Raw genomic sequence first — 56,648 nt, 5'->3', positions numbered from 1 at the left:
AAAAAACAATACAAAAAAAATTCCAATATGACAGGTCAACCAGTCTTTGAAAGATGCATTCTATCGCTGATGTGGAGGGTTCATGGCTTGAGCGGAGGGAGTTGGACAGAGGATGGTATGGTTATGGAGTCTTTTGATGATCTTGTAAGGCAAGTCTGGGCAAGCGATATCATGTTACATTCCAGGCACTCTAAGAGAAGCCACAGGGACTGAAAGAAAAAGGTCTACAAAATACAGCATAGATACAAGCTAACAGATTCACCTCCCGTCGATTCACCTGCGATTGATTAAATTCCCATAGATTTACCTCCCGTAGATTCATCTCCAATCGATTCTCCTCCCGTAGATTCACCTGCGATTGATTAAATTCCCGTAGATTCACCTCCCATCGATTCACCTGCCACTAGATGAAATGCCCATAGATTTACCTCCCGTAGATTCATCTCCCATCGATTCAATTCCCGTAGATTCACCTCCCGTAGAAACACATCCCATAGATTCACCTCCCATAGATTAAATTCCCATAGATTCACCTCCCATAGATATACCTCCCATAGATATACCTCCCATAGATTCACCTGCCGTAGATTAAATTCCCATAGATGCACCCACGGCCCAAAGGAATAAAAGACTAAAGTCAACAGCAGCAGTAGTAGTTGTAGTTCTGTAGTAGTTGTAGTTCTGTAGTTCTGTTTTTTTTGTCTTATTTCTTGTTTGTTTCACAATAAAAAAATGTTTTGCATCTTTAAAGTGGTAGGCATGTTGTGTAAATCAAATGATACACCCCCGCCCCAAAAATCCATTTTAATTCCAGGTTGTAAGGCAACAAAATAGGAAAAATGGCAAGGGGGGGTGAATACTTTCACATGACCAATAATATTTGATTTTAATATAGTGTATGTATGTACAGTGCATTGAGACTCTAAAATGGATTAAAACAATTTCCTCAATACCCCACAATAACAAAGTGAAAACAGGTTTGTCATTTGTTTTTGCTAATTTATTAAAAATATAACTTATTTACGTAAGTATTCAGACCCTTTGCGATGAGACTCAAAATGGAGCTCAAGTGCATCCTGTTTCCATTGATCATCCTTGAGATGTTTCTTCAACTTGATTGGAGTCCACCTGTGGTAAATTCAATTGATTGGACATGATTTGGAAAGGCAACACACCTGTCAATATAAGGTCCCACAGTTGACAGCGCATGTCAGAGCAAAAACCAAGCCGGGGTTGAAGGATACCAAAAAAATGTCTGCAGTATTGAAGTTCCCCAATAACACAGTGGTCTCCATTATTCTTAAATGGAAGAAGTACAAATCCACCAAGACACTTCCTGGTTCTGGCCGCCCGGCCAAACTGAGCAATCGGAGGAGAACGGCCTTGGTCAGGTAGGGGATCAAGAATCCGATGGTCACTGAAAGTTCCTCTGTGGAGGGGTCTGAATACTTTCCTAATAAACACACAGAGTATATAAATACACATAAATACACTACCGTTCAAAAGTTTGGAAATGTTCTTGTTTTTGAAAGAAAAGCACATTTTTTTTGTCCATTAAAATAACATCAAATTGATCAGAAATACAGTGGACATTGTTAATGTTGTAAATGACTATTCAAGCTGGGAGTATCTACAATTTAAGTCGGAAGTTTACATACACCTTAGCCAAATACATTTAAACTCAGTTTTTCACAATGCCTGACATTTAATCCTAGTAAATATTCCCTGTCTTAAGTCAGTTAGGATAACCACTTTATTTTAAGAATGTGAAATGTCTGAATAATAGTAAAGACAATGATTTATTTCAGCTTTTATTACTTTCATCACATTCCCAGTGGGTCAGAAGTTTACATACACTCAATTAGTATTTGGTAGCATTGCCTTTAAATTGTTTAACTTGGGTCAAACGTTTTGGGTAGCCTTCCACAACCTTCCCACAATAAGTTGGGTGAATTTTGGCCCATTCCTCCTGACAGAGCTGGTGTAACTGAGTCAGGTTTGTAGGCCTCCTTGCTCGCACACGCTTTTTCAGTTCTGCCCACAAATGTTCTATAGGATTGACGTCAGGGCTTTGTGATGGCCACTCCAATACCTTGTCTTTGTTGTCCTTAAGCCATTTTGCCACAACTTTGGAAGTGTACTTGGGGTCATGGTCCATTTGGAAGACCCATTTGCGACCAAGCTTTAACTTCCTGACTGATGTCTTGAGATGTTGCTTCAATAGATCCACATCATTTTCCTTCCTCATGATGCCGTCTATTTTGTGAAGTGCATCAGTCCCTCCTGCAGCAAAGCACCCCCAGAACATGATGCTGCCACCCCCGTGCTTCACGGTTGGGATGGTGTTCTTCGGCTTGCTAGCATCCCCCTTTTTCCTCTGAACATAACGATGGTCATTATGGCCAAACTGTTCTATTTTTGTTTCATCAGACCAGAGGACATTTCTCCAAAAAAGTACGATCTTCGTCCCCATGTGCAGTTGCAAAACGTAGTCTGGCTTTTTTATGCCGGTTTTGGAGCAGTGGCTTCTTCCTTGCTGAGTGGCCTTTCAGGTTATGTCGATATAGGACTCGTTTTACTGTGGATATAGACACTTTTGTACCCGTTTCCTCCAGCATCTTCACAAGGTCCTTTGCTGCTGTTCTGGGATTGATCTGCACTTTTCGCACCAAAGTACGTTCATCTCTAGGAGACAGAACGCGTCTCCTTCCTGAGCGGTATGACGGCTGCCTGGTCCCATGGTGTTTATACTTGTGTACTATTGTTTGTACAGATGAACGTGGTACCTTCAGGCATTTGGAAATTGCTCCCAAGGATGAACCAGACTTGTGGAGGTCTACAATTCTTTTTCTGAGGTTTTGTCTGATTTATTTTGATTTTCCCGTGATGTCAAGCAAGGATGCACTGAGTTTGAAGGTAGGCCTTGAAATACATCCACAGGTACACCTCCAATTGACGTCAATTAGCCTATCAGAAGCTTCTAAAGCCATGACATCATTTTCTAGAATTTTCCAAGCTGTTTAAAGGCACAGTCAACTTACTGTATGTAAACTTCTGACCCACTGGAATTGTGATACAGTGAATTTTAAGTGAAATAATCTGTCTGTAAACAATTGTTGGAAAAATTCCTTGTGTCACGCAAAGTAGATGTCCTAACCGACTTGCCAAAACTATAGTTTGTTAACAAGAAATGTGTGGAGTGGTTGAAAAACGAGTTTTAATGACTCCAACCTAAGTGTATGTAAACTTACAACTTCAACTGTATATAGGCGTACAGAGGCCCATTATCAGCAACCATCACTCCTGTGTTCCAATGGCACGTTGTGTTAGCTAATCCAAGTGTATCATTTTAAAAGGCTAATTGATCATTAGAAAACCCTTTTGCAATTATGTTAGCACAGCTGAAAACTGTTGTTCTGATTAAAGAAGCAATAAAACTGGCCTTCTTTAGACTAGTTGAGTATCTGGAGCATCAGCATTTGTGGGTTCGATTACAGGCTCAAAATGGACAGAAACAAAGAACTTTCTTCTGAAACTCGTCAGTCTATTCTTGTTCTGAGAAATGATGGCTATTCCATGCGAGAAATTGCCAAGAAACTGAAGATCTCGTACAACGCTGTGTACTACTCCTGTTACAGAACAGCGCAAACAGGGTCTAACCAGAATAGAAAGAGTGGGAGGCCCCGGTGCACAACTGAGCAAGAGGACAAGTACATTAGAGTGTCTAGTACAGACGACAAGTCCTCAACTGGGCAGCTTCATTAAATAGTACCCTCAAAACACCAGTCTCAACATCAACAGTGAAGAGGCAACTTCCGGGATGCTGGACTTCTAGGCAGAGTTCCTCTGTCCAGTGCCTTTTAAAATGATAAACTTGGATTAGCTAACACAACGTGCCATTGGAACACAGGAGTGATGGTTGCTGATAATGGGCCTCTGTAAGCCTATGTAGATATTCCATTAAAAAATCTGCAGTTTCCAGCTACAATTGTCATTTACAACATTAAATGTCTACCCTGTATTTCTGATCAATGTTATGTTATTTTAAAATGGACCAAAAAAATGTACTTTTCTTAAGTACATTTAAGTGACCCCAAACTTTTGAACGGTAGCATATACACATAATCCCTATTTATTTATTCATTTATATAGGAAGCCATTTGGGACGCAGATTACTTGATCGCATCAGAAATACATTTTTTCTGAAACTGGGAAAAAAAGAAGGCAATGACTAAATACAGCAAAGTTTTATTACACGTATAGAAAATGCAAACATCTAACTGGAATAACATCTAACTATCTGTACAGGTTTAACATCTTTCAGAGGAGATAGTTTGTATCCCAAATGACACCCTATTCCCTATATAGTGCACTACTTTTGACCAGGGCCCTATGGGGGGGGGGGGGTGATCAATAGTGCACTAAATATGGGATACAGCCTGAGTCCAGAAGGCAACAATAACATGGAGACAGAAATTTTTTTGTCCTTTTTTTTTTTTTAAAAGACGAGTCCAACGACAGCTATATCCCCACAAACCAGACAATTAAAATACTAAATCAGAAAACAAAAAAATATATAAACAATCCCAATAAAGCAATATCAGCCAATCAAATCTCACAAATCTGTATAAGGGGGGTTCCTCAGCCCACTAGAGTAGCCTGCCTCTCTGCCATTGGATTGCTGTTGATTGTGGTGGTAGCCCCTCCCCCGACCCCTCACATTTTGTCCTTTAGAAGTGACGTTACCCTGGTAGTCTCCTCTTCCTTCCTGTCTCCTGTCCCCTCGGTCTCGCTCCCGGAAACCGTCCCTGTTATCTCTCCTCCCCACTCCTCGGTAACCTCCTACCCCGCGTCTCTCCCCCCTCCAACGGTTCCCTCTAGCGCCTCCCTCCTCGTGTCCTCCCCTCCCTCCTCCACCTCTGAAGGAGCGACTGTAGAACTTCTTTCCGTTTCTGAGCGTGGGGTCATTAGGGTCTAGCCCCTCCCCTCCCTCCCAGTCCAATGATGTTGTTTCGCCGCTCGGAGCCAGGGGCAGCGTCACTAAATATGAAGTCTCGCCCCAGCTCCCCCCCGTCGTCTCATTTGTCGTTTTCATGTTAAAATCCGCCCCCCTCTGGGTCATGGGGGCGTCGCCCGCGCCCTGCATCGCCATGCCGACGGATACATCCTTGAACATGGCCTCGGCACTTACTGTCGTCGTCAGGTGACCCTCGGGGACCCATGTGACCTGAGAGAGGGAGAGGCGTAGAGAGATTAGTAACAATAAAAAAAAATCTGAAACACTATACACACACAGATGAAATCAACAACAAAATCCTTTTTAACTAAAACTTAAAGTCGATGAGGAGAACAAACGCAGCAGGTGAGGAGAATTAGGTTAAAGTTAGGAACAGGGTAAGGGTCATGACGTTGCCCTCTTTGGGTACATCGAGCACTATACCCCCCCCCCTCCTCCCTCTGCACCAGCCCTTTGCTATGTACCATACCCCTACCTCTGTCTCCTACACCCAGGCAGCTGTGGTCAGAAGAGGTCGTAAATTCCTATGAGGAACTCAGCTGACCTCCCCCCCCACTCCCCTTTTGTCTAACAAGCCGCCATGCCGGTTTAGCCCACTAGGGCACATTCTCATATAATTTCCTTGTAAACATATCTACTGTTTGTTATGCATTTCTGTGAATTACTTAGTTAGTAAATAAATGATTTTAAGACAACTGATGTATGGATGACTCATAGTGAAGACTGGGTTTGTGCAGATAACCAACAATTTACGACGTTTGGAATGAGATTGAGGTGAGGTAAATAATAATGAATTAATTCGAAGACTAATTGATCAGATATTAAAATATCTGAAAGTTATATTAGGAAAATTATAACTTTGTAATCTGAATATTTTCCTTGGTGCCGCGACTTCCTAGTTAATTACAGTTACATGATTAATCAGTTTAATCGCGTAATAATAATAATTACAGAGAGTTATTTGATAAATAGGTCTTCAGTTTTAAATGATGCCAAAGACACGACATTAGCTAAAATGCAAACATTCTCTCCGACCATGCACCTTTTTTACAATACTTTGGCATAGGATGTAGCCCACTTAGCCACGACCCATTACTGCTCCATCAAGACTTACCTGCTCAGAAGGAGGAAGAGGAGGGTTCACCAGCAGAGTGCCAGCCATCTTCATGTCTCCCTGTCCTCTGTCTGTGAAGCCTGCAAGAACAGTCTGTAAAGCTGAGACGACAAACCAAACATTAGAGACCGACCAAACCGTCCACTTATCCTCGACATTTTTGCTTAATATCGTTGATTACCATAAATAACTTAAAAAGGTCCCTACTAGAGAAATGTGAGGCTTGAAATTAGCTCTAAATCCTCTGTTTGTAAAGTGAGAAAAAACGTGTTAATCTCTAAATCCTGTCTGCTAAAAAGTGAGAGAACATTTTAATCTCTAAATCCTCTCTGCTAGTAAAGTGAGAGAACATTTTAATCTCTAAATCCTCTCTGCTAGTAAAGTGAGAGAACATTTTAATCTCTAAATCCTCTCTGCTAGTAAAGTGAGAGAACATTTTAATCTCTAAATCCTCTCTGCTAGTAAAGTGAGAGAACATTTTAATCTCTAAATCCTCTCTGCTAGTAAAGTGAGAGAACATTTTAATCTCTAAATCCTCTCTGCTAGTAAAGTGAGAGAACATTTTAATCTCTAAATCCTCTCTGCTAGTAAAGTGAGAGAACATTTTAATCTCTAAATCCTCTCTGCTAGTAAAGTGAGAGAACATTTTAATCTCTAAATCCTCTCTGCTAGTAAAGTGAGAGAACATTAATCTCTAAATCCTCTCTGCTAGTAAAGTGAGAGAACATTTTAATCTCTAAATCCTCTCTGCTAGTAAAGTGAGAGAACATTTTAATATCTAAATCCTCTCTGCTAGTAAAGTGAGAGAACATTTTAATCTCTAAATCCTCTCTGCTAGTAAAGTGAGAGAACATTTTAATCTCTAAATCCTCTCTGCTAGTAAAGTGAGAGAACATTTTAATCTCTAAATCCTCTCTGCTAGTAAAGTGAGAGAACATTTTAATCTCTAAATCTTTCTGTAAACAAGTAAAAAGAGTGCTAAATTGGAACCAAAAAAAAATAATCAAATCACATGAAAATGTAGAGAAGTCAGCACTCACCTCTTTCTGTGTTGGAAGCAGTAGTACTAGACAAGGTAGTAGCAGCAGCAGCATCAGTAGTAACATTGACAACAGAGGTAGTATTAGCATTATGGTTCTCTAGGGGGCGGTGGCTGGACCTCATACCCAGGGAAGAGGCACCGCTGGCGGGGTGAGGATCCAGCGGTCCCTGGGTCTGGTTCCCACTGGGCAGCCTCGGAGTAGGGTACCCCAGAGACGCTGATCGGTACTGGGGTACGGAGGGAGGGGAGGCGGCTGGAGCTGGAGTGTAGGGCTGAGCTTGAGAGGTATGGGTAGAGGATTGGAGTGTAGTAGGGTACTGGTTGGGAGGTGCAGGTTGGGGCGTAGGAGGGTACTGGTTGGTAGGTGCAGGTTGGGGCGCTTGTGGAGAGTATTGTGCCAGGGGTGTGGGTACAGAGCATACCCCAGCGTAAGCGTTCGGTCGCGGGGTAACGTTACTACACCAGGGTAAAGAGCCACGGGGCTGGGTTGAGGCAGGGTGAAAGTGACGGTTGGAAGGGTACCCCAGCGCGGAGCGACCATCCTGCCCGTATCGGAATTCCATATGCTGGGGAGGTTCTGCAGCTGATTGGGGGGTTGATCTCTGGAGGCCCCCCAAACCCGAGGGGGTGGGGTACTGAGGGTGGGGGTGTCCGTACCCTTCCTGGGGCGCGGTGGTAGGGTGGGAGGGGTACCAGTGGGAAGAGGGAAAGGAGACTGAGGGTAGTTTGGGCTGCATGCTGTAGGCCTGGTGAAGAGGGAGGATGTAAGAGTGGGGGGGCCACATGGGGTTGGTGAACGCCTGGAGGGGGAAAGGGGGGGAGGAAAGGAAGGGAGGGTGGAGGGAGGGAGGGGGGGAACGGAAAATAGTGCAAGTGTGTTGGTCAGTAGCGTATTTATAGACACTTGTTAAGAGCTACCAAGATACGCTGTTAGGTCATTACCTTCACACCAAGGTTGAAGAAAAACCTCAGGATGTTGACATCTGTAGAGAGTATTTAGAAGAAGAAAAAAGAAGGTTTTGTCGGATATTATTCATCGTAATCAGACAGGTTTTTTTTTACATGGACGATACATTGGAGATAATATACGACAAGTACTGGAAACAATAGAACACTGAAGAATCGGGGGAAACCAGGCCTGCTATTCATAGCCGAGGCTTTGGATAAAGTACGACTAGAATTTACATATAAATGCCTGGAATATTTACATTTTGGAGAATCTCATATATAAATGGGTTAAAGTTATGTAAAGGCAGGGGTGTAAAGTACTTAAGTAAAAATACTTTAAAGTACTACTTAAGTCGTTTTTTGGGGTATCTGTACTTTACTATTTATATTTTTTAACAAATTTTACTTTACTACATTTTCCCCTGACACCCAAAAGTACTTATTACATTTTGACAGGAAAATGGTTCAATTCACAGACTTATCAAGAGAACATCCCTGGTCATCCCTACTGCCTCTGATCTGGCGGACTCACTAAACACAAATGCTTCCTTTGTAAATGATGTCTGAGTGTTGGAGTATGCCCCTGGCTATCCATCAATAATACAAAAAAAATGTAAAATGGTGCCGTCTGGTTTGCTTAATATAGAGAATTATAAATTAATTATACTTTTACTTTTGATACTTCAGTATATTTTAGCTATAACATTTACTTCGATAATGAAATATATTTAAAACCAAATACTTTTAACTCAAGTAGTATTTTACTGGGTGACTTTCACTTTTACTTGAGTCATTTTCTATTAAGGTATCTTTACTTTTACTCAAGTAGTACAATTGAGTACTTTCCCCACAAAATGTGTATAGGTAACAATAGTAACCCTAGGTGTAAAATAATAAAAAATAATGGCTACTTCTCAGAAAGTATTAAACGGTCAAGAGGAGCAAAACAAGGTTGTCCACTATCGGCATATATATTTATTATTGCCATCGAAATGTTAGCTGTTAAAAATCAGATCCAATATTAATATCAAAGGCCTAGAAATCCAGGGCTTAAAAACAAAGGCATCATTGTACACTGATGACTCACGTTTTCTTTTAAATCCACAATTAGAATCCCTCCACCGCCTCATAGAGGATCTAGATACTGTTAGAATTAGAATCCCTCCACGGCCTCATAGAGGATCTAGATAGTGTTAGAATTAGAATCCCTCCATGGCCTCATAGAGGATCTAGATACTTTTAGAATTAGAATCCCTCCACGGCCTCATAGAGGATCTAGATACTGTTAGAATTAGAATCCCTCCACGGCCTCATAGAGGATCTAGATACTGTTAGAATTAGAATCCCTCCACGGCCTCAGAGGATCTAGATACTGTTAGAATTAGAATCCCTCCACCGCCTCAGAGGATCTAGATACTGTTAGAATTAGAATCCCTCCACGGCCTCAGAGGATCTAGATACTGTTAGAATTAGAATCCCTCCACGGCCTCAGAGGATCTAGATACTGTTAGAATTAGAATCCCTCCACGGCCTCAGAGGATCTAGATACTGTTAGAATTAGAATCCCTCCACGGCCTCAGAGGATCTAGATACTGTTAGAATTAGAATCCCTCCATGGCCTCATAGAGGATCTAGATAGTGTTAGAATTAGAATCCCTCCATGGCCTCATAGAGGATCTAGATAGTGTTAGAATTAGAATCCCTCCACGGCCTCATAGAGGATCTAGATACTGTTAGAATTAGAATCCCTCCACAGCCTCATAGAGGATCTAGATACTGTTAGAATTAGAATCCCTCCACGGCCTCAGAGGATCTAGATACTGTTTCTATCCTCTCTGGATTAAAACCAAATGATGTACTATATTACTTATTGGATTACTAAAAAAATATAAATTTTACATTACCGTGTAGTTTACTAATTAAATGGTCTGACGGTGATGTGGACATAATCGGTATACATATTCTGAAAGAAAGAAATTCTCACTCCTATACATCTGAATAAAAAAAAAAATGGCAAAAATAGATAAGATCTTGTTACCATGGAAATGAAATTACAACAAATATTGTGGTTAAACTCAAATATACCAAATGATTAAAAAATATATATTTAAAAAAAAACGAGTATAATCTTTGTAAATTATATCATAAAAAGGACTGGTGGTGTTGTCACACATGCAGCTAACAAAAATATATGGAAATGTCTACTCTACCCAAAAACAAACTAAAAACTAATTGTAGAATTACACGCAAAAATGCAAGAGGCAAGTGGAAGGGGGAGAAAGTAAGGAACTTGTATGTCTGCCCTGAATTAAAGACCAAAATCAGCTAAAGAAAATTGTGATAAATAAAAAAAAGTATACCAGTTTCATTTAAGGACCAGAAAATTGACAGCCGTGCCATATAGATTGCAAAATAGTTGGGAAGAGATTTTTAACGTACCGATTCCATGTCACATGGTTTATGAACTGATAGGCAAAACGACACCAGATTCAAAACTGAGTTTTTCCCAATTTAAATTATACAAAATTCTTGCAACCAATACAATGTTCTATATATGGGGAATACAACCTTCCCAGCTCAGCGGATTTTGCTGCGAAGAGACAGAATCATTAGATCATTTGTTTTGGTATTGTCCATATGTAGCTTGTTTTTGGTCACAGGTCCAGAAATGGCTGAAGAATTGCAACATTTACCTACTGTAGAGTTAATTGCTGCAATTGCACTACTGGGTGATTTGAAAAGTCATAATCAAATATTTTTTTATCTTTAATTTACAATCTGTAGAATATATGAGAACAAAGGTTCAGAGCTTTTGTGAAACAGCAAAATATAATCAAAACTGGACGGTGTTAGGAGATAGATGGGAGGGGTTGAGGGGAGCTGAAAGGATGGGACTAAAAACGAAATATAACTATTGTAAAATAGATTGAGTCTGTAAAATGTATATAGTATGTATCAGAGGTGGGACCAAGTCACTGTTTTACAAGTCACAAGTAAGTCTCAAGTCCCAAGTCAAGACAGGCAAGTCTCAAATCCTAAACTTTGAGTTTCGAGTCCTAAACAAGTCATAATGTGCTCTTCACCAAATGTAATACAATTTCATATTTTTAACAAGAGTAATAGTTAGTATATTACATTTACGCAAATCATAAATGCTTTTAAAAGTATCTATATATTTATTACTTTCCAAATAAAAGTTTTGTTGATACAGCGTTGTCTTTTATATCCGAAAATAATAATTTTGTGGTGTCATCTTTCCAAGGGCTCCATCTGAATTCACCCGTCGACGTTCCTCTGCGCTGCCAAAGCACAACTGTTTCCTCAGCTGGCACATTTTGATTGGCTGCTGTCCGATTCAAACTGTAATCCGTTAAATGAAGAGTTGATGCGCTGACCTCTTTTTAATAGCATCATTTTTAATATCTGGGCTTCCGGGAGGGTATCAAGTCAGGTCAAGTAAGTCATAAGGCTCAAGTCCAAGTCAAGTCTCGAGTCATTGGTGTTAAAGTCAAAGTAGAGTTGCAAGTCATCATATTTGTGTCTCGAGTCCACACCTCTGGTATGTATAAGCTGGAAGTAGAAGCCTAAGTGTTGTTGTCCATTAGTTTACTCCAATTAGGGGACAGGTGGTTGGGTTAGGGGACAATAATAAAATATATATTTCACTACTCACCTCGTGGCAGGTCCTCTCCAGTGTGGATATAAGAGTAAGGGGGGTGTCTGGACGATCTCTTCCTTGTCAGACAAAGGGAACCCTGGGAACAGGGGGTCTTGGTAGAGATGAGCCAGCTGGTGGAACGACAGAGGGGGCTGGGTGACCGTCGGGGGCTGGAGGGGGGCTGGGGAGAGCCCGGGGGGAAGGGAAGGGTGGGAGGAAGGATGAGGAGGGTGGTTGGGAGGGTGAGATGGGTGGTCGGGGGGGAGGAAGGAAGTGGGGGGGGGTACACCCATGAGGGATAAAGCTGTCGAAGAGGAGAGACAAATCTATTTGTACTTGTTCTTTAACAAATCCTGCCAAGTGGCAGCATTGAGATGAATTGAGAGGTAAACTACAAGGAGAGGACATGAGACAAGTAAAACACTTCTTTATTAGGTAACATAGAAAACAACAAACAAACAAAAAAGGTGAGTGGATCAATTTAACATCGTAGAAACACTTTTAGGGGATGTTACCTGGGGGGTAGGCTGAGGAGACCTCACAGGATGGAGGATCCAGGGGGACAGAAGGCTGGGAGAGGTGGGGCTGAGTAAGAGAACATTGGGGTAGATAGGATGGACCAGATTGAGGAAGAGAGGAGGGGTGGGTGAGATTGAGAGAGGAGGGGTTGAGAGGGACAGTCTGTATTGTCTGGGGGGATTGGTCCACCATGTTGGGCACAGAGGTCACCAGAGGGGGGGTAGTTAAAACCCCAGACACAGGTGGGGTGAGGTGAAGGGTAGGAACAGCAGAGGTTGTTTTAGACCAGGGGTTGACCTGGAAAGGGGTGGAAGGAATGAGGGGGAGGGAGGGGGGCAGAGACAGGTGTGGGGGGTGAAGGAGCAGGGGAATGGGAGGAGGAGATGGAGGACGGCAGAGGAACAGAGACCGGAGTAGAGAGAGGAACAGGAGGAGAGATGGAAGGAGGCACATTAGGAGTAGTGGTGGTAGGAGCAAGGTTAGGGGAATGAGCAAGGTTAGGAGTAGGAGCAAGGTTAGGGGAATGAGCAAGGTTAGGAGTAGGAGCAAGGTTAGGGGAATGAGCAAGGTTAGGAGTAGGAGCAAGGTTAGGGGAATGAGCAAGGTTAGGAGTAGGAGCAAGGTTAGGGGAATGAGCAAGGTTAGGAGTAGGAGCAAGGTTAGGGGAATGAGCAAGGTTAGGAGTAGGAGCAAGGTTAGGGGAAGGAGCAAGGTTAGGAGGAAGGTTAGGAGTAGGAGGAAGGTTAGGAGTAGGGGGAAGGTTAGGAGTAGGGGGAAGGTTAGGAGTAGGGGGGAAGGTTAGGAGTAGGGGGAAGGTTAGGAGTAGGAGGAAGGTTAGGAGTAGGAGGAAGGTTAGGAGTAGGAGGAAGGTTAGGAGTAGGGGGGAAGGTTAGGAGTAGGGGGAAGGTTAGGAGTAGGGGGGAAGGTTAGGAGTAGGAGGAAGGTTAGGAGTAGGAGGAAGGTTAGGAGGAAGGTTAGGAGTAGTAGGAAGGTTAGGAGTAGGAGGAAGGTTAGGAGTAGGAGGAAGGTTAGGAGTAGGAGGAAGGTTAGGAGTAGGAGGAAGGTTAGGAGTAGGGGGGAAGGTTAGGAGTAGGAGGAAGGTTAGGAGTAGGGGGAAGGTTAGGAGTAGGGGGAAGGTTAGGAGTAGGGGGAAGGTTAGGAGTAGGAGGAAGGTTAGGAGTAGGAGGAAGGTTAGGAGGAAGGTTAGGAGTAGTAGGAAGGTTAGGAGTAGGAGGAAGGTTAGGAGTAGGAGGAAGGTTAGGAGGAAGGTTAGGAGGAAGGTTAGGAGTAGGGGGAAGGTTAGGGGTAGGGGGAAGGTTAGGAGTAGGAGGAAGGTTAGGAGTAGGGGGAAGGTTAGGAGTAGGAGGAAGGTTAGGAGTAGGAGGAAGGTTAGGAGTAGGAGGAAGGTTAGGAGTAGGAGGAAGGTTAGGAGTAGGGGGAAGGTTAGGAGTAGGAGGAAGGTTAGGAGTAGGGGGAAGGTTAGGAGTAGGAGGAAGGTTAGGAGTAGGAGGAAGGTTAGGAGTAGGGGGCGATGGGGTCTTCCTCTCCTCGTCTACTGTTGATCTCCTCTACAAAACACAACAGGTAAAGATTAGTGTCAAACCCACCCACCCACAGGCCCTTCAGACACACCCACCCACCCACCCACGGGCCCTACAGACACACCCACCCACCCACGGGCCCTACAGACACACCCACCCACCCACCCACGGGCCCTACAGACACACCCACCCACGGGCCCTACAGACACCCACCCACCCACGGGCCCTACAGACACACCCACCCACCCACCCGGCCCTACAGACACACCCACCCACCACGGCCCTACAGACACACCCACCCACCCACCCACCCACCCACGGGCCCTACAGACACACCCACCCACCCACCCACCCACCCACGGGCCCTACAGACACACCCACCCACCCACGGGCCCTACAGACACACCACCACCCACGGGCCCTACAGACACACCCACCCACCCACCCACCCACCCACGGGCCCTACAGACACACCCACCCACCCACCCACGGGCCCTACAGACACACCCACCCACCCACCCACCGGCCCTACAGACACACCCACCCACCCACCCACCGGCCCTACAGACACACCCACCCACCCACCCGCCCTACAGACACACCCACCCACGGGCCCTACAGACACACCCACCCACGGGCCCTACAGATACACCCACCCAACCACGGGCCCTACAGACACACCCACCCACCCAACCACGGGCCCTACAGACACACCCCCCCACGGCCCTACAGACACACCCACCCACCCACGGGCCCTACAGACACACCCACCCACCCACGGGCCCTACAGACACACCCACCCACCCACGGGCCCTACAGACACACCCACCCACCCACGGGCCCTACAGACCCCCACCCACCCACAGGCCCTACAGACCCACCCACCCACAGGCCCTACAGACCCACAGGCCCTACAGACCCACCCACCCACCCACCCACAGGCCCTACAGACCCACCCACCCACAGGCCCTACAGACCCACCCACCCACAGGCCCTACAGACCCACAGGCCCTACAGACCCACCCACCCACCCACCCACCCACAGGCCCTACAGACAGACAGTTGAGAAATAAAGACAATCCAAAGTGTTTAGTATGTAACTCACCATGCCTCTGCCTGTCCTCTTCTTCCCCTCACTGGCATTAGACACCACCTGAGAGCGAGACGGAAAGACAGCGGGGACAGACACAGCGGGGACAGAGAGAGCGAGACGGAAAGGCGGGGCAGAGAGAGCGGGACAGAGAGAGCGGGACAGAGAGGGAGCGGGAGCGGGGACAGAGAGAGCGGGGACAGAGAGCGGACAGAGAGCGGAGAGGGAAGAAGCGGGGACAGAGAGAGACGGGGACAGAGAGAGCGGGGACAGAGAGAGCGGGGACAGAGAGAGCGGGAGGAGAAATTTATCAGGGTTAAGTATAGCCTTAAACACCATGTTGACTCCTCCTCACCCCCAGACACACTCCTCCTCCTCCTCCTCCTCACCCTCAGACACACGCCTCCTCCTCACCCCCAGACACACGCCTCCTCCTCCTCCTCACCCCCAGACACACGCCTCCTCCTCCTCCTCACCCCCAGACACACGCCTCCTCCTCCTCCTCACCCCCAGACACACGCCTCCTCCTCCTCCTCACCCCCCAGACACACGCCTCCTCCTCCTCCTCACCCCCAGACACACGCCTCCTCCTCCTCACCCCCAGACACACGCCTCCTCCTCCTCACCCCCAGACACACGCCTCCTCCTCCTCACCCCCAGACACACGCCTCCTCCTCCTCACCCCCAGACACACGCCTCCTCCTCCTCACCCCCCAGACACACGCCTCCTCCTCCTCCTCCTCACCCCCAGACACACGCCTCCTCCTCCTCCTCCTCACCCCCAGACACACGCCTCCTCCTCCTCCTCCTCACCCCCAGACACACGCCTCCTCCTCCTCCTCCTCACCCCCAGTGCAGGGAAGCTTCTCTCATCCCGTAGCTCTATCTCTAGCAGGGCCATGTTCCTCTGTTCCTCCTCTCTGGCTTGACGCTGTGCCTCTGATAGACCAAATGCTGCTGCTGCTGCTGCCTCTGAAGAGGGCCTCCTGATACACAGTAAACAACCAGCCGCACAGTTAACAACCAGCCGCACAGTTAACAACCAGCCGCACAGTAAACAACCAGCCGCACAGTTAACAACCAGCCGCACAGTTAACCAGCCGCACAGTTAACAACCAGCCGCACAGTTAACAACCAGCCGCACAGTTAACAACCAGCCGCACAGTTAACAACCAGCCGCACAGTAAACAACCAGCCGCACAGTAAACAACCAGCCGCACAGTTAACAACCAGCCGCACAGTTAACAACCAGCCGCACAGTTAACAACCAGCCGCACAGTTAACAACCAGCCGCACAGTTAACAACCAGCCGCACAGTAAACAACCAGCCGCACAGTTAACAACCAGCCGCACAGTTAACAACCAGCCGCACAGTAAACAACCAGCCGCACAGTTAACAACCAGCCGCACAGTTAAAAAGGGCACTTCACTACTTAACATTTTCATACACAAATGATCTCCAGCACCATGTGTGTCTACAAACTAACAATGTTACATTTTCTGTAGTCCAAAAAAATTTGAAGGAAAATTACTGAGAAGGTGACTTGTGGCCCTCCCCCATACACTGAAACAGTGCTCCAGACTGACCAATTAGTCACATGATTTGGTCAAACAGTAAAGTACATTATCCTGATGATTACTGTAATGAAAGTGTCTGCCTGCCTGTCCCTGTTGCGCTGGGGTCTGCTGCTGTGTCGAGCGAGACACTCTCTCTCCTCTGCGCGGGGGAAAGAAAATGCTCCAGGAGAAAAAAGGTGTTCTGATCTTATAACATTTTAAAATCCAATTGCTGGCGCAACACCGCTATCATGTTGTCACAGTTGAATAGAGGAGGTTCTCAGCTTTCTAAAGGTATACACATCACACACACACATTACATACACACATTATACATACACACACACACATTACATACACACATTACATACATGCATACACACACACACACACACACACACACACACACACTACATACATACACACATACACACATATTTTCAAAAACATCCTGTGGCGTTCTGCATTAGCATCGAATAGCCCCCGCGATATGCAACTTTTCAGGGAAGTTAGGAACCAATATACTCAGTCAGTTAGGAAAGCTAAGGCTAGCTTTTTCAAACAGAAATTTGCTTCCTGTAGCACGAATTCAAAAACGTTCTGGGACACTGTAAAGTCCATGGAGAATAAGAGCACCTCCTCCCAGCTGCCCACTGCTCTGAGGCTAGGAAACACTGTCACCACCAACTCTGTATGCTCGGCCCTCTCTACATATCCGTCACCAAACCCACTGGCTCCAGGTCATCTATAAGTCTCTGCTGGGTAAAACCCCGCCTTAACTCAGCTCACTGGTCACCATAGCAACACCCACACGTAGCATGCGCTCCTCCACTGGTCATCCCCAAAGCCAACACTTCCTTTGGCCGCCATTTCCTTCCAGTTCTCTGCTGCCAATGACTGGAACGAATTGCAAAAAAAAAAAAACACTGAAGCTGGAGTCTTATATTTCCCTCTCTAACTTTAAGCATCAGCTGTCAGAGCAGCTTACCGATCCCTGCACCTGTACATAGCCCATCTGTAAATAGCACACCCAACTACCTCATCCCCATATTAGTACTTGCTCTTTTGCACCCCAGTATCTCTACTCTATCTGCACATCACGCCAGTATTAATGCTAAATTGTTATTTTCACCACTATGGCCTATTTATTGCCTACCTCCCTACATTTGCACACGCTGTACATAGATTTTTCTATTTTTCTTTTCTTTTGTGTTATTGACTGTACGTTCGTTTATCCCATGTGTAGCTCTGTGTTGTTGTTTGTTGTCGCACTGCTTTGCTTTATCTTGGACAGGTCGCAGTTGTAAAATGAGAACTTGTTCTCAACTTTCCTACCTGGTTAAATAAAGTTGAAATAAAAATAAAAAAATGTTCAACTGTGACCTCAATAGCAACTATTTTACAACAGATATTTGATAGGACTTTGAGATACAGAGCGCGCAAAATGATTATGCTCATTGGCCATTGCGTCGGCTACAACTGGAAGGCTAATTTACTATTGGATGAATACATGGCTACTAGCTAGCAGTGGGTATTATAGTTAGAGTTAGCGAGTTAATGTGTGTGGTGAATTAGCCCCAAATAAACTAGCCTATGATATAGACGCAGGCAAATTACATTTCCTTTTCTATTAGTTTTTTTATAAAACATCTGGAGCCCTTTTTGCATGACAATCACTGGATTAGGTTGCACATTTAAATATTTTGAATCAATGTATTTGTTGAATACCATCTCGGTAGTCGACTCGACTTTCCAATAAAAGCTGTGAATACCATCTCGGTAGTCGACTAGCCTTTCCAATAAAAGCTGTGAATACCATCTCGGTAGTCGACTAGCCTTTCCAATAAAAGCTGTGAATACCATCTCGGTAGTCGACTAGCCTTTCCAATAAAAGCTGTGAATACCATCTCGGTAGTCGACTAGCCTTTCCAATAAAAGCTGTGAATACCATCTCGGTAGTCGACTAGTGCCACTAACTGAAAATGTTAGTTTGGGGCCCTGCTTAAACTGTCCTCCACTCCCGCACATTTTACATTGACATTTTAGTCATTTAGCCGATGCTCTTATCCAAAGCGACTTACGACAGATTTTTCTCCTAGTCAACACCATGCCACCTGCCACCCTCTCCTGTACCTATAGCTGCTGTTAGCGGGGTTGGGCTGGAGGCCCATCAGTCCTGGTATTGGTACTGGCCCTGGTACAACCCAAGGTACTCCAGGTATTGGTACCATTGGTACTGACAGGGTTTGTACTGGACTGGTGTTCTGGCTGGTGCTGCCTCCTCCACTCCACGCTGGCACTCTGAACAAAACCATAGTGTGACCATGTGTAAGAAGAAACTCTACACACACACACACACACACACACACACACACACACCCTGGAGGAAGATCCCTGTGGATGGAACCGTCAATACAGGAATGTTCTCAATGTGGGCGGGGCTTTCAGTTCTTTTCCTATTCGCCGTAACAGCTCCCCGTCGCTACATTCATGTGTTAGTAACAGCGCCTTCGGAAAGTATTCAGACGCCTTGCCTTTTTCCACATTTTGTTAAGTTACAGCCTTATTCTAAAATGGATTAAATAAAACATTTTCCTCATCAATCTACACACAATACCCCATTATGACAAAGTGAAAAACAGGTTTATTCATTTTTGCAAATGTATATTTTTTTTTTTACTAAAACAGAAATACCTTATTTAACCTCTTACATCTAGACGTTCCGCTAGCGGAACACCTGCTCCAATATCCAATGATAGGCGTGGCGCGAATTACAAATTCCTCAAAAATACAAAAATTGCAATTTTTCAAACATAGGACTATTTCACAGCATTTTAAAGACAAAACTCGCCTTTATCTAACCACACTGTCCGATTTCAAAAAGGCTTTACAGCGAAAGCAAAACATTAGATTATGTCAGCAGAGTACCAAGCCAGAAATAATCAGACACCCATTTTTCAAGCTAGCATATAATGTCACAAAAACCCAGAAGACAGCTAAATGCAGCACTAACCTTTGATGATCTTCATCAGATGACACACCTAGGACATTATGTTATACAATACATGCATGTTTTGTTCAATCAAGTTCATATTTATATCAAAAACCAGCTTTTTACATTAGCATGTGACGTTCAGAACTAGCATACCCCCGCAAACTTCCGGTGAATTTACTAACAATTTACTAAATTACTCACGATAAACGTTCACAAAAAGCATAACAATTATTTTATGAATTATAGATACAGACCTCCTCTGTGCACTCGATATGTCCAATTTTAAAATAGCTTTTTGGTGAAAGCACATTTTGCAATATTCTGAGTACATAGCCCAGCCATCACGGGCTAGCTATTTAGACACCCGGCAAGTTTAGCCCTCACCAAACTCCGATTTACTATAATAAAAGTTTGATTACCTTTTGTGTCTTCGTCAGAATGCACTCCCAGGACTGCTACTTCAATAACAAATGTTGGTTTGGTCCAAAATAATCCATCGTTATATCCGAACAGCGGCGTTTTGTTCGATGCGTCCCAGACACTATCCGAAATGATAAATCAGGGTCACGCGCATGGTGCAATTCGTGACAAAACAATTCTAAATATTCCATTACCTTACTTCGAAGCATGTCAACCGCTGTTTAAAATCAATTTTTATGCAATTTATCTCGTAAAAAGCGATAATATTCCGACCGGGAATCTCCGTTTCGCAAACAGAGGATAAAATCACAAAGATGGGGCCGCTCGGGCACGCGCCTAAGCCCACAATCACTTGACCGGCCACTTCAGAAAGGCGCTACTGTGTTTCAGCCTGGGGCTGCGATAGCCACGATTCAGCTTTTTCCAGGGCTCTGAGCGCCCATGGAAGCCGTAGGAAGTGTCACGTTAGCAGCAGAGATCCTTTGTAATAGATAGAGATGGCCAAGAAGTTCAAGAAATTGTCAGACAGGCCACTTCCTGCAAAGGAATCTTCTCAGGTTTTGGCCTGCCATTTGAGTTCTGTTACACTCACAGACACCATTCAAACAGTTTTAGAAACTTTGGAGTGTTTTCTATCCAATAATTATATGCATATTCTAGTTACTGGGCAGGAGTAGTAACCAGATTAAATCGGGTACGTTTTTTATCCAGCCGTGAAAATACTGCCCCCTAGCCATAACAGGCTAAGTAAGTATTCAGACCCATTTGCTATAAGACTCTAAATTGAGCTCAGGTGCATCCTGTTTCCATTGATCATCCTTGAGATGTTTCTACAACTTGATTGGAGTCCACCTGTAGTAAATTCAATTGATTGGGCATGACTTGGAAAGGCAAACACCTGTCCATATGTAACCAACCACTTTGATTCAGTCTTAAGTAGCAAAATTTGAAAATGTGTTTTTTACATTGGATAAAAGTAGAGACTCAGAGCTAAAAAATGGTATATCATACACTAAAGTTGGTTACTGGGCAGTAGTAATAACCAGATTAAATACACTACAGTTGAGGAACAATGGGAAAGTAGTTCTGCTTTGAAAGTTGATAAACTTGTAACACTACTTTTTGAGAAAATGGCCCGTGAATGTTTTGATACGACTACTGGAGAGCTCTTCTTTGTCTCCACCCATTCAGCATCGTTCACACCCTCTTAAGCTTTAGCCCCACCCATCTCTTTAAGGATACACATGTGAGACCACGTACTAAACACATGCTATATCAAATAAATGTATATTTGTCACATGCACAAGATATAGAAGGTGTAAACGGTACAGTGATTGTTTTTGATATTGCTACTATGCAAGTACTAAGTGTCCAGATAAAAATATTTTATTGTTACCAGATGATGCTTACCCGACAAACTTGTCTAAATTGATTAAGATTGAATCCTACTACACCGGCTCGGACGCTCGTCGGATGTGGCAGGGCTTGAAAACTATTTCGGACTTCAAATGGAAACCCAGACGCGAGCTGCCCAGTGACGCGAGCCTACCAGACGAGCTAAATACCTTTTATGCTCGCTTCGAGGCAAGCAACACTGAAGCATGCACGACAGCACCAGCTGTTCTGGATGACTGTGTGATAACACTCTCGGTAGCCGATGTGAGCAAGACCTTTAAAACAGGTCAACATTCACAAAGCCGCAGGGCCAGACGGATTACCAGGACGTGTAGTCAGAGCATGTGCTGACCAACTGGCAAGTGTCTTCACTGACATTTTCAACCTCTTCCTGACCGAGTCTGTAATACCTACATGTTTCAAACAGACCACCATAGTCCCCCTGCCTAAATGATTACCGCCCCATAGCACTCACGTCGGGAGCCATGAAGTGCTTTGAAAGGCTGGTGGCTCACATCAACAGCATCCTCCCGGACACCCTAGAACCACTCCAATTCGCATACCGCTCCAACAGATCCACAGACGACGCAATCGCACTCCACACTGCCCTTTCACACCTGGACAAAAGGAACACCTATGTGAGAATGTTGTTCATTGACTACAGCGCAGCGTTCAACACCATAGTGCCCTCTAAGCTCATCACTAAGCTACGGACCCTGGGACTAAACACCTCCCTCTGCAACTGGATCCTGGACTTTCTGACGGGCCTATTCCTTCCCCTCCTGTAGTCCCTGTTTACCCACGACTGCGTGGCCAAACACAACTCCAACACCATCATTAAGTTTGCTGACGACAACAGTGGTAGGCCTGATCACCGACAATGATAAGACAGCCTATAGGGAGGAGGTCAGAGAACTGGCAGTGTGGTGCCAGGACAACAACCTCTCCCTTAATGTGAAGAAGCAAGACTACGGAGCTGATCGTGGACTACAGGAAAAGGCTATAGCTAGCAATGCAAATGTCCTTCTGAGATACGAATAATATTACTACACAGATCATACACGTAACGTTAGCTAGCAGCTAATGTTAGCTAGCTAGCAGGCTAACAGTACGCTTTAACTTGCAATGAAAAACGACTAGGTTAGGTAGTGTTGCGTGTTACGTTTTTCTTGCTCCCCATTTTTCCCATGTTAGTGTGTTTGTGTCCTAGGCATTACAGGTGTACCGAGTTGCGGCTGACGATGGTGGGCGTGGCTGTAGCTGATTGAAGAGAGGATATCTGTTTGTCGTGTGAAAAGAGAAGAGAGAGAGAGGGAGAGAGAGAGGAGACACTTGTTTTGTTTGGCTAGTTGATGATTTGTTGTTTTAATGTATCTTTGTTTGTGTTTCAGCCTGTCCTCTTGAGGTACTCTTGAGGTACTCACCCTACCTAGGTCCTGGAGAAGGGAAAAGGTAGATCTGCCCATGGGTGTACATTCCCACGTAGATAACCCATTGTTTTATACACTAGGTTAGCCGGGCGGGTGTCACCCTTGTATTTTTCTTGGAACCAGGTAGGACAGTGGGTTTGGGCTTAGAGTGTGTTAGGAAGGATTAGGAACCAGGTAGGACAGTGGGTTAGGGTTTAGAGTGCGTTAGGAAGGATTAGGAACCAGGTAGGACAGTGGGTTAGGGCTTAGAGTGCGTTAGGAAGGATTAGGAACCAGGTAGGACAGTGGGTTAGGGCTTAGAGTGTGTTAGGAAGGATTAGGAACCAGGTAGGACAGTGGGTTAGGGGTTTAGAGTGCGTTAGGAAGGATTAGGAACCAGGTAGGACAGTGGGTTAGGGCTTAGAGTGCGTTAGGAAGGATTAGGAACCAGGTAGGACAGTGGGTTAGGGGTTTAGAGTGTGTTAGGAAGGATTAGGAACCAGGTAGGACAGTGGGTTAGGGGTTTAGAGTGTGTTAGGAAGGATTAGGAACCAGGTAGGACAGTGGGTTAGGGTTTAGAGTGCGTTAGGAAGGATTAGGAACCAGGTAGGACAGTGGGTTAGGGGGTTTAGAGTGCGTTAGGAAGGATTAGGAACCAGGTAGGACAGTGGGTTAGGGGTTTAGAGTGCGTTAGGAAGGATTAGGAACCAGGTAGGACAGTGGGTTAGGGGTTTAGAGTGCGTTAGGAAGGATTAGGAACCAGGTAGGACAGTGGGTTAGGGGTTTAGAGTGCGTTAGGAAGGATTAGGAACCAGGTAGGACAGTGGGTTAGGGCTTAGAGTGCGTTAGGAAGGATTAGGAACCAGGTAGGACAGTGGGTTAGGGTTTAGAGTGCGTTAGGAAGGATTAGGAACCAGGTAGGACAGCGGGTTAGGGGTTTAGAGTGCGTTAGGAAGGATTAGGAACCAGGTAGGACAGTGGGTTTGGGGTTTAGAGTGCGTTAGGAAGGATTAGGAACCAGGTAGGACAGTGGGTTAGGGTTTAGAGTGCGTTAGGAAGGATTAGGAACCAGGTAGGACAGTGGGTTTGGGTTTAGAGTGCGTTAGGAAGGATTAGGAACCAGGTAGGACAGTGGGTTAGGGGTTTAGAGTGTGTTAGGAAGGATTAGGAACCAGGTAGGACAGTGGGTTAGGGGTTTAGAGTGTGTTAGGAAGGATTAGGAACCAGGTAGGACAGTGGGTTAGGGTTTAGAGTGTGTTAGGAAGGATTAGGAACCAGGTAGGACAGTGGGTTAGGGGTTTTAGAGTGTGTTAGGAAGGATTAGGAACCAGGGAGGACAGTGGGTTAGGGCTTAGAGTGTGTTAGGAAGGATTAGGAACCAGGTAGGACAGTGGGTTAGGGGTTTAGAGTGTGTTAGGAAGGATTAGGAACCAGGTAGGACAGTGGGTTAGGGTTTAGAGTGTGTTAGGAAGGATTAGGAACCAGGTAGGACAGTGGGTTAGGGGTTTAGAGTGCGCTAGGAAGGATTAGGAACCAGGTAGGACAGTGGGTTAGGGTTTAGAGTGTGTTAGGAAGGATTAGGAACCAGGTAGGACAGTGGGTTAGGGGTTTAGAGTGTGTTAGGAAGGATTAGGAACCAGGTAGGACAGTGGGTTAGGGGTTTAGAGTGTGTTAGGAAGGATTAGGAACCAGGTAGGACAGTGGGCTAGGGGTTTAGAGTGTGTTAGGAAGGATTAGGAACCAGGTAGGACAGTGGGTTAGGGTTTAGAGTGTGTTAGGAAGGATTAGGAACCAGGTAGGACAGTGGGTTAGGGCTTAGAGTGTGTTAGGAAGGATTAGGAACCAGGTAGGACAGTGGGTTAGGGTTTAGAGTGTGTTAGGAAGGATTAGGAACCAGGTAGGACAGTGGGTTAGGGTTTAGAGTGTGTTAGGAAGGATTAGGAACCAGGTAGGACGGTGGGTTAGGGGGTTTAGAGTGCGTTAGGAAGGATTAGGAACCAGGTAGGACAGTGGGTTAGGGTTTAGAGTGTGTTAGGAAGGATTAGGTGTGTAGAAGAGGAGGGACCTTTTTGTTTATTTTCATTACTTGGACCCCGATCCCAAACATTTCCTTCTCTTACCTTCCCTGGTTGTGGTTGTTTTCTTACTGATTCTTTACGGGTGTTTTTATATTGTTTATTTAATTACTTTACTAAACATCCCCCCCGAGGGCTAACGTTGAGTTCTGGTCTAGTTATTTTTCGCTCATTACACCCCACATTTCCTTCCCCTTTCATCTGGTTTACCTGGTGTGTTTAGGCCCAGGCATTTACGTCTCCTCCTCAGACGAGCTACACCCAAGGGGAGAACGTGGCTAAGTAGCAAGCATGCTAAACAATGAACTGGCATAACCCCTTAACTCATACTACCGCCAATACAAACATTGTCATAGCTATAGTATGCATCTGCAGGTAGCTAAAGGTTCAATGTGAACTAGCTAGTATTAGGCTATAATTGCAGTGCTAGAGGCGTCACAACAGATCCGGGTTCGACCCCGGGCTATGTCGCAGCCGGCCACGACCAGGAGACCCATAAGGCGACGCACAATTGGCCCGGCGTCGTCCGGGTTAGGGGAGGGTTTGGCCCGGCGTGGTCCGGGTTAGGGGAGGGTTTGGCAGGCTGCGATGTCGTTGTCATATCGCGCTGTAAATGCCAATTGGATATCACGAAATTTGGAAGAAAAAGGGGTAAAAGTACAAAACTAATATATATAAAATAAAAAATAATATATATTTTTTTTAAAAACATTCAGCAATTGGATTTCGTAACGTTAGCTAGCGAGCTAGCGAGCTTGTTATGTTTTAACTTGCCCTAAAAATTAAATAACTCGACAAAATTAGAAACTTCTATCTGGAAAATGTAGCGAGACTGTTACCCGTATACAGACTGGAACCATGTAACTCTTTTGTTTGTAGCTACATGAGTCACTCCGGTTCACACGGACCGTGGCGTGTGCAGAAAGTAGCCCATCACTTTTTCCAACTGATCGGTCGATAGCGGCTGCTAAATTCAGGGCAATCAATGATGCTGAGAAAAGTAGCAAAATCTATGTAGTTCGATGGCTAACGTTATATCTTTCAAAAAACGGTGCTGGTAGATAGGGCTGTCAACACATACTGAACAGCTCACGTTATAGACAGAAGCGTGCTACATGGCAGACCAATCCGAAATCATCATCTCTCGGCATGTCCAGCCCACACATTATTTAAGCCAATCATGGCTAGTGGGAAGGTTCCGTGCTTAATCTATGGCTGAAGCAAATAGGCTCGTAATTTAACATATTTTATACAAATACAAGTTCGATATTAAAGCACATGAAAGTTCACATGTCCCAGAAGGCATTTTGATAAAACATTTAATGAAGTGAAGTGTGAAGTTGTGACGCGCGACATACGCCTAGTTTCCTGAAACGATTCACATATGCACGGTCAACTGTGGGAACTGTCAGAGCAAAAACCAAGCCGTGAGGTCGAAGGAAGTGTCCGTAGAGCTCCGAGACAGGATTGTGTCGAGGCACAGATCTGGGGAAGAGTACCAAAACATTTCTGCAGCATTGAAGGTCACTGACAGAGCTCCAGAGAACTTTCCAGAAGGACAACCATCTCTGCAGCACTCCACCAATCAGGCCTTTAAGGTACAGTGGCCAGACGGAAGCCACTCCTCAGTAAAAGGCACATGACAGCTCGCTTGGAGTTTGCCAAAAGGCACCTAAAGGACTCTCAGACCATGAGAAACAAGATTCTCTGGTCTGATGAAACCAAGATTGAACTCTTTGGTCTGAATGCCAAGCGTCACGTCTGGAGGAAACCTGGCACCATCCCTACGGTGAAGCATGGTGGTGGCAGCATCATGCTGTGGGGATGTTTTTCAGTGGTAGGGACTGGGAGACTAGTCAGGAAAGATGAACGGAGCAAAGTACAGAGAGATCCTTGGACTTGAACCCGATCAAACATCTCTGGAGAGACCTGAAAATAGCTGTGTCCAACCTGACAGAGCTTGAGAGGATCTGCAGAGAAGAATGGGAGAAAATCCCCAAATACAGGTGTGCCAAACTTGTAGCTTCATACCCAAGAAAACTCGAGGCTGTAATCACTGCCAAAGGTGCTTCAACAAAGTACTGAGTAAAGCGTCTGAATACTTGTGTATATGTGATAGTTCAGGGTTTTGCTAAAATTTCTTAAAACCTGTTTTTGCTTTGTCATTATGGGGAAATTGTTTGTAGATTGATGAGGGGGAAAAAAAAAAAATGAATCCATTTTAGAATTAGCCTGTAACGAAATGTGGAAAAAGGTCTGAATACTTTCCGAATCTACTGCAGCTCGTGGTTTGTTTTCCATCTAAGATCTGTGTAAAAAATGTAGTATTGGGGTCCAAACAGACCTGGTGTTGTGGGGGGTGCTCCGGATCCCTCCCTCCTCTACGGTGGCCTGCGGGGGCCAAGAGTGCTGCTTCTGGACACCGCGCCCACCACTCTGGGAGGGTCCTTTAGCCTGGGAGACAGACGGGGTTGCCGACGGCGTTGAAGGCTTCCCTGACTTCCTCCCTCTTCCCCTGCCCTCACAATCTGTAGAGAGAGAGAGAGAGAGAGAGGAAAGAGTTGGGGAGTGTTCAACAACAGAACAGAGCTCATTCTAAAACAAATATATTCCAGAACACAAGAGATCGATCAAAGACTGATTGTTCTCGAATGCAGAGCAGGAAAAGGTTATTCAAGAATACTGTTGGGAAGAAGCAAGAGGTTTCATAGAGTAGTGGCTAGGAGACATGCGTAAGGCCCTTACCAGTGATTAGGGGGCTAGGGGACAGTTGTAGGGTCCTTACCAGAGTTTGGAGCAGAGCCGTTGTTCAGTCTCTTTCCGTCTCGGGCCACCGTGCTCCAGGACAACGTCTCATCTGTGGGAGGGCGTAGATTCCAGAGGGACACAGTGTGTCTGGACAAACACACAAATTAATATTATATAATAAATAAAAAGAGTAAATAAATAAATAAGAGTAAATAAATAGAAAGAGTAAATCAGAGAACAAAGATAATATAAAAGGAGAGAGATGACCTACTTCTTGCCTAGTTCCTCTATGAAGACAGTGACGGGCCCGTTGTTAGGCGACACTTCCTGGATGTAGGCGCCATAGTAACGTCCACCGTTGTCAAGGCGAACCTAGAGGGGGCGGGACAGAACTACACTATCAGAGAGCATCCACACAAAAACACTCAGTGGAGAGAAGACCTCACACACACACACACACACACACACACACTGTACCTTGCACTTGTCTCCCACTGTATATTGCATTCCAGCGGCGATGCAGAAATCCAGCTTCTGCTGAGCTGAAACAGGAAGAAACTAAGTTATAAACGGGTGATCAAAATCACCATGACAACACCACAGGTACCAAGGTTATTATAGTAAATGACAACTGAAACTAAAATAAAAAAAAATACAACTGAAAAAAAAACTATTAATCCCCCCCCCAAAAATGAAACTTTTGTATTTGACAGCATAACATTTTTTTTTTTTAAAGCTGGAGTGATGAATCACGCTTCTAACATCTGGCAGTGCGACGGACAAATCTGGGTTTGGCGGATGCCAGGAGAACGCTACCTGCCCCAATGCATATTGCCAACTGTAAAGTTTGGTGGAGGAGGAATCATAGTCTGGTTCCCCCAGACTAGCTGTATGGACAAAGTGCTTTCTATATCCCTTAGTGTCCATGTCATCTAAAAGACTGAAATACTTCTTTGATGTAATTGATGGGAATTGGATTAAAATGATGCATCTTAAAAAAAATTTACCTCTCTTGGACTTGACCCAGACATCGTACTCAGTGTTTCTGTAGAGGAAGGGGTTGAGAGAACGTCTGACCCTGTTGGAGAAGTGTGGACCTCCTCGACCCTGAAAACACACAGCAATACACAACCAGGGATGTGACAAATGGACAATTCTGCTTAACGTTTAAACTGCCATAAAAAATTTTTTATTATAATAATAATAATAATAATTAAAACGATAAGAAAGAAAGGATTCAATTCAGAATAATGGTCCAATTAGCGTGACATGAACACAGTTTATTAGGTTCACCCATCTAGTACTGGGGCTTACCCCCCCCCTTTGCCTCCAGAACAGCCTGAAATCTAACGCAGTCATATACTTTTGAAAGCGCTGGACCAACTGTGCCCCCGCCTCATGGGGCTTCCGGTCACGGCCAGCTGTGACACAGCCTGGGATCAAACCCGGGTCTGTAGTGACGCCTCAACGCGATGTAGTGCCTTACGCTGGCTAGGATATTCTAAAAGGACAGACCGAAGACTGAACACACACTGGCATCGTCAGCGAAAAGAAAGAGTAGCCAGCTGCATTGGGACTAGAATTTTTTTGTGGGGACGGGGGGGACGGACGGACGGACGGTTGTGAAAATTTTTCCGTTAGGGATTTTTTGAAACGTTCAGGATTCCAAAATTAACATAACCGTTAATTACAAATCAATAACCAATAAACAGAGAGAGATCAATAACTGAGAGAAAAGAGAAAGAAGCCTACTCTACTGTGTGTGTGTGTGTCCTATAGTTACCTTAACGGGGAGTCCCCTGTGGGCTGCAGGTCCAGCTGGTCCATCCTGGCTCCTATGGATAACAACAACAAACCTTATATTCAGACCAGGGTTTCCGTGGCGACGGACATTTAATAAATTTAGCATTTTTAACTTACTGAACATTTAAAGAAATTTACCAGACCAATATGCTGATTAGATAATATAGTAAATCATTAAGATTTACAATATGGTAATTCACATTAACAGAACATGCAAATTGACGACGCAACGATGTGCAGTCCTTAAGAAAATTCTGATAAAAAAAATAATAACTGTCCACATCTGTACTGAACAAAAATATAAAAACGCAACATGTAAAGTGTTGTTCCCATGTTTCATGAGCTGAACTATCACATCTCAGAAATGTTCCATATGAACAAAAAGCTTATTGTTTTTCTCCAATTTCATGCACAAATTTGTTTACATCCCTGTTGGTGAGAATTTCTCCTTTGCCAAGATAATCCATCCACCTGACTGGTGTGTTATATCAAGAAGCTGATTTAACAGCATGATGATTACACAGGTGCACCTTGTGCTGGGGGACAATAAAAGGTCACTCTGAAATGTGAATTTTTGTCACAACACAATGCTACAGATGTCTCAAGTTGAGGGAGCGTGCAGTTGGCATGCTGACTGCAGGAATATCCACCAGAGCTGTTGCCAGATAATTTAATGTTAATTTCTCTACCATAAGCCGCCGCCAACATCGTTTTAGAGAATTTGTCAGTCCGTCCAACCGGCCTCACAACCACATGTAACCACGCCAGTCCAGGACCTCCACATCCGGCTTCTTCAACTGCGGCAACTGCGGCCAGCCACCCGGACAGCTGATGAAATTGTGGGTTTGCAAAACCCAAAAAAATTATTCAGTTTTTGAATAATTTCTTTGATTTTGCAAACCCACAGTTTCATCAGCTGTCCGGGTGACTGGTTTCTGATCCACACCCCTACCTTTATTTTTTAGGTATCTGTGACCAACAGATGCATATCTGTATTCCCAGTCATGTGAAATCCATAGATTAGGACCTAATTCATTTGTTTCAATTGACTGATTTCCTTACGGACTGTAACTCAGTAAAATCTTATGAAATTGTTGCATGTTGAGTTTATATTATTGTTCATTGTAGTTTCCCTAAGCAAACAAGACGAGTAACGAACCACAAAATCACTAGCCAACATGTTAATCCACTATAGTCAGGAACAGCAGAATCACTAGCCAACATGTTAATCTACTATAGTAAGGAGCAGCAGAATCACTAGCCAACATGTTAATCTACTATAGTCAGGAACAGCAGAATCACTAGCCCACATGTTAATCTACTATAGTCAGGAACAGCAGAATCACTAGTCCACATGTTAATCTACTATAGTCAGGAACAGCAGAATCACTAGCCAACATGTTAATCTACTATAGTAAGGAGCAGCAGAATCACTAGCCAACATGTTAATCTACTATAGTCAGGAACAGCAGAATCACTAGCCCACATGTTAATCTACTATAGTCAGGAACAGCAGAATCACTAGCCAACATGTTAATCTACTATCCCCCTAGTCAGGAACAGCAGAATCACTAGCCAACATGTTAATCTACTATAGTCAGGAACAGCAGAATCACTAGCCAACATGTTAATCTACTATCCCCCTAGTCAGGAACAGCAGAATCACTAGCCAACATGTTAATCTACTATAGTCAGGAACAGCAGACTCACTAGTCCACATGTTAATCTACTATAGTCAGGAACAGCAGAATCACTAGCCCACATGTTAATCTACTATAGTCAGGAGCAGCAGAATCACTAGCCAACATGTCAATCTACTATAGTCAGGAACAGCAGAATCACTAGCCAACATGTTAATCTACTATCCCCCTAGTCAGGAACAGCAGAATCACTAGCCAACATGTTAATCTACTATAGTCAGGAACAGCAGAATCACTAGCCAACATGTTAATCTACTATAGTCAGGAACAGCAGAATCACTAGCCAACATGTCAATCTACTATCCCCCTAGTAAGGAACAGCAGAATCACTAGCCAACATGTTAATCTACTATAGTAAGGAGCAGCAGAATCACTAGCCAACATGTCAATCTACTATAGTCAGGAACAGCAGACTCACTAGTCCACATGTTAATCTACTATAGTAAGGAACAGCAGAATCACTAGCCAACATGTTAATCTACTATAGTCAGGAGCAGCAAAATCACAAGCCAACAAGTTAATCTACTATAGTAAGGAACAGCAAAATCACTAGCGAACATGTTAGTCTACTATAGTCAGGAACAGCAGAATCACTAGCCAACATGTTAATCTGCTATAGTCAGGAACAGCAGAATCACTAGCCAACATGTTAATCTACTATAGTAAGGAGCAGCAGAATCACTAGCCAACATGTCAATCTACTATCCCCAAAGAAAGAAAGTTGATCTATCTGTCCAAACAGACTCTGGGACAGTTGTGGGACGATAGATCTCAAAATCATACAATCAGAAGGCCTAAGCTACATGATTTTGAATTTTTTAAGCCTGATGCAAGAGATCATAACATATAGATTAAAACATTTTAATAAACTATTATAAAAGCGCAAAATGTTAGTTCCATAATGCAATTAGCAGGAAAAACACCGTTGTCAAAAAGGGCATCGTGCGAACGGTTTCATGTGACAGAGAAGAAAAAAAAATAATTGGGTTAGAAAGAGGGGAGCTCTAATATGCAACAACTAGCGTGGGTCGTTAATATGACGTTTGGTGGACTCAACATTTTACCGAGGAATAAATAGGATCATTATATTACCACTGGGTACGATGGTACATGTGATAGATTTCATTAAATCTATGACGCGTGGATGTTTCTGTCATTGAAATCTGTGTGTCTAAGTCAAAACATCTTATTTTGACATCAGCACCAGGTGGCTTTATAGCAGCAACCAACTAGTACAGGTTTTAAACATGGTAAATACACCTGTACCCATAGAGCCTCTAATCCATTCAACATTAAGTCCTGACGTTGTTTTACTGGAATATGAATCTGGATGTAAACTGCAACTCCACCCCCCCCCAGATCTATTTCTGTCCCTCCTGAACATATTGTCTCCATGTTTAGAGATCTCAGCTTCTTCAAACGAAGACTCCAAGTGAGTCTCTGATATTATCAATACATTAATATTGTTTGACTGCACTAGACAGCATATATTTAATGAATTTTGTTCCTTTAAAAACTGCATATATTTTAGTGATCAATTAACAAGACCTTTCTTTGGTAGATAAACAGTATGTATATGTCCAGACATGAATCAGCAGTCAGAGAGAGATAAGTCAGTGTGTGTGTGTGGCTAGAATTACTTGTCTGTCTTTTAAGTCGTTGCAGTATATCTGATATTTGTCTCAAACGCTGACCAGGTCTCCCTCTCGAAAAATACATTTTTATCTCAATGAAATTTAGCAAAAAAGGTACATGGACAACGAAAGAACGCTGATATAATTCCCTCCATGGATATGTTCTGTTTTTCCACTTGGCTACTTTGAAAGCAAAGCAAAAAAGACATGCCTTATAATATGTAGTTAAAATGTTCCAGGTCAAAGTAAATGTTTTTCAGAAAATGCACACTGCCTCCAGCTCATTGCAGAGTGGTGTGAGAGAGGCCCTGAGGAAGCCTGCCTTCCGTTGCCAATGCACTTGCTGTTTGATATTCTGTAGCGGCAGCCATCACCCCCTCCGACAGAGCCTTCGAGAGGAAAATCTATCTGTATGCTGTACGCCTACGATAAGATACATAAAATATACTGTAGAGGAGCCAGTTTAATTTCACTAACTTATGCAAATTAACCTATAGACCAATAAGCATGACCAGTCAAATGTATTTCCATCAGTGTAGAGGCTTGTAAAGCCTCGTGTCAGTCAGTGTAGAGGCTTGTAAAGCCTCGTGTCAGTCAGTGTAGAGGCTTGTAAAGCCTCGTGTCAGTCAGTCTAGAGGCTTGTAAAGCCTCGTGTCAGTCAGTGTAGAGGCTTGTAAAGCCTCGTGTCAGTCAGTGTAGAGGCTTGTAAAGCCTCGTGTCAGTCAGTGTAGAGGCTTGTAAAGCCTCGTGTCAGTCAGTGTAGAGGCTGTACAGCCTCGTGTCAGTCAGTGTAGAGGCTTGTAAAGCCTCGTGTCAGTCAGTGTAGAGGCTTGTAAAGCCTCGTGTCAGTCAGTGTAGAGGCTTATAAAGCCTCGTGTCAGTCAGTGTAGAGGCTTATAAGGCCTCGTGTCAGTCAGTGTAGAGGCTGTAAAGCCTCGTGTCAGTCAGTGTAGAGGCTTGTAAAGCCTCGTGTCAGTCAGTGTAGAGGCTGTAAGCCTCGTGTCAGTCAGTGTAGAGGCTTGTAAAGCCTCGTGTCAGTCAGTGTAGAAAATGTAAAGCCTCGTGTCAGTCAGTGTAGAGGCTATACAGCCTCGTGTCAGTCAGTGTAGAGGCTGTAAAGCATTATGTCAGTCAGTTAAGAGGCTAATAAACAAAATGCCAATTTTATTTCTCGGCTTTTCAATAATTGTATTATTTTTGTATTATTGTTTATTTAATATACTTTTATTTTTATTTATAATTAATTTCAAAAATATATTTTTTATCGTTGCCAAAAGTCAGCTATTACTGGCTGACGGAAACCAAGATTTCCATCTAATGGTTAAACAGGGATTGTTCATCCACATTACATATCGGTTTCCTTTCCCGGCGAGCCGTATATGGTCACGGTATGACCCGGCGAGCCGTATATGGTCACGGTATGACCCGGCGAGCCGTATATGGTCACGGTATGACCCGGCGAGCCGTATATGGTCACGGTATGACAGCAACCCATGCTTTTGTTTTGTTTACCTGGCCACCGTTTCAAATGCAAACATTATAGCATTTGTGGCACAATTTCAATGCAAGTCAATGGTAACCATATTAACATTTTCATGTTTCATGTCCAAATCACCCCCCCCCATCTAAAAAAAAAAAGATCTAAAAATGGATTGTATCAATGAAGTTAAATCTGAATCATTTTGGACATGAAACATTGAATTGCTCATATAGCTACTCTATTGACTTGCATTGGGTTAGGTTCTGTTCCCAGAGTTGTTCCTACCAGAGAGCGTCCTCTCCCTCCAGGTCCGACTCGTCGCTGCTACGACACTGCTCATTGTCCGGGTCGTCTTCCAGAAGGTCGTTACCACGGTTACCAGCGCCGCCCTTCAGACAGGGAGCGACCGCGGAACGGTCCGTGCCGCACACACGCTCATAGAGGAGCTCGTACAGGACGGCTGCAGAGAGAGAGTAGGACACACACACACACACACACACACACACACGGGGACAGACAGCGACACGGGGACAGACAGCGACACGGGGACAGACAGCGACACGGGGACAGACAGCGACACGGGGACAGACAGCGACACGGGGACAGACAGCGACACGGGGACAGACAGCGACACGGGGACAGACAGCGACACGGGGACAGACAGCGACACGGGGACATGTTATTCTGTTTGATAGATAAACCTTTGCCCCCAACATATATTTCATGGCATGTAGTCCAGAATTTCCATTGATAGGAAGGTTGAACTATACGTATAAGCATGGTAGCCTGGTTACAGATCTGTGGTCATTGACCATATAGGAGTTGGCAATACAGCACAACCAGCTAATAGCACAGAGCAATACTGGTGAAATGACTCATCTGAACTCACACTGGCAGACAGAGGGCAGTGTTCTTCACAAGAGACGGTATGAACTGAGGGGGTTCCATTAACCTCGCACAAGCTACCTTTGTACGCATGTTTTTGCACAGGCTGAATGTTTAAAAAAAAAAAAACAATTTAAATCGCATTTGATTTGGAAATCAGGCTACCCCCCAGGCATGACCCAGGTGACTCGCTCTGTAGACGATTCTGTGTTTTCACATGCAAACGTGATTGCTTTTGGTTTTAAAAAAAATAATAATAAAAAAATGCTTTTATCTGCCTTTCTAATGAAAACTAGTTTGAAAATTCAAACATATCTGGACGATGTAACCATGGTACCTGGTTGACTACGTGACTGAGCAGCACAGATTCCTGTTCCATTTGAGAAGGGCGCCGCTCCCTTCCCACTTTCACCCAATGACATATCGGGCCAGATTAATCTAACCCCTTCCCTGTGTGTGTGTGTGTGTGTGTTAACTCACACTGGCAGAGGGCAGCATTCTTCACATGAGCTACGGGGTAGACACTGTCGTAATGGTTCCCGTTCAGGAAGCACAGACGCACCTAATGGACACAAACACAAAAGGTTTGCCTCGGGTCAAAAGTAGTTGAGCGCAATAGGAATCAGGATGCCACGGTGTTGTAACAGGGGCGGTGCGTTTGTTTTACCTTGTCATCAAAGCCGTTTTCAGTGATTCGAACAGGACGTTTACCAGGAGTCTGGAAGATGATGAAATCTCTCCTGGAACAACAATGCATTTAGAGAACATAGACCAAGCTTTAGTCTCAGTAAATAACTACTAACATATAAACAAACAAACAAACAAACGATGAAAATTCTTACTTGTACATCAGAGCCAGTGCACATATCTCCACCTCTCCCACCCAGTGCTGCAAAAAAAATAATTATAGGAATCAGCGACACACTAAGAAATGCCTAAAGTACAGGAAATAATATTGTTTGGAGTTACAGTGATGTGTTTCGACACTGATAACCATTTTACCTGAGGGTCCTCAAGTTTTATTAAGTACTCCTCGAAGTCTCCTTCTATAAACTGGAGGAGAGAGATAAAGAGAGGGAGGAGAGCAGTAGAGATAGAGAGAGAGAGAGAATGTCACTTCTAGCCAATATAATATAACGCAGTTGTTTCAAGTCGTTAGTCGTTTTGAGGCCTTCCTATTAACTAGCTCCCTACCGCCTCATAGTTGTCCTTGTTGTTCTTTAGATACTGCACACAGGTGGCACGGACTTTGGTATGCAGGCTTTGACAGTGTAACACCTAAAAAAAAAAAAAAAAACACACGAAAACCCAGTCAAAAAATAAATAATAATAATAGTACACTAAACTAGCTAGAAACCTACAGGCTTGACAAACTAGCTAGCGGGCTAACATAACTACCAAGACTAGACCAACACACTGATTGACTAGCTGGTTTGGTTAGCTACCTTAGCTAGTTACCGTAGCTAGCTAACTATCTCGTTTAAGAAAAATAAACTACCAAAAATTCCCCTGGACCAAGTTGCAAAAGTTGCCATTGTTTTTTTAATTAGTTGAGATTCAAGTTAAGAATATTTTTGCTATATATATATATATATATATATATATATAAATGCTATTTGTATGGACTTTTAACGTGAGGATGAGTAGGTGGGAAGAAAAAAACACATCTATGTATTGAAAACACGTGTATGGAAAGAGAGGATGAGTTTCATCTTGGAAATGGCTACGAAGCTATAAACAAGCTAGCTCGAAAGCTAAAACAAATTAGCCGTGTTGACTTTTTTCATTTTTCTACTTGGATTTATCATATGATTAATAAAAAAAACGTTTAACTTTCCACTTTACCTGTTCAGCTACAGCTCGAAATAGACATGATCCATCTTTGGCGATTTTTTTCCGGTGAAAACCGATTGATTTTAGATATTCATCCATACATTTTTCCACACTTTTTTCGTCGTTACTTTGCTGCATGTTTGGTTTACATCCGTCCATAGTTGACTTTAAGCTTGTTTTTTGTTTTGTTTGTTTGTTTGTTGTGTTTCGTTTTGTCTCGATGTCGTTGAGTCTTGAAAGTCTCGCTAGAGGCACTCGTTCTCGTCAGTTTAGTTAGCTTTCTAGCTAGCTAACAATATAAAACGTTATCCATTTCGGCCCTGAGAAATGAAACCAGGAAACAATCTATGACAATTTGACTACAGTTTTTTTTTTGGTTTCTGGAGGAAGAAGAGGGAAGAAAAAAAAAATGAAGCGTCAAGCTTTCGTTTTCACCAAAACATTCCTTTATAACCTTATCTCATTATTTTGTTTTTCCAGCACTGTCGACTAAAGCTAACGTGTGTTTGTTGTTAGCTTGATTAGCTCGCTATCTAAGTACAATTCAATAAATGACATAGCTAACATGCATTCATACAAATAACTAAAGAAATACCTTGTATGTGTGTATATATATATATATATATATATATTTCTTTTTTTAATCCACGATTGTTTGACAGCCTCTGTCGCTGTCCCACCTCTCACTGAAGTTTGGTAACTCGACTGGCCGATGGGAGTTGTAGGCAACACGCCCCTCCTGTGCGTAAGGCATAGTGCCAAGAGAACTACATTACCCTTCTGGCACCACACACACACACACACACACACACACACACACACACACACACACACAGAGATTCTCTTCTCTTTTTTCCCCAAACAAACTGTAACAAAAAGTAACAAAATTAATAGAGGAAAAAGGTCTACAAAACAGAATATAAACATTTTATTTGTAAGGTTGTTTGTGATTTGTGGTGAATTATCTCTCAACATTTTTCAACACTAGCAACTACTTAATTAACAAGATATAATATATATATATATTTATTTATTTCTTTTTTTTTCTCTTCCATTTAACACATTCTCAATAGGAGTTGTACCAGAGGAGATCGGTGGAAACTATCATTTGGTTATATTTCTATATTTTCTGACATGTTTATTATAATATTAGGCCTATTTGTTGTTATTTATAAATTATACAAATATATATATATTTTAAATGTCAGAGAGAATGGAAAACCTTATACGATAACCCTATGATATAACCTTATATATAATATATAATGTATATGTGGGTGTTTTTGCCCCGCCTGCTCCGCAGTGCTCTCACCGGGAGGGCGTTTTGCCAGTGGTTCAGCTTTACCGTGACGCTAGAGTCCGACAGCGGGAGAAGAGGAGTCCGGGGCTGTTTTGGAGCGCTTTAAAACAAAAATAACGTCTGTTAAAGCACGGTAATGTAAATGCTTCCTGTAATTTAAATACATATAAACAACAGTCCTATGTTTTTCCGAAGAAATGGTTTGTTTAATTCGCTTGTTCGAAGCTCAAACTAGAGTAAGAGTTATTTTACGATTCCAGAGTCGTCCAACTTTTCGCTCTATTGTCGTTCTCATCCAGACAAGACTATCACCAAAGCGTGTAGGCCTATCTGATCATAAACCGTTTTTTATAAGTTACAGATATATTTTATCTATTTAGAATCGGTTAAACGATGAACATTATTATTTTTAAGACCCCGTTTTCTCTCCCTGTAGAAATAACAGTCGTATGTAGTTAGAAACGGATTTTTATTTTTATTTGTTATGATTTCTCCTTGTAGCAATGATCACATCAAAATACCACTGGAATGACTGACAGGCCATATCTCTGTCTGTAGCCCTAGTCGGTTGAAAGTGCTCTCAAACCTGCCAACCTACAGGCCTGCCTCCTTGTCGTTCATAAACAATGTAGCTTCGTTCTGCACAAGGCGGGATAGGAGAGTGTCCCTAGGGGGGAGGCAAAGCCAGGATTGCGGTTGCAACATAACACTCTCTCCCCTGGCCCTCCACATCTCACCGCTCCACGGTCGTCCGTGCCTGGAGACATTGATTTTTTTCCAGCTGTCTATCCTGCAGATAGAAGCAGGGAAATGTGCTGTATCTTATGCGGTAGTGGATGGAGCATCAGGCAGGCCAGACAGTGAAATGAGAAGGATAGTTTACAGCTAGCCGATTCTTTCAGATCTAGGACGGGTTAGTTTGAGAGTTAAGCTGCTGTGCTGTCTGTCCAATTCTGACCGAACTGCCTGTCTCTCTCTCTCTCTCTCTCTCTCTCTCTCTCTCTCTCTCTCTGTTGTGCTGCCTGTCTCTCTCTCTCTCTCTCTCTCTTCTCTCTCTCTCTCTCTCTCTGGTGTGCTGCCTGTCTCTCTCTCTCTCTGGTGTGCTGCCTGTCTCTCTCTCTCTCTGGTGTGCTGCCTGTCTCTCTCTCTCTCTGGTGTGCTGCCTGTCTCTCTCTCTCTCTGGTGTGCTGCCTGTCTCTCTCTCTCTCTGTGCTGCCTGTCTCTCTCTCTCTCTGTGTGCTGCCTGCTCTCTCTCTCTCTCTGGTGTGCTGCCTGTCTCTCTCTCTCTCTCTCTCTGGTGTGCTGCCTGTCTCTCTCTCTCTCTCTCTTGGTGTGCTGCCTGTCTCTCTCTCTCTCTCTCCTGGTGTGCTGCCTGTCTCTCTCTCTCTCTCTGGTGTGCTGCCTGTCTCTCTCTCTCTCTCGGTGCGCTGCCCGTCTCTCTCTCTCTGGTCGCTGCCCGTCTCTCTCTCTCTCTGCTCTCTCTCTCTCTCTCTCTCTCTCTCTCTCTCTCTCTCTCTCTCTCTCTCTCTGGTGCGCTGCCCGTCTCTCTCTCTCTCTCTCGCTCTCTCTCTCTCTCTCTGTCTCTCCCTCTCTCTCTCTCTCTGGTGCGCTGCCTCGCTCTCTCTCTCTCTCTGGTGCGCTGCCCGTCTCTCTCTCTCTCTCTGGTGCGCTGCCCGTCTCTCTCTCTCTCTCTGGTGCGCTGCCCGTCTCTCTCTCTCTCTCTGGTGCGCTGCCCGTCTCTCTCTCTCTCTGGTGCGCTGCCCGTCTCTCTCTCTCTCTGGTGCGCTGCCCGTCTCTCTCTCTCTCTGGTGCGCTGCCCGTCTCTCTCTCTCTCTGGTGCGCTGCCCGTCTCTCTCTCTCTCTGGTGCGCTGCCCGTCTCTCTCTCTCTGGTGCGCTGCCCGTCTCTCTCTCTCTGGTGCGCTGCCCGTCTCTCTCTCTCTGGTGCGCTGCCCGTCTCTCTCTCTCTGGTGCGCTGCCCGTCTCTCTCTCTCTGGTGCGCTGCCCGTCTCTCTCTCTCTGGTGCGCTGCCCGTCTCTCTCTCTCTCTCTCTCTCTCTCTCTCTCTCTCTCTCTCTGGTGCGCTGCCTGTCTCTCTCTCTCTCTGGTGCGCTGCCTGTCTCTCCGTCGTACTGTCTGTCTCTTGTTCTCAGGTGTGCTGTCTGTCTCTCTGTCTCTCTCAGGTGTGCTGCCTGTCTCTCCGTCGTACTGTCTGTCTCTCTTTCTCAGGTGTACTGCCTGTCGTACTGTCTGTCTCTCTTTCTCAGGTGTGCTGTCTCTCTCTCGCAGGTGTGCTGTAAGGAGTGACCACCTGATCTGGTCCTACGACTGCCCAACACAACAACACAACTGGCCAACCTAAATCCCTCCATGCATTAACACTCTACAGGCCAGAGGCTAGCTAGGGCACAACAACACGGAGGGTGATCCACTCCACACTACTTAGTGTGCATCTGTGTGTGTGTCTGAGAGGGAGATACTGAGTATCTGTGTGTGTGAGCACCATCCCCGTGTGTGTGTGTGAGCACCGTCCCCGTGTGTGTGTGTGAGCACCATCCCCGTGTGTGTGTGTGAGCACCGTCCCCGTGTATTAGCGCGTACACCTGTATTTGAGGATATTCTCCCAGAGGCCCCGCCTTTACCTACGTCGTCATCAAGATGAACGTGACGTCGCTTTTCTCCTTCACCAGCCCAGCGGTGAAGAGGCTGCTGGGATGGAAACAGGGGGATGAAGAGGAGAAGTGGGCGGAGAAGGCTGTGGACGCCCTGGTGAAGAAACTGAAGAAGAGGAAGGGAACGATGGAGGATCTGGAGAAGGCTCTCAGCTGCCCCGGACAACCCAGTGAGTGGTCGCGTGTTGTGTGTGTGTGTGTGTGTGTGTGTGTGTGTGTGTGTGTGTGTGTGTGTGTGTGTGTGTGTGTGTGTGTGTGTGTGTGTGTGTGTGTGTGTGTGTGTGTGTGTGTGTGTGTCTAAATCCTCTCCCCTCTCCCACCAGGTAAGTGTGTGACCATCCCTCGGTCGCTGGACGGTCGTCTCCAGGTATCCCATCGTAAAGGCCTTCCCCACGTCATCTACTGCAGAGTGTGGAGGTGGCCCGACCTACAGTCTCATCACGAACTCAAGGCCTTGGAGTGCTGCCAATTCCCCTTCACAGCCAAACACAAAGATGTCTGTATCAACCCCTACCACTACAAGAGAGTGGACAGTCCTAGTGAGTATACTCTGACCCCTAGTGAGGTTACGCTGCCCCCCTAGTGAGTATACGCTGCCCCCCTAGTGAGGTTACTCTGCCCCCCTAGTGAGGTTACTCTGCCCCCCTAGTGAGGTTACGCTGCCCCCCCTAGTGAGGTTACGCTGCCCCCCCTAGTGAGGTTACGCTGCCCCCCCTAGTGAGGTTACGCTGCCCCCCTAGTGAGGTTACGCTGCCCCCCCTAGTGAGGTTACGCTGCCCCCCTAGTGAGGTTACGCTGCCCCCCTAGTGAGGTTACGCTGCCCCCCTAGTGAGGTTACGCTGCCCCCCTAGTGAGGTTACGCTGCCCCCCCTAGTGAGGTTACGCTGCCCCCCTAGTGAGGTTACGCTGCCCCCCTAGTGAGGTTACGCTGCCCCCCCTAGTGAGGTTACGCTGCCCCCCCTAGTGAGGTTACGCTGCCCCCCCTAGTGAGGTTACGCTGCCCCCCTAGTGAGGTTACGCTGCCCCCCTAGTGAGGTTACGCTGCCCCCCTAGTGAGGTTACTCTGCCCCCCTAGTGAGGTTACTCTGACCCCTACCACTACAAGAGAGTGGACAGCCCTAGTGAGTATACTGCAGGAGGGGGTGTGGTGGTATACTGCAGGAGGGGGTGTGGTGGTATACTGCAGGAGGGGGTGTGGTGGTATACTGCAGGAGGGGGTGTGGTGGTATACTGCAGGAGGGGGTGTGGTGGTATACTGCAGGAGGGGGTGGACCTCGCTTTGAGCACGGGGGTGTTGTCATGCTGAAACAGGAAAGGGACCTTCCCCAAACTGTTGGTTTGTGGCCTCACTACCGAGCGGATGCCAGTAGAATGCTACCTGCCCCAATGAAAAGTGCCAACTGTAAAGTTTGGTGGAGGAGGAAACTTTATAGTTGCCACTTTTCATTGGGGCAGGTAGCGTCCTCCTCGCCTCCGCCAAACCCATATTAGTCCATCGGACTGCCAGATGGTGAAGCGTGATTCATCAATCCAGACAACGCGTTTCCACTGCTCTAGAGTCCAATGGCGGTGACCTTTACATCACTCCAGCATGATCTTAGGCTTGTGTTTGGCTGCTTGGCCATGGAAACCCATTTCATGAAGCTCCCAATGAACAGTTGTTGTGCTGACGTTGCTTCCAGAGACAGTTTGGAACTCGGTAGTGAGTGTTGCAACCGAGGACAGACTATTTTTATGCTCTACGCGACGGTCCCGTTCTGTGAGCTTGTGTGGCCTACCACTTCGCGGCTGAGCCGTTGTTGCTCCTAAACGTTTCCACTTCACAATAACAGCACTTACAGTTGACCGTGGCAGCTCTAGCAAGGCAGAAATTTGACGAACTGACTTGTTGGAAAGGTGGCATCCTATGACTGTCATATTGAAAGTCACTGAGCTCTTCAGTAAGGCCATTCTACTGCCAATGTTTGTCTATGGAGATTGCATGGCTGTGTGCTCGATTTTATACACATGTCAGCAACGGGTGTGGCTGAAATAGCCAAAGCCACTAATTTGAAGCGGTGTCCACATACTTTTGTGTGTATATATAGTGTACCACGGCTAAGGGCTGTTCTTACCCACGATGCAACTCAGAGTGCCTGGATACAGCCATTAGCCGTGGTATATTGGCCACATACCACAAACCCCTAAGGTGCCTTATTGCTATTATAAAATTAGTTGCCAACATAATTAGAGCAGTAAAAATAAATGTTTTTGTCATACCCTGTGGTATACAGTCTGATATACCACCGCTTTCAGCCAATCAGCATTCAGAGCTCGAACAACCCAGTTTATAATAACAAGTATACTATCTGAAATTGACCTCTACAAGGTTTTAGCTGTATGGAAATAGCACCAACTTGCCTTATTGATAGGAGACTGACACCTTCCAACTCCCCCTTTCTCCCCCTTCTCCCTCCTGTCCCCCTCTCTGCCCTCTCTCCCTTTCTCTCTCCCCTTTCTCTCCCTTCCCTTTCTCTCCTCCCTCTCTCTCCCCTCTCTCCCTCTCTCTCCCTCTCCCTCTCTCCCTCTCCTCTCTCCCCTTTCTCTCCCTCTCTCTCCCCTCTCTCCCTCTCTGTCCCTTTGTCCCCCTCTCTCCCCTCCTTCTCCCTCCCTCTCTCCCCTCTCTCCCCTTTCTCTCCCCTTTCTCTCTCCCTCTCTCTCTCCCTTTCTCTCCCCCTCTCCCCTCCTCAGTGCTGCCCCCTGTCCTGGTCTCGAGGAACAGCGACCTCACAGCGAGGCCGGGGATGCAGCCCCGTTACCATGGCGCCATCGACCAGAATGAGCCTCTCATGCCCCACAATGCCACTTTCCCAGAATCCTTCCCTCCAGGCGGGGGCGGCAACGGAGGGTTGGCGTTCCCTTGTTCCCCTGGCAACAGCTTCCCCAGTTCGCCCGGCAGTGGGTCCAGCAGTATCTCCGCGTTTCCCCACTCCCCTCTTAGCTCCGACCCAGACAGCCCCTTCCACGTCCCGGGTAAGACTGGTCCCGAGCTGGCTCACCTCTGGAGCGCTCTCTTTCTTTCTTCCTCTTTCCTCCCTCTCTCTCCTCTCTTTCCGCCCTCTCTTTCCGCCCTCTCTCTCTCCTCTCTCTTTCCGCCCTCTCTCTCTCTCTCTCTCCGCTCTCTCTCTCTCCTCTCTCTTCCCTCTCTCTCTCTCTCTCTCTTTCCGCCCTCTCTCTCTCTCTCTCTTTCCGCCCTCTCTCTCTCTCTCCTCTCTCTTTCCGCCCTCTCTCTCTCTCCTCTCTCTTTCCGCCCTCTCTCTCTCTCCTCTCTCTTTCCGCCCTCTCTCTCTTTCCGCCCTCTCTCTCTCTCCTCTCTCTTTCCGCCCTCTCGCTCTCTCCTCTCTTTCCGCCCTCTCTCTCCCTCTCTCTCTCTCTCTCTCTCCTCTCTCTCCGCCCTCTCTCTCTCTCTCTCTCTCTTTCCGCCTCTCTCTCCTCCTTCCACCTCTCTCTCTCTCTCTCTCTCTCCCTCTCTCCTCTCTCTTTCCGCCCTCTCTCTCTCTCTCTCTCTCTCTCTCCTCTCTTTCCACCCTCTCTCTCTCTCTCTCTCTCTCCTCTCTTTCTCCTCTCATCTCTGCAGCTTACCTGGAGCGTCTTACTCTATATGAGCTGTGTTCAATTAGGTTTCTATACCATAGGTTGTTGTTGGCTAATAAATGGTGTGTTGTAACACAGCTGACACCCCGCCCCCAGCCTACATGCCTCCAGATGATTGTCTGACTCAGGACTGCTCCCAGCCAATGGAAACCAACCTCCTCGCCATGCCAACCGGCCTGGATACCAACAACAGGCCAGGTAACCACAGAAACGCAGTATGCCCATAGACGTTAATATCCTCTCTTCTCTCTCCCTCTCTCCTCTTCTCTCTCCCTCTCTCTTCTTCTCTCTCCCTCTCTCTTCTTCTCTCTCCCTCTCTTCTCTCTCTCTTCTTCTCTCTCCCTCTCTCTTCTTCTCTCTCGCTCTCTCCTCTTCTCTCTCCTTCCTCTTCTCTCTAGACGTCCAGCCAGTAGCCTACGAGGAACCTAAACACTGGTGTTCTATACTGTACTATGATCTGAATAACCTCCTCTCTCTCTATCTCTCTCTCTCTCTAGACGTCCAGCCAGTAGCCTACGAGGAACCAAAACACTGGTGTTCTATAGTGTACTATGAGCTGAATAACCGCGTGGGAGAGGCGTACCTGGCGTCAGACTCCAGTGTTCTGGTCGACGGCTTCACCGACCCGTCCAATAACCGCAACCGCTTCTGCCTCGGCCTGCTGTCTAACGTCAACCGCAACTCGACCATAGAGAACACACGCAGGCACATCGGCAAAGGTGAGACTCAAGGGTTTAGCTTTAGACATATTGGTGAGACTGTGGCTGAGAGTCTGCTATGGTAACAGGGAAGACTTTCCACTAGAATGTTGGAACGTTGGGGGGGGGACTTGCTTCCGTTCAGCCACGAGATTCTATTCTATTCCATTCTACTAAGTCCCTAGCCTAGTGATGTTGGGCACTGATGTTTGGGGGGCGATTAGACCTGGTTCCCAGTCGGCGTTCCAATTCATCCTAAAGGTGTTTGAGGTCAAAGCTTTGTTTTGTTATTTTCCTCCAGAAATCCCCAAATAGTTTTGACAGCCTTTGTTTTGTTTTTTTTGTAAGCTTTTAAATTATATCAAGCTCAACCGTTTATCTTTTTTTCCAGTGATGAAGACATCTCTCATGGTGTGGTGGGGTAAAGGGTCAACTTTGACCACCTTTTTATCTCTTGAGATATTGTACAATGATAGATAATAGACTAAGCTGTAGCAGCAGCGTATGTGGAGCAGTAGCAGCGTGTGCGTGTTGGGGTGTTCAGTGTGTGTGTGTGTGTGGCGTCAGTGTGTGTCTGTGTGTTGGGGTGTAAGTACAGTGTCTTCAGGAAGTATTCACACCCCTTGACTTTTTCCACATGTTGTTGTGTTACAACCTGAATTTAAAATGGATTACATTTATATTTGTTTTGTCAGTGGCCTAAATAATGTGAAAGTGGAATTATGTTTTTCGAAATTTTTACATTTAGATTAATATTGTAAAAAGATGACACTGAATATCCCTTTGATCATGGTGAAGTTACTAATTACACTTTGGATGGTGAATCAATACACCCAGTGACTACAAAGATACAGGCGTCCTTCCTAACTCAGTTGCCGGAGAGGAAGGAAACCACTCATGGATTTCACCATGAGGCCAATGGTGACTTTAAAACATTTATGATGGCTGTGATAGGAGAAAACTGAGGATGGATCAACAACATTGTAGTTACTGCACAATACTAACCTAAATGACAGAGTGAAAAGAAGGAAGCCTGTACAGAATAATAATATTGTCCTGAATACAAAGTGTTATGTTTGGGGAAAATCCAATCCATTATTGAGTACCATTCTTCATATTTTCAAGCATAGTGGTGGCTGTATCATGTTATGGGTATGCTTGTAATCGTTAAGAACTGGGGAGTTTTTCAGGATAAAAAGAAACGGAACACAGCTTTAAGCACAGGCAAAATCCTAGGAGGAAAACCTGGTTCAGTCTGCTTTCCACCAGACACTGGGAGATGAATTCACCTTTCAGCAGGACAATTACCTAAAAGACAAGGCCAAATCTACACCGTAGTTGCAAACCAAGATGACTGTGGATGTTCCTGAGTGGCTGAGTTACAGCTTTGACATAAATCTGCTTGAAAATCTACGGCAAGACCTGAAAATGGTTGTCTAGCAATGATCAACAACCAATTTGACAGAGCTTGAAGAATTTTGAAAACAGTAATGGGAATACGTTGTACAATCCAGGTGTAGAAAGCTCATTAGAGACTTACCCAGAAAGACTCACAGCTCTTAGAGACTTACCCAGAATGACTCACAGCTCTTAGAGACTTACCCAGAATGACTCACAGCTCATTAGAGACTTACCCAGAAAGACTCACAGCTCTTAGAGACTTACCCAGAAAGGCACAGCTGTAATAGCTGCCTAAGATGATTCTAACATGTATTGACTCAGGGGTGTAAATACTTACATTGCTGTGAAAAAGTATTTGTCCCCTTTCTGATTTTTCTCTATTTTTGATACAAAATGTTATCAGCTCTTTAACCAAAACCTGATATTAGATAAAGGGAACCTGACTTTACAAATGCCAAAAAGAAAATGGATACTTTATTTAATTAACAAAGTTATGCAAAACCCAATTCCCCTGTGTGGAAAAAGTAATTTCCCCCTTACACTCAATAACTGGTTGTTCCACCTTTTACCTGCAATGACTGCAACCAAACACTTCCTGTAGTTGTTGATCAGTCTCTCACGTCGCTGTGGAGGAATTCTGACCCGCTCTTCCATACAGAACTGCTTTAACTGTGACATCATTCAAGTTCTGCCACAACAACTCAATTGTGATTAGGTCTTTGACTAAGGCTTCTATTAAGGCAAGTCGTCCAGGTCCTGAGGCAGCAAAGCATCCCCAAAAACCATCACACTACCACTACTATGCTTGACCGTTGGTACGAGGTTCTTACTGTGGAATGCAGTGTTTGGTTTTCGCCAGACATAATGGGACCCATCTCGTCTAAAAAGTTGACTCAAGTTTACCAAAAAAGCACCTGGAAGCTCCGGGGTGATCATCAAGACTCGGGGAAGAATATGGACGGATGATTCAAAGGTATAACGTTTTGCATAGAAATACCAACGAGATCCCATGTCCTATTTCAGCCACGAAGCAAAAAAATAAATGTCCCCTTTTTTTAGGATCCTGTCTTTCAAAGATCATTTGTAAAAATACAAATAACTTCACAGATCTTCATTGTAAAGGGTTTAAACACTGTTTCCCCATGCTTGTTCAATGAACCATACATTTTTTTATCAACATGCATGAAAACTTAGAACACTAAAGAGGCCTTTCTACTGACTCTGAAAAACAACAAAAGAAAGATGCCCAGGGTCCCTGCTCACCTGCGTGAACGTGCCTTAGGCATGATGCAGATGTGGCCAGGGCAATAAATTGCAATGTCTGTACTGTGAGACACCTAAGACAGCGCTACAGGGAGACAGGACGGATAGCTGATCATCCTCGCAGTGGCAGACCACGTGTAACAACACCTGCACAGGATCGGTACATCAGAACATCACACCTGCGGGACAGGTACAGGATGGCAACAACAACTGCCCGAGTTACACCAGGAATGTACAATCCCTCCATCAGTGCTCAGACTGTCCGCAATAGGCTGAGAGAGGCTGGACTGAGGGCTTGTAGGCCTGTTGTAAGGCAGGTCCTCACCAGACATCACCGGCAACAACGTCGCCTATGGGCACAAACCCACCGTCGCTGGACCAGACAGGACTGGCAGAAAGTGCTCTTCACTGACGAGTCGCGGTTTTGTCTCACCAGGGGTGATGGTCGGATTCTCGTTTATCATCGAAGAAATGAGCGTTACACCGAGGCCTGTACTCTGGAGAGGGATCGATTTGGAGGTGGAGGGTCCGTCATGGTCTGAGGCGGTGTGTCACAGCATCATCGGACTGAGCTTGTCATTGCAGGCAATCTCAACGCTGTGCGTTACAGGGAAGACATCCTCCTCCCTCATGTGGTACCCTTCCTGCAGGCTCATCCTGACATAACCCTCCAGCATGACAATGCCACCAGCCATACTGCTCGTTCTGTGCGTGACTTCCTGCAAGACAGGAATGTCAGTGTTCTGCCATGGCCAGTGAAGAGCCCGAATCTCAATCCCTTTGAGCACGTCTGGGACCTGTTGGATCGGAGGGTGAGGGCTAGGGCCATTCCCCCAGAAATGTCCGGGAACTTGCAGGTGCCTTGGTGGAAGAGTGGGGTAACATCTCACAGCAAGAACTGGCAAATCTGGTGCAGTCAATGAGGAGGAGATGTACTGCAGTACTTAATGCAGCTGGTGGCCACACCAGATACTGACTGTTACTTTTGATTTTGACCCCCCCTTTGTTCAGGGACACATTATTCCATTTCCGTTAGTCACATGTCTGTGGAACTTGTTCAGTTTATGTCTCAGTTGTTGAATGTTGTTATGTTCATGCAAATATTTACACATGTTTAAGTTTGCTGAAAATAAACGCAGTTGACAGTGAGAGGATGTTTTATTTTTTTTGCTGAGTTTATTATATTACAGTTCTTCAGGTCCCGTTGATAGGATAGTGTAACAGCGCTCATCTAGGTTGTTCGCCAATAGAAAATGGCAGTCTGTTGTAGTCTCGTCAGGTTGCCAGCTCACCTCTTTCACAGCCACTTCCTCTTTGGAGTCCCGGGGATCAGGGCCGGAGTAATGCCCAGAGCTGCCGACTCATTGAAGTACATTTTTTGGGCAAAAATCGAAGTTAGTGATTTGCTGTTCTGATGTCCAGAGGTTGTTTTTGGTCATAGGAGACATTTATGCATAAAAAAAAAACACAAGTTAATAGAATTGGAGAGGAGCCTGTAAGACTTTTTCTCTCCACTGCAGCATCATCTTTCTCTTTCCCCCTCTCCTCTCCCCAGGTGTCCATCTCTATCTCCCCCTCTTCCCCCCCTCCTCTCCCCAGGTGTCCATCTCTATCTCCCCCTCTTCCCCCCCTCCTCTCCCCAGGTGTCCATCTCTATCTCCCCCTCTTCTCCTCGCCCCAGGTGTCCACCTCTTCCCCCCCTCCTCTCCCCAGGTGTCCATCTCTCTCTCCCCCCTCCTCTCCCCAGGTGTCCATCTCTCTCTTCCCTCCTCCTCTCCCCAGGTGTCCATCTCTCTCTTCCCTCCTCCTCTCCCCAGGTGTCCATCCCCCCCTCCTCTCCCCAGGTGTCCATCTCTCTCTTCCCCCCCTCCTCTCCCCAGGTGTCCATCTCTACTATGTAGGAGGTGAGGTGTCTGAGTGACACCAGTACCTTCGTTCAGAGTCCTAACTCCCTCCTCTCCCCAGGTGTCCACCTGTACTATGTAGGAGGTGAGGTGTATGCAGAGTGTCTGAGTGACACCAGTATCTTCGTTCAGAGCCGTAACTGTAACTACCATCATGGTTTCCACCCCACCACGGTGTGTAAGATCCCTGGTGGCTGCAGTCTGAAGATCTTTAACAACCAGGTAGGTAGACGGGTTACACACACAGACAACGACCGGAAGGTTCCAATTCTACCCCTCTCTATGTCTTTCAGAGGGGAATATTATAGAATTATATACCCCACCGGTCAAAAGCTTTAGAACACCTACTCATTCAAGGGTTTTTCTTTATTTTTTACTATTTTCTATTCTTATATTGGCTCAAGCGTACCTTGTCACAACACAGCTGATTGGCTCAAACGCATTAAGAAGGAAAGAAATTCCACAAATTAACTTAACTTGACACACCTGTTAATTGAAATTCATTCCAGGTGACTACCTCATGCAGCTGGTTGAGAGAATGCCAAGAGTGTGCAAAGATGTCATCAAGGCAAAGGGTGGCTACTTTGAAGAATCTCAAATATAAAATATTTTTTTTATTTGTTTTACACTTATTTTGGTTACTACATGATTCCATGTGTGTTATTTCATAGTTTTGACGTCTTCACTATTATTCTACACTGTAGAAATTTGTAAAAATAAAGAAAAACCCTTGAATGAGTAGGTGTGTTCAAACTTTTGACTGGTAACTGTGTATATACTTTATATAGAATAAGGCAGAAGACACGTTTCTGTTGCACAGCCTTGTAAAATGATATTCTTCTTCGCCAGGAATTTGCCCAGCTACTGGCCCAGTCAGTGAACCATGGCTTTGAGGCTGTTTACGAGCTCACCAAGATGTGTACCATTCGGATGAGCTTCGTCAAGGTAAACGTGGGGTCAGGAGAGGGGGGTTAAGGGTTACAGGTGGGCGATGTGTACCATTCGGATGAGCTTCGTCAAGGTAAACGTGGGGTCAGGGGGTTGTGGGGTGATTCTTACTAGCTTTGGGCATTTGAAATGATTTAACATAAAAATAGACTTCAGGAAAGGCAGTGCACTCCACTTGTTTCAGCGCAGATGGGTGGGGGAGGGGCGCAAGAAGAGCAGGGGCCAGTGTGTCTGACAGGAGGAAGAGAAGCCAAACTGAGCAGAGTGTGTCTGACAGGAGGAAGAGAAGCCAAACTGAGCAGGGGCCAGTTATCTGTCATCTGGTACTCCCTGTATATAGCTCCACATTGATCTGGTACTTCCTGTATATAGCTCCACATTGATCTGGTACTCCCTGTATATAGCTCCACATTGATCTGGTACTCCCCTGTATATAGCTCCACATTGATCTGGTACTTCCTGTATATAGCTCCACATTGATCTGGTACTTCCTGTATATAGCTCCACATTGATCTGGTACTCCCTGTATATAGCTCCACATTGATCTGGTACTCCCTGTATATAGCTCCACATTGATCTGGTACTTCCTGTATATAGCTCCACATTGATCTGGTACTTCCTGTATATAGCTCCACATTGATCTGGTACTTCCTGTATATAGCTCCACATTGATCTGGTACTCCCTGTATATAGCTCCACATTGATCTGGTACTCCCTGTATATAGCTCCACATTGATCTGGTACTCCCTGTATATAGCTCCACATTGATCTGGTACTCCCTGTATATAGCTCCACATTGATTTGGTACTTCCTGTATATAGCTCCACATTGATCTGGTACTTCCTGTATATAGCTCCATTCTTGTGTATTTTGTATTGTTTAACTCGGCATCGTTGGGAAGGGCTCATTAAGCAAGCATTTCATGGTAAAGTCTACACCCGTTGTATTCGGCACATGTGACAAATAAAATTAGATTTGCAGGGTCAGGGGAGCGGTTAAGAGTTAACAGGTGGCCTACGAGCTCGTCCCGTTCTCTAGTCTTGCTGTCTCTGAATGCTCAATCCTGCAAGTTTTCAGTAGGGTTGTGTTGTGCAGTGTGTACCATCTAATCGTGTGTTCCTCTTCCTCTCCCAGGGTTGGGGTGCAGAGTACCATCGCCAGGACGTAACCAGCACCCCCTGCTGGATAGAGGTGCACCTGCATGGCCCTCTACAGTGGCTGGACAAAGTCCTCACACAGATGGGCTCTCCCCATAACCCCATCTCCTCCGTGTCCTAACACACACACACACACACACACAGCCTCTCGTCGTCGGAAGTTATATGGGCTGCGGTGTGTAGCGAGCAGACAGAGGGAGAGAGATGCCAAGGCATCTCCACTACAGCCAAGACTAGCTAGCTTGTAGCAGCCACAATGTTATTCATCATCCCATATTACAATACCTAAATTGACTGGAGTAGCCTAGAGAAGCTAGCAAGCTATGGATAATTTGGCTAATTGAGGCCACATGCTACGATTTCTCCCCAACCCCATTCAGATGAGAAAACATCAGCCTATCTGGTGGTTACTCCAACCCCATTTTGCCAACTTTGAGTTCCCATATATTATTCCATCTTGAATTAGTGAACTCACTCCACTTGCGTCACATTGAGCCTCTTTGATTGGCCAACAGAGAGAGAGAGATATCTATATATATATATAACAACAAGCTACACAGTAAAGGCTACCGTCTTTTTATGGGACCACGTCATAAAAACTACCTTGAAATGTTTGTTTTATTACATGAATAATCTGAAATTTCATGGTATATCCTTGTATGTAATAATGTCACATGGATAATTTAATTTACCATGACCAAGCTGGACAATCAGGACTGAGGGATTATCTGGCCTCAATCGGGACCGAGACATCATCTGTGATCGGCTAGCTCTGCCTGGACTCAATCGGGACCGAGACATCTGTGATCGGCTAGCTCTGCCTGGCCTCAATCGGGACCGAGACATCATCCGTGATCGGCTAGCTCTGCCTGGCCTCAATCGGGACCGAGACATCATCCGTGATCGGCTAGCTCTGCCTGGCCTCAATCGGGACCGAGACATCATCTGTGATCGGCTAGCTCTGCCTGGCCTCAATCGGGACCGAGACATCATCCGTGATCGGCTAGCTCTGCCTGGCCTCAATCGGGACCGAGACATCATCCGTGATCGGCTAGCTCTGCCTGGCCTCAATCGGGACCGAGACATCATCCGTGATCGGCTAGCTCTGCCTGGCCAGGCCAGCACAATCGTGTAATCTTTTCTCAATCGAATTTTCACAACTCCTACGTCCTCTCGCCTCCTTTGTAAAAGGTCAAAGGGTAATCAAAAGGCGTCGAGGAGAGGGAACATGGGACGAAAATGCGCTTGTATGAAATGAGACTTCTAGTCCACTCGCATGTCATCAGGAAAATGACTTGGATCCCCAATTCAAATATGTAAAGTGATCAGAACAAATGATGTTAGTTGTGCAGTAAATGTTGTAGATTAAAATTATAAGTAGTATATTGTTTTTAAACGGATGCATGTTTTTCTCCTGTGGGGGGGGGGGCATGGTTGATTTTCAAAACTCTTTTCTGTGAAGGAGTTAGTTTAGGACACACATGACTATCCTCGACAGTCTTCCGTTCGCCTGCTAACGAATTGACGACATCTCCTTGACTACCTATTGGTTTCTGGGTCACGGAGGAGAGAGGGTGGAGGATGGACTTTTGACCGAATGAGAAAAGACCGTTACCGTCGCTCAGACGGACTAATCCTCACTAGAAAAGACCCTTATCAGCGCATTTGCCTTACCCACCTTTATATTGAGGCTGTGTCCCAAATGGAATACTGTTCCCTTTTTATAGTGCACTACTTTAACCCCATGGACCCTAACCCCATGGACCCTAACCCCATGGGCCCTAACCCCATGGACCCTGGTCAATAGTAGTGGACTATAAATGTAAGAAGGGTGTCATTTGGTTGTTGTGTCACTACAGTAGTATATGTTTGTATCCCAAATGGACCCCTATTCCCTAATATAGTGCAGTATCTTGGACCAGGGTAGGGCACTATGTAGGAAATAGGGGGACATATTAGAAGGTGATTGAGAAACTTTGACGTAAAACAATAAAAATGTTTTAATGTATTAAGATGTATCTGTATGTTGTTTTTATGCGTCAGCTACTAGTCAATGTATATCCCCAATAGCACCCTATTCCCTATATAGTGCACTGCTTTAGACCAGGGCCTATGGGCACCCTATTCCCTATATAGTGCACTGCTTTAGACCAGGGCCTATAGGGCACCCTATTCCCTACATAGTGCACTGCTTTAGACCAGGGCACTATAGGGCACCCTATTCCCTACATAGTGCACTGCTTTAGACCAGGGCCCTATAGGGCACCCTATTCCCTATATAGTGCACTACTTTAGACCAGGGCCCTATAGGGCACCCTATTCCCTACATAGTGCACTACTTTAGACCAGGGCCCTATAGGGCACCCTATTCCCTACATAGTGCACTACTTTAGACCAGGGTCTATAGGACTCTGTATAGGAAATAGGCTGCTGTTACAGACAGACGTGATGTGCTGTTTGTTCCATAAACACCTGAAGTTTTATTTTAGTTTTTATTTGTGTAACCTAAAATGAGGGTCGTATTCATTACAACACACTGTAGCGAAACAACGTTTTGCAACAGAAAATAAAAGCGAGCGTTTCTTATTGAATTGGATATGTTTTGGACTTGTGGTGTTCTCTTCCCTGCCTAGTGAATAAAGAGAAGACTGTCTCTACTGCCAGGATCACTGTGTACTGTGTGGTGATAACACTAATGGACAGTTTAACTACCAACACTTGGTTCAAAGTACATCTTTTGTCCAGTCTTTTATCCAGTCTTTTGAATCCCTATGGAAGCCAGTCCAAGTAACACCCACCCATCCACACACCCTGTTTAAACTGGCACAGCACGTCTGCTTGCTAAATTAACTCATTTCATTGTTTGATACCTTTCTACTTTTTAAATACCGTCCTGTTGTCCCCTCTACCCACCGTCCTGTTGTCCCCTATACCTCCCCTGCCTCCCTCTACCCACCGTCCTGTTGTCCCCTATACCTCCCCTGCCTCCCTCTACCCACCGTCCTGTTGTCCCCTCTACCCACTGTCCTGTAACTGACTTTGATATCACTTAAGCCATTTTATTTATTTAATACTCAACCATTTTTTAAAATATTTGTTTTCTTTCACCAAGTAGTGACGTGTATATGCAAGTGGAGCTCTGGTTAGCCGGTGTGTCCTTGTAGATCACGTGTCGTTGTCTTGAAAGGAAGGGAGCATGTTCTCAGAATTGTAACGGATCCCGTTCGCTTTGACGGGGTCTTGTTACGTAGGTTACCTGTTGCTGCGTGATAGTTGTCCGTTGGTTGCCTAGCAGCTGACCTAACCTTACTAGATCCCCTACATACTGGTCTCGACGAGAAGAAAAACTTGTTCAACCAGTTTAGTAAATGTGGAGGAGTTAAGATATATATTTATAAATAACTCCAAGGTCTACTGGACAACAAAAATATAAAACGCAACATGTAAAGTGTTGGTCCCATTTTTCACGAGCTGAAATAAAAAATTGCAGAAATGTTCCCATACGCACAAAAAGCTTATTTCTCAAAAATGTTTATGCACAAATGTGTTTTACATCCCTGTTAGTGAGCATTTCTCCTTTGCCAAGATAATCCATCCACCTGACTGGTGTGTTATATCAAGAAGCTGATTTAACAGCATGACGATTACGCAGGTGCACCTTGTGCTGGGGAAAATAAAAGGTCACTCTGAAATGTGAATTTTTGTCACAACACAATGCTACAGATGTCTCAAGTTGAGGGAGTGTGCAGTTGGAATGCTGACTGCAGGAATATCCACCAGAGCTGTTGCCAAAGAATTTAATGTTCATTTCTCTAGCATAAGCCACCTCCAACATCGTTTTAGAGAATTTGTCAGTACGTCCAACCGGCCTCACAACCACATGTAACCACGCCAGTCCAGGACCTCCACATCCGGCTTCTTCACCTGCGGGTTCGTCTGAGACCAGCCACCAAGACAGCTGATGAAACTGAGGGTTTTGCACATCCAAAGAATCTCTGCACCAACTGTCAGAAACCGTCTCAGGGAAGCTCGTCATCCTCACCAGGGTCTTGACCTGACTGCAGTTCGGTGTCGTAACCGACTTCAGTGGGCAAATGCTCACCTTCAATGGTCACTGGCACGCTGAAGAAGTGTGCTGTTCACGGATGAACCCCGGATTCAACTGTACTGGGCAGATGGCAGACAGTGTGTATGGCGTTGTGTGGGCAAGCGGTTTGCTGACGTCAACGTTGTGAACAGAGTGCCCCATGGTGGCGGTGGGGTTATGGTACGGGGCAGGCATAAGATACGGACAATGAACACAATTGCATTTTATTGATGCCAGTTTGAATGCACAGAGATACCGTGACGAGATCCTGAGGCCCATTGTCGTGCCATTCATCCATCACTTCATGTTTCAGCCTGATAATGCTTGATAATGATAATGTTAGTTCATGTGTCTTGATTGACACCATGATATAAAGTCCTGAGGTCGAGACAATAAGAAGACACAGTGGCAGAATAAATTCAACAACACTTTTTGTTTCATCACAAAACCGGAGAGCGACATCTGTCCGGTTTAGTCCGCAAAACATATTACATGTAACAGACAGTTACATGACCTACAGCATGGGGTCAAGAAAGGTAATGTTTCTGACATTTTCGGACCACTAAACAACTATTGATTTAGAACCACAGAGAGTTTACCGCAAGTCACAAAGACAACAGGAGCTGCCTCCACTATTCCAGCACCATTTCAACTTCAACATTTCAACAAATCATCAAATCAGCTTAGTCTATTACAGTGACAACTAAAATATACCAAAAACTATT

At 45.3% G+C, this 56,648-nt stretch overlaps 2 protein-coding genes across 7 annotated transcripts; one reads left to right on the top strand and one right to left on the bottom strand.

Moving 5' to 3' along the window:
- Positions 1-4,232: 4,232 nt before the first annotated feature.
- On the bottom strand, positions 4,233-37,578 carry otud4 (OTU deubiquitinase 4). The gene is given in 25 exon segments (XM_045711369.1): positions 4,233-5,227; positions 6,132-6,232; positions 7,172-7,973; positions 8,116-8,156; positions 11,795-11,846; positions 11,848-12,083; positions 12,295-12,640; positions 12,642-13,114; positions 13,629-13,866; positions 14,945-14,992; positions 15,777-15,915; positions 27,125-27,308; positions 27,566-27,675; positions 27,800-27,900; positions 28,006-28,070; positions 28,536-28,635; positions 29,312-29,363; positions 34,431-34,605; positions 35,511-35,592; positions 35,698-35,770; positions 35,873-35,919; positions 36,033-36,083; positions 36,225-36,308; positions 36,876-37,243; positions 37,459-37,578. Coding segments are annotated over 24 exon segments (4,359 nt in total). The 5' UTR covers positions 37,023-37,243; positions 37,459-37,578; the 3' UTR covers positions 4,233-4,615.
- Positions 37,579-38,158: 580 nt separating this feature from the next.
- LOC106578197 (mothers against decapentaplegic homolog 1) lies at positions 38,159-53,844 on the top strand. 6 transcript variants are annotated; one of them, XM_045711385.1, is made up of 11 exons: positions 38,159-38,296; positions 40,314-40,343; positions 40,450-40,583; positions 40,851-41,002; positions 41,156-41,371; positions 43,563-43,844; positions 44,544-44,663; positions 44,963-45,184; positions 49,793-49,953; positions 50,581-50,676; positions 51,814-53,844. In XM_045711385.1, the coding sequence occupies exons 4-11, from the start codon at positions 40,960-40,962 to the stop codon at positions 51,955-51,957; spliced, it is 1,284 nt and encodes a 427-aa protein (XP_045567341.1). In that variant the 5' UTR covers positions 38,159-38,296; positions 40,314-40,343; positions 40,450-40,583; positions 40,851-40,959; the 3' UTR covers positions 51,958-53,844. The 6 variants fall into 6 exon arrangements, with proteins under 6 accessions (XP_045567341.1, XP_014012309.1, XP_045567339.1 ...); XM_014156834.2 differs by lacking the exon at positions 40,314-40,343; XM_045711383.1 differs by having other exon boundaries at positions 40,450-41,002.
- Positions 53,845-56,648: the final 2,804 nt, after the last annotated feature.

This window comes from Salmo salar, unplaced genomic scaffold (genome assembly GCF_905237065.1).
Source record: "Salmo salar unplaced genomic scaffold, Ssal_v3.1, whole genome shotgun sequence".
NCBI lineage: Eukaryota > Metazoa > Chordata > Actinopteri > Salmoniformes > Salmonidae > Salmo > Salmo salar.
Note: the sequence above shows the minus strand (reverse complement) of the source record. Positions and strands in the feature narration are given on the sequence as shown.

Coding starts and splice junctions, on each gene's coding strand:
- LOC106578197 (XM_045711382.1), top strand. CDS start 40,819: ATGAACGTGACGTCGCTTTTCTCCTTCACCAGCCCAGCGGTGAAGAGG. Junction 43,845..44,543: donor CAGCCCCTTCCACGTCCCGG/GTAAGACTGGTC, acceptor GTTGTAACACAG/CTGACACCCCGCCCCCAGCC. Junction 50,677..51,813: donor TTCGGATGAGCTTCGTCAAG/GTAAACGTGGGG, acceptor TTCCTCTCCCAG/GGTTGGGGTGCAGAGTACCA.